The sequence below is a fragment of the Osmerus eperlanus genome, chromosome 14 (assembly GCF_963692335.1).
Source record: "Osmerus eperlanus chromosome 14, fOsmEpe2.1, whole genome shotgun sequence".
Taxonomy (NCBI): Eukaryota; Metazoa; Chordata; class Actinopteri; order Osmeriformes; family Osmeridae; genus Osmerus; species Osmerus eperlanus.
Window position 1 is genome coordinate 13,318,697 of NC_085031.1, and position 60,948 is coordinate 13,379,644.

Below are 60,948 nucleotides of genomic sequence, written 5' to 3' on the forward strand. Positions count from 1 at the left end.
CTGTCTGGATTGTATGATGTTAAGACAAGCTGGCCCCAGGACGTGAGGTCACAGTGAGGATCGGTGTCATCCTCCCAACGTTTCATTCTCAACTAACCATGACCCCAAGGCCGACCAATGTCTGTGGGTCGGGGTGAGAATGGTGAATCTCCTAAGTCCTTCTCAACTCTCTCTCAGTCTTTGTCCCTCTGCTCCCCAGTGACATCTGAAAGCAGGCGGGTTTGGCTTGGGCTGGGTGTGGGCCCATGGTCACATGATCCCTTTGGCAACGCATATAGCAGCACATGGCCCGGTGACAAGGGGGATCCTATGACAAACACACAGGTAAAAATTGGAAACAGGAGTCACCGGGAGGGGGGACCCAAAAGGAGACATGGCACTGTATCTGGAGATACAGGAAGGAAAACCCCAACATTTGGGTGGACGTGTTTTGGCTGTTCATGTCCCAGAACACAAGGGTTATTGTACCAGGATCGCTCATCCCCTTCCCAGACAAACATCTAAATTTAATACAGCACGTGCAACCATATAGTTATCCTCCCCATGCCCTCTTGCCATGTGCCGTAGGGTCGGCGACAGGAACCATTGTTTAGGCCCCATTTTCAAGGGGGTGTTTGTGTTGTTTTTAGTCCAGACAGGAAGCTAGATTTGTTATGACAGGGCCCCTCCCTCCCTCTTATCCTCCCAGGTTGAACCCTTCATGATCTTCCTCCCTCACACACACCTCCCATGTTTGGTTCTGCATCGCCTTCTCCCTTCCTTCCATTCAACTTGTCTATCTCCTGTCATCCGTACAATACTACTCCCCTCCTTCACTCTCCTCCAACCTTGTTCCTCTCTCAATGTAAGGCAGTGCACCAGGGCTTATTGTGCATTTTGTCAAAAAACTGTCAGGCAAATTCCTTTCACAAATTATCTGGGTTTGCTACCTGCAAAGAATGACAATTTAGTGAAATGCTAAATACTTTAACTTATGATCTATTCATCTATGGTTGAAAAAGCTTGAGTCATCTCTTGTAAAGAGTATGTAAAATATTTTTGTGCAACTGAAAAACACAAATGCTCATACAAACAAACTGATGACTCATAGCGTGACAGAATTTCTGGCTTTGAGGAAGGAGATAACTCCAGAAAGGAGAAGTGTGATTGGACCAGATTGTATAAAAACACTGAGTAGGCAGACAGACAAAGACATGCAAGTTTTCATGTGACCTCAAGGTCAAAGGTGATAACAATGGGATTCATCGTTGTTTCGGGTATTGGTCAAAGTACAGCTTAAACTAGAAGTTGCTGATGGTGGTCCAGGAAAGGAATGAGCGAGCAAGCCTTGATGGTTAAAAGGCTTCTCTTCAGTACACACTTGTGATGATTATAATGGGTTTTCCAAAAAATGCAATCACATAGACCTCCATATTATGTGTTTACAAACCAAGGGTTATCAATTGTGGTCTTCAAATGTAGTGTTGAATACAGCTAGAATACAATTGTTATTTATGTAAGTTCCAATTTGAAAAAGTTTAGGATTTTATTGGAGTTCTTTTACAAGTGTTGAATGGAAATGTAAGGTGGAAATACTGCATAAATACAACCATAAATCAAATAAAGAAATAAATGTCAGCCTTTCCGGTAGATGGTTTCCAAATACCCAATTAAGCTGCACAGGTAATAAGGTTCTGAATCATTTTGTGACTCTTACACATACATACACACACACACACACACACACACACACACACACACACACACACACACACACACACACACACACACACACACACACACACACACACACACACACACAGTGGTACAAGTGCTGAAGACAGCCAAGAGATAGATCAATTCGAAAATGTAAAGCACATTTGCCCATTTGTACATTCAGACTGTAATTTACCTAAAAAAAAACATTCTCTGTTTATCAATAAGCTTATCTTGAATAATGGATTTCATGACATAGTGAACTGCATAAAGTCCCAGAACTATTGTAACTAGGCCAACATATCCACTTAGATAAGATTCAATTATTCTATTTTTCGTCTAGGGCTAGACTTGCGTTTGTTTTCCAAGCCCATTATAACCACCATTCGAGCATCAGTAAAAAAAAACAATCAAAAGTACAATTGTTTTAATGAAGTACTATTTTCTATGAAACGTACATACATCTCTGTCTCAAGGAGACCTTTCAAGCTAGAGTTTGTAAAAGGCATCCATGGGGATTAGAAACAGTAGTAATTGTCTGATCTGATTAGACATTTGACTAACTGGATCTCTTTGAATAGGATTTTTTCTCTCTATCTCGCTCTCTCTCTCTGTCCTTCTCTAAGAGTACTGTATATTATGCTTACATTAATTGTGACACGTTCATAACGGTGAAGGGAAAGAAAGCGAAGGGGGAAAAGTGTGGGCCCTTTTTTAGGGAGGAGGGGACAAACACACGTTTCAATTTTTTTGCTTTAATGACCTAAGCTGCTTACACCCATGGAACCCATCTGGAATTGTATGGCTTACCGATCAGCACCTTCTGCTCATAAAGTGGCCAGCAGAACTATTATGTCCTTGTGGGGGGACAGATTAGCCAGTAAGACAGCGTAACAGGAATCAGTTTGACACAGAACAGCAAAAAATAAAAATAAAGATAACTCAGGCTAGATAAGTTGTGTAACGACCGATGTGACTGAGTGTGTACAAGAAGAGGATTGAGAGGTGGCAAAGTTTGTTTCTGTATTTCCGTTATCTGTTGAAACCTGTTGGTACCTATTCTTGGCAGTGATTTTTTCTCTCTCTCTCTCTCTCTCTCTCTCTCTCTCTCTCTCTCTCTCTCTCTCTCTCTCTCTCTCTCTCTCTCTCTCTCTCTCTTCTCTCTCTCTCTCTCTCTCTCTCTCTCTCTCTCTCTCTCTCTCTCTCTCTCTCTCTCTCTCTCTCTCTCTCTCCAAACACACTGTGCACTGTTGTCTCCCTCATCTGCTGCCGCCGCTTAGAATACAGATGGAAGATAATGGATTTGTTTGCTTATGTGTTCCAAAAATGGGCACTTTGTACACCTGCATAACACATTTCTAACATTTCATTTAACACCAGGAGTATTTATTTTACTCGTTTATATGCTGCACTCTTATCATCATGAACACTCCTGGTGTTAAATGAACACTTTGAACTTTGCTGTGTGCCTCCCTCTTGCCTAGCTCCCTTGTGTTTAAAGTGTGTGTCGTGGCTCATACAGAAATCACAGGAAACACACTTACTTACATCTCACACACGGACACACTGACAGACACCCACACTATTGTATCAGATAGAATACATATCTTTGCCCTGGGTTTGTCAGACAGACAAATCATCTTTGAAGTGTCAGTTGGAGCCATAGCATACATGATGTTGTGAATGAATACATACTTACATACAGCCAGCTGTGGTGACAATTTTGTTTTTCATTTCAGAGATTGAACTAAATAAGATTGTTTCAGAAAAAGGAACCAGTCACCACAAATGGGAGATTAACACAAAAACAAGTATAGCAGACACAGATGTCAAGTTAGGATTTGTTCTTTCTCACTGTTGACCTAATTCTATCTCTCTCCCCTGATGTGCTTCCTTTGTGTGTTATTGTTCAAACGTATAGTACCATACACAAAACCATGTTAAACATCACAGCACCATAAAGATCCGTGGCCTACAGTTTAAGCCTAATCTGGTATGTTTTGAGGGAATTTGCCAATCTGTGTCTATTTTTTTATGGACAGAATATATTTCCTCCCCTTTATGTGGGGGAACTGACAATGGAGAAAGCTCTTCTTTCTGGGTGGTTCTTTAAAGTTAACCTATCAGGTCAGGTCAGGCCAGATCCCCAAACAGAGAACGTTGTTTTACCTTCCAATCATCTAAATAGAGAGGAGAGGAATTTGCCAGTACTCAATACAATTTCACACTTGATTTATGTCAATATTGACTGGATAGTAAACAGTGTGCTATTAGTACTATTGTAGAGTGCAACGCAATTTTTGACCTTGTTTGAGGAATGTCTATCTTCACAGATTACATGTATGGGTTGTCAGCTGACTTTTTATGGTATCTGGAGCTTGATTGTGTGTCCTTAGTCTCTGCCTTTACAGCAGGCCCTGCATTCTAAATTTGTCTTATGTAACCACAACAACCAGCCATCAATAGCTACCCTCTATCCAGACACTCCACCAACTCCCCCCCCCCTCCCCCCCTCCGCCCCACCCGACTCTACTCTTCAATCCGCTTTTGTCGTTGGTAAAATCGCGCCCTGGATTCATGTGGGTGAGGCAGAGCTGGGCAACATGGGGGAAAAAGCCAGTTGTAGCCGGCAGACTTCGGCTCCCCTCGCAACCAAGTTCCTGTGCATGGGTCACCCAATGAAAAGACACTTTCATTTCCCCATTCTTTGTGTGAGGCAGTCCAAGAAGTTTGAAAGGTGGGATGGGTGGCCGGGGAGGGGAGGGGCGATGGAGCCATGAACAGGAACACTCTTGAATACAGTGTAGCAATGTTGGCTTGCTTCACAATGTGTTGTCTATGCTCCCCCAGCACACCAAAGAACAGAGAGCCCTTTCAACTCATTTAAGCCCTCCACCAATCACACACCAGCATTCCTCTGTTGCCTCACTGATGCGGGGAACTCATGCATATTCACGTGCCAATCATGGCAATCAACACCAAACAATGCTCCAGCTAAGGCAGGGACCTCTTGTAAAATAATCAAGATAATGACGGATCGTTTCGTCCTAGATGACAAAAAAAAGAACAATTTGTGTGTCAGTGATTACGTAACGGTGTCACTAAAAGAGGATTACAGGTTGTTTCCCATGGTGTATCCCAGGGCTATGCCCACAGTATCAGGGCGTATTACATTTACATTTAGTCATTTAGCAGACGCTTTTATCCAGAGCAACTTACAGTAAGTACAGGGACATTCCCCCGAGGCAAGTAGGGTGAAGTGCCTTGCCCAAGGACACAACATCATTGGCCTGGCGGGGAATCGAACCGGCAACCTTCCGATTACTAGCCCGATTCCCTAACCGCTCAGCCACCTGACTCCCATTTAGTCATTTAGCAGACGCTCTTATCCAGAGCGACTTACAGTAAGTACAGGGACATTCCCCCGAGGCAAGTAGGGTGAAGTGCCTTGCCCAAGGACACAACGTCAGTTGGCATGACCGGGAATCGAACTGGCAGTTCAGCAGATGAAACAATGGTTTTGCTTTGGTGTGACCTTGAAATAAGTGGATTCAAGAAGGAGAACTTCTTAAAGCAAGAATTGTACTTCTTGACTCACAAAATTACAAAGTTGAGTTCTTCTATTGTGAGGTTTTGGCTTAAATTACTACCCTTCAACAAGATGGGTGTTGTCATACTGTAGAATGTACTTTCAGATGTTGTGACTGCATGAACTGTACTTATTTATTCTACAAGGGCACATGTTGAGAAGGTTTAAAATTGTAATCACGCTTTCTTTTTTAAGAGTTTTTCTCCAAAGTCATAAGTTTAAAATGGTCATTGACAGTCTAAACTCAGACAATGAAGTAAAGGCTCAAATTTGAACATCACAGGACGTTCCTGACCTATTTTGCCTCCTTACATTTAGTCATTTAGCAGACGCTCTTATCCAGTAAGTACAGGGACATTCCCCCGAGGCAAGTAGGGTGAAGTGCCTTGCCCAAGGACACAACATCTTTCACCAACTGACTGACTTGCAAAAAACCCAGTAGGGTGCCATGTGCCACGTGGTCACTCTTACAAGAACACAAACAGCCGATCTTTCCAATTTGCCGGGCCAAAGTGTTTCACGGCAGGATCCTGATGACCAAGGAAACTCTACCTGTGGAGATTTAGTTAAGGCAGTGATGGCTGGTTGTTCTGACCTCGGAGAGAACAAACAGTTTGTAAGTGTTGAAATGCAAACAGAGGATATATTAGTAGTTATTATTCCCTTGGGAGAAGTACACACATTGCAACTGCAATGTGAAATTTCTGTTGATGGAATTTCAAGTACACCTTTATGAAAAGAAATACAATTATAGGCATATTTCCCTATAGTGAAGGTGAGTTGCACAAGTCAGTGTGCACAAATTGGACCACTTTGAAATGATAACTGTATACAAATTGTACTCCACAGAGAACATCTAGCCTCCCTCAATGTCATCCACAGGAAAAAAAAAACTGCTGGAAATGTTTTATTTCGATTTTGGACATTTCCATTTAACCCTAACTGTTCTCATTGTTAATCACCAGCAAAATCTTTTTAAATTAATAAACAAAACTGCATTTACATCACGTCTCTTGCTTTGATGCTTGGCTCCTGTAAGAAATGATGTCAGAGTGGCTGCAGGGATGCAGCCCCGAGCGTGAATCACGTCCGTAACAGGAAGTGTTGTAGACACCACCCAGCAAAACAGGAAGAGAGGACGAAAGTGAGTGGAGTTTTATTTAACAATGCCTTAGTCTATTGATTCCTTAATGAGGCCATTTATAATTGTTACAAGGAACTTTTTGATTGTTTTATCCTTTGAAAGGAGATGATCGTAGGTATACAGACCACTAACTGCTGTATTATTCAAGATGGCTGCCTAAAATAAGACAACATTCAAAGATAACAATAACAAAACCTCAAAGACACTTTTCTAACCAAGCTGAAATCACTATATTTTTACAACATTGGAAACTGACCATGATCCTACCGTTTCATCACAAATTCTGTGCAGTAGGCCCAAATCCAAGGCAGGAAGGGAGTTGACCTCTGGGACCTGGAAAATGAACCCTAGAGACCAATGACGGATTTTAAGACAAACCCTCTGATGACATCTGAGAGGGTGTTCACCTAAGATTGAATCATCCATTGACCTCCTGTTGATCTATGCCATTGGGAACAGTAGACAAAACAATAGTGAATGTTGAAGGGCCATCCGCCACGAATGTGAACAACTCCCTAAACGTCTGATGGACTTCCTTGGAGAGGTCAATAGGTCTACAATGCACATGTCGGAGTTTTCCGTTTATACTGCTGTGATTGTGTGCAATACTAACAGTCCAACAGGATAGGATCACCTCTTAAAATTTATTTAGACAATGTATTGCATTTATTTGTATGGACTCAAACCCCCTCTGTTCTCAACCTAGTCCTTGATTACAGGCAGCAACTACTCACTCTTTTAGGTGCACATCCTCTTTGATTATCTACAACCTAAGATGGCTAACTAGTTTAGGAAGTCTGCATGCTAGACTATACCTATTTGTGACTTGGCCCTAGAACACTGTTTATGGATGTTGGCTGTTGAAAGGCATGTGCTTTGCCAAATACCCACTCTCCTGTCCTCAACGACCCCTGACAATTTACTTCTTCAAATAACACACTGTTAGACTACTGCTGATACAGAATATTTCAATAAAGTATTTAAGTATTACATCCTTCTATCTTCAAAATGCTAATCAATACAATATGCAAGCCAACGGCCAACTTACAAGTGGTACTCTATACGTGCAGTAAATAAACACCGTTCGCAGTTGCACAATTCTAACTGTATAACATAGGGACTCGATTTTTGCTGCAATCTGAAAGGGTCCCAGTCCTGAAACAATTGAACACCGCGTGCGCGCGCATAAACAGTAGGCTTGGTCTTCCAGTAAAACGTCACGTTGCTCATTATTATTAAGTAAGAGGCAGCGGCGACAGTGAAACTGGCTGCTTCTGGTTTCAAGGCACACATAAATACAAAGCGGAGCCGGGTAGAGGAAGAGCACAAAGAAAAGAGAAGGATTCTCACATTTAAAACTGAAGACTAACAGAGTCAGGTAACGACCATTTGGAACTAAGCTTGGTAGGGTTAGCATGTTGAGCTGTTTACAAGGTTGGTTGTCTAAATAAGTGATCAGCTGAGTTACAGCTGTCTGCGTGGAGTAGATATAGGCAAGTGTGTAAGCAAAGGTTACACATTGATTATAAGCATTAATACACTGATTGTACATGCTCTCCAAACACATTTGGTCGAGATGCTATGTAAAGCTTATTATAGATTATTGTTGAGTACATTTTCAATAACTTGATTTGACATAAATGTTAGCAAAATCAATGTATTTTTGTCTCTCAAATTTCAAGAGATGTCATAATTATGTTGCTAATCCTAAAGACCGCAATTTAGTGAAGATGAAAAAAATACATAACTGTTTATCTTTCTTTGTTTGAAACTGCTTGTTGTATTGCCACTTTGGCAGTAGGCTACACATCTATTACGTGGCAGCAATACGGTATAGTCGGGTAGTGAGCTCCACGATAGTCAGCGAATTCAGCAATGGAATCCATGCAATTTTCTTGCCTTCAGCGTAATGTCCGTTTTATTTTCCGTTTTCCCTCTTTGTTACAGTGTAATTCAATTCAGGCTTGAAAATGGAGGGGTTTGATGCGATCTAATTAGCCTACGTTTTCAAGATTTGAACGTTTTGACACATCTTATGGTAAAGTGTACGTAATTTGATCCGTCTGTCATGACTTGGGGTGAGATACCAACACATCTCGTTCTTTAGGTTGATTTCTCTATTATCACCCATAGCTATTAAAAAGAAATCTCTATCCTACTTGCACTAGCAATGCATTGCCGTTCTTTCAAGTCTTGTGTTTACCTTTGGCATTACCATGTTGGTCTCAGGACACCACACTCCTGTTAAGTCCTAGGATGACATCCAGGAGGTGGGGGTGGGTAGGGGTGGTGGGGGCTGTCCAACTCAGGAGCACCGGAGCTGGAATACAAGTGTGGAATGTCTGGGCCCTGGCATGAAGCCCCACTGGAGCTGCTGGGGCAGCTGGGAAAAGCTTTTTGATGTCAAGGGAAGTGTACCTGCACACTGTGGTGTAAGTGGCGGGCTGGGGTTTGATTATGAAGTGATCTTGGAAGCAGCTGTGAATGTTGACAGCTGACCAGATGAGGGAAGGTTGGTTTGGAGAAAAGTGTGCACGTGTCTGTGTGGATCTCACAGAACTGGAAGACAGCACTCCACCCCTCCACTCCCCCTGCTAGCTATCCCTGTTCCTGGAAGGACTTACAGTCAGATCAAATATGCTGGTTTTTGGGTCAAGCAGGCGTGCCTCTCCCATCAGGGTGCCACCCACCCGTCATTTAGGTTCGGTCAGTAAGAAGGGGTGGCATGTGGTAAGGGCATTAACGAGGCAGGGATAACACAATCAGCCAGTGATGGCAGAATGGCGAGAGATGGAGAGAGAGGGGGGGGGAGAGGGAGAGAGAGAGAGAGAGAGAGAGAGAGAGAGAGGGGGGGGAGAGAGAGAGGGAGAATTAAAGTCAGGAAAAGAAAGTATGAGGGCGTCTCTTTACTTTATCTAGTAATTTGTCTGTTGCAGCGGTACTCTTTCTAATACTTACTAGTGTTCTGTAGTAATGACGTTGAATGTCAACATGGCTTCTCATGTGACTGGAGGAGGAAGGTATTTCTCCGTAGGTTCTACCTTCATGAACTATTAATGACTCACCGGCAGGCACTCCCAGCACTGTGATCTGATGGATGGAGGCACGTGGGTTGTTGGTTTACACCAGCCCTGTTCTTCCTGAAGATGAATCACCTTGGGCAGAGGAAATGTAGTGGAACTCAATGGCACACGTTTGTTTGATTAACTTTTTTATTCTTGGAGCGGATGCTGAGGAGGAGGGGGGTTAGGATGGCGAGATAGGTGGGGGTGGTGGGGGTTTTCCCTTCCGCACTTGCCAAGACTCAAGGATGGATCACAGGCAGCGCCGACAGCCTTGGAAGACTGCTGGACACAGGATGTTTCTAGAGAAACAAAAGAAGAACCGGTTCAGAAGGATGTGCATGTTTGAGCTAATAGAGTGGAGTGGCGATGTGATTGATAGCCACAGTCTGTAGTTTCACCCTTTTCAAGTCTTTTTTTTCGATCAAGTGTTTTGTTTATTTCTTCATAGTGAATCTGCCAGTGATAAACAGGTGTGTTCATAAGCCAATTCAGGGTTCTCACTCACACTGTTCAAAGCATTCCCCCCCATGTTGCAGCTAAGTGGGGGGGCCCTGTGGTGCAGATCTTCCCTGGGCCCCATGGGCCCTGTGAATGAGGTCCACCTGCTCCTCTTAGGTTAGGGCTTGTGACCTAATAAAATGACACACTGACATCACATCCCATTGTGTATTTGCAAATGGTTCCTCTGGTGACTCTTTGGACGTTCTGTGGTTATCTCACAAGGACTTGCAGGCCCTGCTCTATATTTACGCTCAACTCAACCATTCATAAGTATGAAAAGAACGTTTGCGTGTCAGGGATTTAAGATAAAATACGATTACTAAGCATTTTAATTACCATGTGCTCTGTTATACTAACTCTGGTAGACAGCTACCCAGGATACGGAGGTTTGGGAAATATTGTAGTTGATGAATGTCGTAAGTCTAGTGATTACTCAGGCTTTTCCCATTTATGACAAGGTTTGTCCTAGAAAATATACATTGCAGGATTAGAACTGCCTTAGTCAGGATCAACTTGGATGGAATTTTGGGGCTGTGACATACATTTAACAGATAGAGTTTTAGCTTGTCCGATAGATGAGAAGGCGAGTCCAAAAATATCCAGCCTTTACGTCACCACACTTAAAAAGCCTGATATGCAACTAACAGTTCTTTCACAAAACCAGTGACAGAATTTACATTTCTCAATCATTTACATCCGTGTCATCCACTTCTCTTCTTCTGCCATTCAACCACAAGCCTTGTTTTTCTGGTTAATTCTGATACACTCAGTACATGTCTGACTGGTTTGAGTGACTGGCAATCAACATGTAGCCTTCTTCTTTGTCAAGAAGAAGCTGAGAGGCCCTTCCTCTCCCGGGTCCCCCGCCACATCTCTCGTTCATCATGTGATGGACACAGCTGTTTACAGTGGGAACACAGCTGAGTAAAGTTCTGGATTGCTCTATTGCGACTATAATGTTACACAACTTGTACAACATTAGAGAAAATAACGGGGGGAAAGATGTGATGCTGGGGGTGCCAATCATCTGAGTTTGACCTGCAATAGTATTAAGTATTGAATTGTCGATGTAGTGTTCTATCTGTTTCTCTGTGTTAGCATATTGTGTTAACTAAAATAACTGCTTCCCTCGTCATTTTAAGGTTCAGGGCAACAACAAAGACCATGTGTAGGTCTATCGTATGCACAAACACAGCTGTTCTGAGATGGATGGGTGGCTGAACTGGAGCGTGTGTAAGCGCTTTGCATTGCAGGAGATATCAGCTTTTTGAACTTGTCGGCGTGTTCCTCAGTGCAGCGCCATGTGTGTGCCCATGTGTCCCCTGTTGCCATAGTAACAAAGGGGGGAGGTGTTCTGTGTTTGTGTGTTTGGGAAGGGGGCTGCCTACGCACATGACACAGGGGAGTGCTCCATCTCCTCTGAGGACAAATTTGCTTTTGGATGGATGGATGAATAAGACCTATGGAACTGCTGCATTTTTGGGGAGCAGTATGCTAATACTGTCATCTCTTGCTTTTCATGTGTTTCTTGGTCCTCCCTCCCTCTTTTCTCCTGTCTCCCACAAGCACTTACTCTCCATAGCTCAACCTGTCGCTGGGTTCTGTTTTCCTTGATGTTCCTCTGCTCCATAACTTCCCCTATCTCTCTCTTCTCACCCTACCTCCCTGTTCTCTCGTCTCCAGCTGTGCCTGCCTCCGAACCCTCTTTTCCGTCAGGCCCCTTGTCTGCTTAAAGGCACTCGTGTTTGACATCTGTTAGGAATGGAATGTTGTGAAAAAACGTCACCTGACTGCACCACATCTGAGAGAAAGCTTTCACGTTTGAGGGTTTTTGTTTTCAACATGTAACACACCCTCAATCGATCAACGCCACGTCTTGTTTCCACTGCATATAAGGGAAAATTATACTAGTATAATGTGATCAGTGGGATGTGTTTCTAAATATGCCCACCCCCCACTGTGTTTTCCTCTTCGACGGAAAGGCCCCCACCAATGTCAGGGAAACTGGGTCCTAGAGGTGCTATCTTGGGTGAACATTTTGTGTGAGAATGTACTTGACAACAGGTTTGTAATTAAGGTCTACCACCCATATTATTTGTTTATGTTGTTTCTACATTTTCTCTGTTGCTATGAAATATTTTTTTCAGAATGTATTGATGTCATAAAGGGACTTGATAGGGAGTTTCTGTGTTCAGGGTTTGGGTTTAACGGGAAGTGCTTTCAACTTACTTCACACTGAAATCAATAGATTCCTTGACTCTATTGTTGCGGTGTGCTAGTATTTCTGTTCCGGCCTCCTGACTCCATCTTGTCATCATTCTTCTTTTTTGTTTATCTCACTAGATCCCCTAAAAGAGGAGCTTGGACGGCATGCAAAGTTGTGAAATTTCGTCAGACAGCACTGATGATCCTCTTAGTAGCGGCTTACGCACTCATCGGCAGCCTCGAATAGTAGTGATCGGCGCGGGCTTGTCCGGTCTCGCCGCCACCAAGATCCTCCAGGAACACGGCTTCACGGATGTCACAGTCCTAGAGGCTTCCGACCGAATTGGAGGAAGAGTTCAAAGTGTTCAGCACGGTGAGGGGATTTCCATGTTCATTTCAACTTTTGTGAAATTGAAAATGAACGTTAAGAAGGGAACAGTATCCCTTTGACGTACTAATACAAAGCAAATTGTTCATATTGAATCTGATGTTGCCTCTTAACTGCGTGACAATAGAATCTGGTAACCCAAACTATAAATCTGACAAATTCACCATTTACAATCTGGGAGAGACGCACCAATCACAATTGTCTACTTATGGTCAAGCTGAAAAACATCAATTTCAAGGTAGCAAAGATCAAGCCCCTCTTTACTCACAGGGACTGCATGAATACATTGATGTTTGTAGCATTTGGAGAGCCTCCTTGTAAGTGGATGTATGATTGGTCAATAGGCTACCAACCAATATTCAGTTACAAGACAAGAGAGACAAACAAAGATAAATGGTAGGCTATTGTCACAACCATGTCAAGTATATGACAGTATACAGATAACATTGCTGTGTCTGTCAATTAGTGGGTTGTGCCGGTTATGTAAACACCAACTTGTTGAGTTGTCTTTACACTGTAATTATCATCATCATTAGCTGAGGTAATTAACATCTCTGGCACTGGGTTGTTAAATAAGCATGCCTTGTGTACAGCTCGAGTACGTCGTTTCAAAGAAGTGGCTGGGCTTTGATTCGACGACTTCCACTCAAATCTGACTCTTTTCAAATGCAACCAAAGGGCCTTTCACTTCCAAAAAAAATAAAATAAAATGAACCGTCCTCCTTGATCTCTCCCCCCAGGCAAAGCGACTTTGGAGCTGGGAGCGACTTGGATCCATGGCGCCAACGGAAACCCAGTGTACCACCTGGCGGAGGACAACGGGTTGCTGGAACACACCACGGACGGCGAGCGGTCCGTGGGACGCATCAGCCTGTACACCAAGAACGGCGTGGCACACTACCAGACCAACAGCGGCAGGAGGATCCCCAAGGATCTGGTGGAAGAGTTCAGTGACCTGTACAATGAGGTGTGAGAGAGAAACACACACACACATACTGGTGTGATCACTCACACACACACACACACACACACACACATACACACACACACACACACGTGTATGAGTCACACATGGCGCAGCATTATAAACTAGCCTTTTGAGTCGTGTGTGCAGGTCATGCTTGGAGGCGCTTAAAAACATGAAATTGCGTGTGGAGACATACTTGCACTCAGTCATTTGTGCTTAATGCTGCTGTGGACACGCCATGCTTGCACTTGTGTACAACGATAAACCATGTACTCTGTCACACTCGAACATCTCAGTGTAAACACTCACAAAGCACACACACACAGTTGATCCGCTGAAGGCGCTATGTTACACACTCCACATGGCCTGCCTCACCACCAATCAGATTAACAATGATCAGACACATGCAGCAAATGTGCTTGTCAACACCTCTGTCCCTCCCCACAGTTCACCTTAATCACTCCACAGCTTCCTGCCTGGCAGAGCACTAGACTACACTGGAATGCTATTATGTTGATTATGCGTTTGTGTGTGTACAAGTTTATCTCTGTAGTACATGACAGTTACTTCAACTAAAGCACTACTACGCTGTTATACCAGAGGACAACATTTACGTCTCATGAAATAGTATCATATTCCGAGAATAGACTAATATTTCCCATGTATACATAGCTTGCTCAGTACGTGTTGTTTTGATGCAACAGTAGGATGGGTGTCTGTGTCCTCCACTGTCTCTTGTCCGTGAGTGACCCACTTAAAACATGCTCATAGGTCCACGAGGGCAGAGCAGTGCGCCAAGCCCTAGCTTCCCCACTGTGCCTAATGCCTAGTCTTGCCTGTGAAGCAGCCCCATTAGTTATCACTTAGCAGAATTGCTAACAAGGCTGCAGTGTTTTGTTCGGCAATGAAGAACAATAGAGTTTCTAATGTAATGACATTGCATTGGAGAAGAATGCAGGCAGGATGAGACACACACTACGTGGCTGTTTGAACATGCACTGGTGTAGCATGGCACTTTTTAAGGAATTCAAATACCTAAAGAACACAAGCTGACAATACTTGGAGTTACACACACGTTCACAACTAGACTAGTTTGAAGTACCTAATTATTTACTTTTACTTATCACTATTTCACTTATTATCACCACTGTATAAAATGGTGGAGAGTTCTTGGGTTAGCTTGTTTGGTGACATTTTGCCAAGAGACTGAATGTTATTAGTGATAGAATTGATATTCAGTTCTACAATTGTTTATTTGGCCAGTAGAGAACAACTGGCTGGCTAAAGAGTAAACAGGCCTTACAGTATATTCTTTGTGTTTGTGACTATAGTAATACCTGTGTTAATATGCACATAAAATTAAACTTATAATAAATAAACTGACTGGGGTCAGGTGGCTGAGCGGTTAGAGAATTGGGCTAGTAATCAGAAGGTCGCTGGTTCGATTCCCGGGCCGTGTCAAATGACGTTGTGTCCTTGGGCAAGGCACTTAACCTTGCCTTGGGAGAATGTTCCTGTACTTACTGTAAGTTGCTCTGAATAAGAGCGTCTGCTAAATGACTAAATGACTGTAAACTTCAACGTCCGCCTGTCCAGGTGTACGAGTTGACTCAGGAGTTCTTCCAGAACGGAAAGCCAGTGTGTGCCGAGAGCCAGAACAGCGTGGGGGTGTTCACGCGCGACGTGGTCCGCAAGAAGATCATGCTGGACCCTGACGACCTGGAGAGCACCAAGAGGCTCAAGCTATCCATGCTGCAGCAGTACCTCAAGGTATGTGTGCGTATGTGTGTGTGCCTTCAGGCTTCTTTTTTTTTTATCTCACCTGTATAATCTCTTTGTAATACGTTTATGAGAGCTATTTTATGTACTGGTATGCAGAAAAACACTCCAGTTATTCAAAAAGTCAGCGAAAAAGGGAACTTGAAATAAGGGAAGTAGCAATACCCTTTGAGGTTTAAAGAAGTGGGGGGTCCCGGACCTTGTTGATGAGGCCAGCTGCGGGTGGGAAGAAACTGTCTTTGTGGCGTGAAGTGTTGGTCCTGCCGGAACGCAGCCTCCTGCCAGAGGGAAATGTTTGGGTCCTGGGTGAGAGAGGTTAGCCACAGTCTTTCTTGCTATGACTCGTTGCTCAATTTACTTTCAAAGAAATATCTTCTCTCACTTGCCAGTAAAAACTGTATTTGCATGTTATTTTATGACATGAGTCCTCTTACTCATGTGTGAGAACACCTTTGAGAACATTTTTGTCCTTGGGTATTTCAAAACCAGTTTTCTCATTCGGTTGAATGACCAACATTTTAATGGTTTAAGTGTGTAAATTACACAATGTTCCCTGAACATGCCATAGCAAACGAAAGCAAGTTTTATTGCTTGATGTAAAACTAGTTGTAGTGTCTTTTCCAGTTATATTGCCTTTAGTCTCATAAACACATTAGCAGGGGTTTGCTCTTTGACCTGAGCACTTGCACTTTGTAATCACACCCAAAGAGGCATCCATTTCAATTTCATGTTGATTAGAACTGTCAGTTTGTTATCACAATATAAAGAATACAAAGTAAAAACAACAAAATGGTGGCCAAGTGGGCTTTCAGCCACAGGCTGAGGTGGATGAGGATTTCAGAAAGTATATATTTACCTCAATGTGGCTGTTATTGTCAAGCCCTCCTGTTTACATGATCACTTCCCGTCCTACCTGCTTTGGGTTTTAAAGTTATGAATTGGTGTTGGAAATGCATGGTTTTATTTGAACAGGAGAACCTAGGGCTTGGTCATAGTTCTGTACGAGACACTATTAGTGCTACAGCGAGAGACTTGAAAAAGAACCAGAATAGAGCTCTATTTTGCATTGCCTGTGTTCTACTAATGGCACATGCCAGAGAAAGGCTGCTACCTGCAGTACTGACAATTTTAGATTGATGATAAAGTGAGTCATCATGATTTATTTGTATTTGTGTGTGTGTGTGTGTGTGGTCCACCAGGTGGAGAGCTGTGAAAGCAGTTCCCCCAGCATGGACGAGGTGTCGCTGAGTGAGTTTGGCGAGTGGACGGAGATCCCAGGTGCCCACCACGTCATCCCGGGAGGCTTCATGAAGATCGTGGAGCTCTTGGCCCAGGACATCCCCTCCCGCACCATCCGATTGGAAAAGCCCGTCCGCCGCATCCACTGGAACTATTCCGCCCAACAACAGGAGGAGATCGCCCACGGTAACGGCGACGGCAACCGCGGCGCCGACGACCACAACGACGACCGACGCGACGGGGGCTGCTGTGCCCCCCCGGCCCCGCGCCACCCCATCCAGGTGGAGTGTCAGGACCAGGAGTGGATCGCCGCCGACCACGTCATCGTCACTGCCTCACTGGGTGTGCTCAAGAAGGGCCACGAGGCCCTTTTCTCACCTTCCTTGCCTGAGGACAAAGTCCTCGCCATCGAGAAGCTGGGCATCAGCACCACCGACAAGATATTCCTGGAGTTTGCCGAGCCGTTCTGGAGCCCCGAGTGCAACAGCATCCAGTTTGTGTGGGAGGACGAGGCCCTGCTGGAGCAGCCGGTCTACCCAGAGGAGCTGTGGTACCGGAAGATCTGCAGCTTCGACGTGCTGTACCCGCCCGAGCGCTACGGCTACATGCTGAGCGGCTGGATCTGTGGCCAGGAGGCCCTGCTCATGGAGCGCTGCGACGACGAGACGGTGGCCGAGACCTGCACCGAGCTGCTGAGACGCTTCACAGGTCAGGATGCACACACACACACTTTATATATATACTTTAAATACACACACACACACACTTTATATATATATATATATATATATATATATATATATATATATATATATATATATATACTTTAAATACACACACACACACACACACTTTATATATATACTTTAAATACACACACACACACACTTTATATATATATAGCAATATATATATATATTTATATATATATATATATATATATATATATATATATATATATATATATATATATATATATATATATATATACTTTAAATACACACACACACACACACACTTTATATATATACTTTAAATACACACACACACACACTTTATATATATATATATATACTTTAAATACACACACACACACACACTTTGTATATATATACTTTAAATACACACACACACTTTATATATATATACTTTATATACATACAGGCACACATTTTGATATATATGTATAGGCTATACATATATACAGACAAGCATACATACATACATACAGGCACAGACACACACACACATTTATACATATATACATACAGACACAGACACACATGGATGCACAGACAGATAGACAGACAACCTGGATCATACACTATAAGCATTTGCATATTAAACTAGATTTTAGTGTCAGGTTTAAGCTACAACACTGGAAATTATTTATTGTACTATAATATATCTTTTGAAATGTCAAAGGTACATTTATTATAGAATGCAGCTGTTTATCTCAGACTAGCTATCAGTTCCTCTCTCACACTGAAACCTTGGGGCTGTAATACATCACTGCTGCTCAGCCAATCACATGAGCAGTGACTCAGAATACAGTGATTCCCTTTCGTGGGGCCTCACGTTCTAGATACAGGAAATGACATCACTCCTGGCCTAGAGGTAAAGCCTAGTAGAGGCTGTTGTGTGATGCTTGAATGACTCATAAAATTGCACCATGTAAAAACGGATGTAAAACAACCTCTATTTCAACACACACACATACACACATTCACACAAATGACAAGGTTGTGGCCTTCATTATCACTTTAGAGCTGGTTTTCACAATAACCCTTCACCCGATGTCAGAAAATCTTTTGTTGAATCTGCTAAAGTACACATAGGTTGAAGATTGACTCATAAATCAAACAAGGTGTACTTTCCTCCAACTTGGCTTGTCTACTTGGTCTTGTCGTTCAGATACATTACACCTTTGGCGTTCCCTATATATGGGTACTGGTCGTTTATTTTGAGCTCTGTTGTTCAAAAGCTTGCAAACGCATAAGTTGTTCAACCTGTGAACAGGGAAAGATGGCTCTCCCTGTGTTGTGTACGGAATCAAATAGAATTTCAGTTGATGCCATGTCTTTAAATGTAAAGTTAATATACATATTATCTGTATGTATATACTGTATGTGTGTATACGGTTACAAACTGTGTTGGGCCTCTGGGAATGCCTTTCTAGTGCAGTCCAGAGCAGTTAGTTACTTTTAACAGCTTGCAGTATGGCAGCAGGTGGGCTTAGCATTTGAGCTTAGCATAATTACTAGCAAATAACAAAGACAATTAGCTGGTTTCTTGGTGATGACATCAGACAGTTTGTAAATGTATACTTGGGGCATGCATTTATGAGAACCAGAACACACACAAACAAAATCCTGCTGTAGGTCAGATTGGTTTAATCCCCTGTGCTATACTGACCTGGGAGAGACTGAGGTTGCTTAGTGTTGGCAGAATGGACGTGAACTTGCTATAGTGTTAGCTCATGTATCACCTTCACAAAGTAAGACCTTCATGAAGACAGCTGAATGATTCTTGACCTGCGGTAGATTAAAGAAGAAAAAACAGGAGATAGACGAGAATACAGAGGGGGAGAGGGGGAGAAGAAGAAGAAGACTGGGGGAAAGGAAGGGGAAGCAGAGTAGAAAAGGAAAGGTAGGTAGAGAGAGACAGAAGGAGATGACAAGTAATTACAGATTATATTTGGGTCAGGAAGGAACTGTTCTCTCCTGGGACCGCTCTACAACAGCTGACTGTCTCATCACAGCAACAACCCATTTGTACAATTGGCATCTCCACTGAACGGAATTTTTTTTCTCCATTTTTCTCCCCTTCCTTCCACCCCTCCCCCACCCATCTCTCTGTTCTCTCCTTCCATACTTCCACCACATCCCTACTGCCCGTCTCTCTCTCTCTCCACCTACCCTCCCTTCCCTTCGCCTCCATCTCCCCCCCCCCCCCCCCCCCCCTGTCCACAGGGAACCCCAACATTCCGAAGCCCCGGCGCATCCTGCGCTCCATGTGGGGCAGCAACCCCTACATCCGAGGCTCCTACTCCTTCACCAGGGTGGGGTCCAGCGGGGGGGACGTGGAGCGGCTGGCCATGCCTCTGCCCGACGCCAAGAGCTCCAAGACCCCGGTAAGTAACCCCCCATCTACAACTACTATCCCCCAACACACACACACACATACACACACGTGCACACATCCACCTCAATGTGTGGTGTCGTATTTGATTATGTGAGTATATCGGGGCCCCGCTGATGAACACACCCCAGTCTCAGGACCCTGCTCTGTGTAATAAATGCCATAGAAGTGCTCTGGATGTCATATATTTTACTATTTAACTCTTGACATGGTGAATTAGACAAGCTTTTTGTATTTAGATTCCAACGAAGGGGTGAGATTAGGATGGTAGTGTAGTACCATACACCCACTGCACTGTGTGTGTGACACTGTATGTTTACGGCACTGGATTTGTTTTCATTGGGCTCTGGAGGCTGTGTTTGTTTACAGTCCCAGAGGCATGCTGGGTATCTCCTCAATGTGCCGGTGTCATAACTGGATCGCAGTGTCACCAGCCTGCGCACACCGTGTCAGGCGGGTCTAGACCTCCTGAAACATGATGCTGTGTGTGTGTGTGTTTGTATCTGTGTGTGTGCGTGTGTGTTTGTATCTTTGTGTGTGTGACCATGTTAGACTGAGAAAGGAACAGGGTGGCCTTTTCTGTGGATGAAATCGTCCTCTTCTAAAACGAGCAGACTTACATTAATATAAGGTTCAGAAATAGCTCAGTGTAGCTTAAGGGGAGAACTGGTGCCAAACATATGTTGTTAGAATGGTTCACATTCAATGGCTTGTTTTTAATCTGGGGGTCTCTCTTTCTCTCTTGTCTTCTTTACCCTTTCCCATCTGTCCTCCCTGCCCGTTCTCACTCCATTTCCTCCATCTTTCCATCCCTTTCTCTACTCCCTCCTGTTTGTTTTCAACTCTGTTTTCAACTCAGCCATTACAGGTGCTTTTTGCTGGTGAGGCCACCCACAGGAAATACTATTCCACTACCCACGGTGCTTTGCTGTCAGGCCAGAGGGAGGCCAGCCGTTTGATAGAGATGTACCAGGACTTGCACAATGCAGACACCACAAAAGCCTAACACCTATAAACATGAACCACCGACTAGTGACAACAAAAACAAACCATTTGTGTTTATGTTTTCTTTATGATTATTTTTTAATATTTCAAATGATTTAAGTTATACATTTAAGAGGCATAGTAGGGGCATTATAACAAGATAAATTAATACTGTTTTTACTGTTTTGTAGATATAGAAAGCTGTAGATTTTAATCTCGAGATGTACTGTATAAAATGGGTACCGCCATCATCTCCGGTCCTTATCATTTTATTGTTCTTTTTTAATCAATAAATTAATGTTTATATAACAATGTCTATAATTTAACATTTTTTTGTAAGTGCCTTCTGTATTTAATGTCATGGTATTGAAAAAAGAAAAGATGAATGACTGAACTGAATAAAACTGTATTAACTGTAAATGTGTTAAAGACATTTTTATTTTTTTTGTTGATATTCAATACTGCCTTGTTTGAGAAACTGCTGTGTCTGTGTTACTGTTACACTTAAGAGCACTGGCTGTGAAAACAGATCCAGCCCAATTCCATACTATCTGTTATAAAAACAAACATGTAATCTTCCACCCTTCAAGCACTCTCCTATGACATCCATGAGAGGGGAGACAAACAGACAAGTGAGATTAGAGAAAAATTGAATTGTGCCCCTGTTTCACAGCCAAAGTGACAGATGGTCTTAGACCAGACCTCAATCTCCTGGATGTATGGTAGTTCTCTCTAAGTGCGCAAAATAAAACCATGTGAAACATCCCAACTCAGATATTAGCAGAATGCTCGTTGAGTTTAAGCCAAACCCAAAGTAAATCTGGAGAGTGCAGTAGAAATCATTGTTTTCACTAAGACTCACAGGATCAGAGAGGTGCATTTATATGCAACAGACATGGTTTTTAATATGATCTGATTTCTGTGTCACACACGGCTCTGAAACTTTGTGGTAGACTGCTATCTGCTGGGGAAAGTGGGAACATACATTAAAAAACTGCTAAATCCTAAAATGGAAACAAACCGTTTTCTTTTCAAAATTTTTAATTGAACACCATGGGTAAAGAGCCTTAAATAACCTGTTTTTTTGACAGTTAAAAAATGGTTGTTATCCCCATGCGGGTCTCTTCCCTTAAAGCATGAATACGATTCTCCACAGTCAATCACTGCTTGAAAGCAAACAGTCCATAACTGGATGTTATTGATATATTTCTATGTTAATCATTATTTACGCACACAAGAACATTCTATCTATCACTCTCATTTACTTTCAAACCACAACCGCAACTGTGTGGTAGAGCAAAAGAATGAGCCATGTCTGATTTCTGATTTAACTGGGTCATGAGGACAGATGGACGTTGATACTGTAGGTTAAAGGTCATGGTGAGAGGTGAGGGAGAGTTCTCAAAACAAATTGATGTAATGAATAATGGGGTGGAACATAGTTAGCAACCAATGTAGCCAGTTTTATTAATTGTACATTTTTCCTTGTAATATAAACTTCCCAGAAGGGGAACCAGGATTACGATTTTACTTAACTAAATCAGTTTTGTATATATTGACAAGAGTCCGATGTCTTTAATTTGTAGCGATCTGTCAAAATGGAGAATGACCATGCATGGTCTACGTGCCGAAAGCTCAAATCAGCTGCCTTATTTCCCTCGCGGTCTCTGTATAGTTTGTAGACACAGACTTATCAAGACGTACAGTGTAAACAAAATTACTATTTTTTAAAAGAAGCTCATCCAAACTCCAAACATGATCCTCTTGCTCCCAGCAGTGGTCTTCCTTTGTCGTGTTGTTTAGCAGTGCTTTGTTTGTATGAGAAAATAAACCTTAAAGGGCCTTAAGCGATTCTCACAGATCCTCAACAAGAGCATGGAGAAAAAAAACTAGAACAAATTTGATTCAATGTAATATTTTTTTATGGAACCTGCTATCGTTTTAGAGAGAATCACAGTGGAAAGCATGCACAAGTGGAAGCATTTTTACTGAAAATCCCATCGGGATTGAACAGGCCTAATTAATTAATCAAAAAGTACTAACATCACAAATAAACCTTTAGGACCACATCTGTCAAAGACGCATGATGCTTTCAAACAAACACAAGGGGTTTTCTATGTTTCTAAGTCAAAAACAGGATGCAATAAGACCAAAACATAAACAACTACTTTCAGATGTTTTACCAGTCTGTTGGAGAATTCCCATGTCGTGTTTACTCGGATGGCCGTTTAGATAAACAAACGTCATGTGGTTCGGCCTTCCCAGAGTGCTGCCAGTAAAATGTAAGATGATTAATATGAGAACCCCTTGATTTATGAAAAGAAAATTGCAGTAGCATTTGTTCAGTCTTCAGAGACAGCTTTTGGGAATTACAGTTTAACTACAATTCATATGGACTATCTTTACTTTGAATGTATTTACTCTGATCATCACTAATCTCAGACATAGCTGTTGGATACTGTATATTCAGCTGAACAACGCTTGAATTTACTTTAATTACAATAGAGTGGTAAGAATTCTCTTATTTTCCTATTTTACACAGATGCGCAGTAGGCTTTTTCTTTATGATATGCATAGTAATATCCTGGTTAATTGACTGTAAATTAATCTATCCAGACATGTCGTCCAATTAGAAGAATAATTAAAATATTAGACTGAATTATAAATCATCCATTGAAATAACCATCAGTTCCCTTGATGATTACCAAATGACTCACTAACATATTTGGTGTGCTCAAGCCTTTGGCGAGAGCACAACCTTTGTTCTCTCACATATATATTTTCAACCTTTGTTCTCTCACATATATATGTATTATTTATTATTTATTTTTGCCCCCCTAAAACTCAGTCAAAATTTGGACTACATAGACAACCTAGGTGTCAAAAGTTTCGTCTTGGTAGCGATTGAGTTGCTTGTATTTTTATTTACACTCCGTTGCACAGTTTAGGAGGTTACAACGTTTTTGCCACGTTTTTGTGGTAATAAGTGTCTTCTGTCGACGAAGGGTACCAGTGCTAGCCTACGTCACTACGTCAGCACACGTTAGCAACGACGCATGGATACAACGTGATAGAGACGTTCTAGCACGCAAATTGGAGCTTGGATTATGAGTGAAAAATGCCAACCCCCAAAATTACCAACCATTGGGTTTTGTTGAGAAAGCAATTTCGAGTGGAACTGCAATGTCGGATTTTTTATTTAGGTCGTGAAAGTCTTTGTAATTTGAGCGAGTGCGGGTCTCCCGTGAGACTGCCTAGGCGGCAGCCATGGAAGCGTCATAGTAGTTTAGTATTTTCGTAATTTTATAGTTAGGTCAATTCTACACCAAAAAAACAGAAGGAGGGCAATGTTATGACGATATGACTATTGTGAAGACAGCCAGATGGTGAGATTTTAATGTAGGTTGCTGTAAAAACTTTGATTGGTTTGCTACGTGAGAGCCCCGTCAGCCTCCGTTGACGATTGCGTCAGCTGTTGTCGATTTCTGATGAGTATTTTCTTAATTTCGTACCAGGGTCAATTCTACATAAAAAATCAGAAGGAGGGCAGTGTTTTAAAGATATGGCGATTGCGAAGATAGCCAGCGGGTCAGCATATTTTTGTGATTTGTGTAAAACTTGGAATTTGAGTGACACCGCGGCTTGTTTTGACGTTAGCCTCAGTCAGACTCGGCTCGCCCACTGGCAGTGTGTAGTACTGTCTTCAATGCCACAGCTAAACTTTACGTCAAAAGAAACTTTCTCATTTCCGGCGCTTTCAAACAATCAGTGAACTGTGGAGCAACAGCAGCTAGCTTGCCTCTAGCAAACTTATTTTGAGTTAGCCATTTCCCCCTACATTAATGTCAAACTTATTTACGTTTTGGGGGGCATATTTTCAGTAAGCAGACGGTACAGTACTGTTTGAATCGCGATTCCATACTGCCAGTGACAACGTTGTTACAGTAGCTTGTTTCAAAGGGGGTTCGCAGCTGTTTCAAAGGGTGTTCTTAATGAAATATGCAATATGAGTAGGCTAAATGCTTGAAAATATCACTAGAAGGGAAAAACTTAGAGGACGGACCCACCTGCAACCGACGCAAGCAAGCACACCCTACAATTTCCCCAGAAATTGTACCCTCTCTAGTTTAATTTGTTTTTTGTTCTCTGTACTGTGTGTCAGGGTAATTATTATCATCCTGTTAAAAACTATATTTTAAAGTGTCTTCACAGTCGGTAAGCCTAGTCTATTGTGTCCTAGCGACCATGAAGTTCCTCTCAAGAGTCCTACAGCTGGTCCTCTGCTTCACTCCCTGGGTCGAGGGGCTGGAGTTCACCCTGCTCCTGGTCCTGCCCAACACCTCTCAGCCCTTCAGTGTGGGCAGGATCGGCGCTGGTGCCCTCATCGCCATAGACAAGGTGAACCAGAGCCCTGGGCTATTAAAAGGTCAGTCTGACGATTGATACACTCAAACTGTCAGGACCATGTCCTTTTTTTTAACTCTCAACTGTAAACTTACTACATTCCGAACACTAAATAATTCAGGCTGAGCTACGGAGATTAGAAATGCAGATTTTTAGGACATGTGACAAATTTAATAAATAATTTGTAAAGGACACTTGAGAGCAATCCCTACTGGGACCCTCTTTGCTGGAATGGGATATTTCTGGCAGTTCCCCTCACGGTCACGGTCATTGTTATGTTTGGCCCGGGGATGTTGAAGGTTGACTGTCATTTCCCCTGTCATTCCAGGTCATAGACTAAAGTACGATTATGTGGATGACGAATGTCACGATGTGAACGGGCCTGGGAAGATTGTGGAGATGAAACAGAGACTCAACTACAGTGCCTTCATAGGCCCCTCCTGCTCCACTGTGAGGATGCAACAGACTTTATTTGTACAGTCCTTTTTATGATGTCGCAAAGGGCTTCATAGTGATGATAGTTATGTAGACGCTGTAGTGGATTGCAAAAATGTTTTTCAAACAACAATATTCACATCAATCTCCTTTGTCTTTTTGCTTTAATGACATAGATGGTTATTCGAATTTGACTACTTCTCATGCAAAGTAATTCAATACTTCTTACCCTACTTTCCTCTCTCCCACTCTTGTCCACAGGTATGTGCCGTCACGGCAAAACTGGCAGCCTTCTGGAACATCCCCGTCATCAGCCCCACCTGCGCAGACCAGCAATTACTTGACAAAAAGGTGTAGTGATAACATCTCAACAATCCATAACTAGGAAATCAAGTTATTGAGAGAAATTAGAAAGAGTTAGAAAAAAAATCCAGTAAATTATTTATAACAATATTTCCTATTGCACACCTTCCAGGCATACCCCACTCTGACCAGGGTGTTTGGTCCCTTCACTAAGATGGGTTCCTTCTTTGTTAGAATCTGTAGAAAATTTGATTGGAAACGGATCGGGATCATTCATGAGCCCAAACCAATCTGGGTCATACCAGCAGAAGGCATCAGGTGGGTTTTGGAAAAATCTTTATGTATAAATGTACATATAACTAAATATACAGTATTTATGTCCTGTAAACATCAATAACTAGAAACTGTCCTTTTCAGAGCTGTCCTTTTCAGAGCTACATAAACATGTAGACAATTTCCAGTTCCTGTGTCTTTTCACTATGTAGGTATCAAGCACAGGTCAATAACATCTCTGTGGCCAAATACGTGAAGTTTGAAGACCCTGGTGGTCAAGATGACAGCTCGCTCCTACTAGACCGTGTCCTCATGGAGGTTGCCAAGGTCTCACGCAGTGAGTTTGAGTTTCAGCTTCATTCTAAACAACTGAAGCCTATCGTTCAAAATCATCATTGTAATATCCAAGCAATAAATATCAACATTGTAATCATCCAAGTCATGTAGAGATATACATAGATATATGTAGAGTTATTAAACCACAAAATAATTACATCCTTCCTTCCTTAAATGGAAGGAAGGAAGGAGGGAGGGAAGGAGGGAAGGGAGGATGAAAAGAAGGAATCATTGTGATAGTATCCTATCTGACTCATTGTGTTTGATGTTTGCGTGTCCTGCTGTAGTCATAGTGATCTCTGCAGAGGGGGAGACGGTCAGACGCTTCCTGATCCAGGCCCACAGGAACAAACTGACCAATGGGGACTATGTATTTTTCTGCTTCGAACCCTATATCCTGACGGAGATGTTCGGCAACTTTGATTGGAGAAGAGGTATGTCAAAATGAATAAGACCATGATCTTTAATTGATTCCTTTCCAAACATAGTTTGCTGGTGACCCCTATCTCATACTGTACACATCAGCCCAATAAAGGCATTTCAAGTACATAAACATTGCCATGGCCATTGGCTTTTGGTGGGTCACGTTGGAAGAGCAAGATAGAACATATTTGACTGTATTTGCCTTTGAAAGCACATACTGTACATTATTGTCATGTGTTTTGTAGGTGACGCTGAGGACTCGCTGGCTAAAGAGGCCTACAGAACTTTGTTCCTGCTCTCACTATACAAGCCAGACAATCAGGGCTACCATGACTTCTCCAACAATGTCATCCGCCGGTCTCAAGAAGACTTTGGTCACACCTACACAAATGAAAAGGTTTGCTTGGAGAACTCTAGGGGCGGGGGTGGGGGGTGGGGTGGGGGGTGGAGAGGGGGAAACCTTCCAATGTTTTACTGACAATGGAACACAGAGCTAGTTTTACTGTGGGTTGATATGTTTGTATTTACAGATATGTTCAGTGTATGTGTTTTCAATATTTCTGTGAGTCTGCCTATGTCTGTCTGTCTGTCTGTCCATTCATTCGTCTGTCTCTCCATCTCTTGGTCTGTCCATCCAATTGCAGGTGTCCGTGCTGGCAGCGATAGCCCATGATTCTGTGTGGCTGTATGCACAGGCCCTGGATGAAACCCTGGCGGAGCAGGGTGACCCCTACGATGGCCGAGCTGTCACCCACAGGATGTGGAACAGGACCATCACAGGTCAGCCAGAGTGTCTCTCGGGTGCCTGTGTGTGTGTGCATGACTGTATGTGTGTTTGTGTGTTTTGTGTGTGTGTGTGCAAGACTGTGTGTGTTTGTGTGTTTTGTGTGTGTGTGCATGACTGTATGTGTGTTTTGTGTGTGTGTGTGCATGACTGTATGTGTGTTTTGTGTGTGTGTCTGCATGACTGTATGTGTGTTTGTGTGTTTTGTGTGTGTGTGCATGACTGTATATGTGTATATGTGTTTGTGTGTGTGTGTTCAATGCATCATTACCCCCCCCCCCCCCCCCCCCTCAAGTGTCTCCACCGTGGGGGGCATAGGTTCTTACGCAATGTTGCTGTTATGTAAATATTGCGTAATGTTGCCCCCTTCTTCACTGCACAGAATGTTGAGTCAGTAGACAGCACTACAGCCTGTCTACTGTATGTGTTTGGCCTTCATCCAAATCCATGGTTGGACTGCAAATTAGAATACGCTTGATTTGAAACCGAAAATGAGATGATTGCAACTGATTTTGGTCTTTCCACAGGTATCCAGGGAGATGTGACCATGGATGCCAGTGGGGACAGAGAGTCAGCCTACATGGTAAAGCACATCCAGGGTGAGGATGGAGAGTTCAAGGTCAGTTCTCCCTCTCTCTATATATATTTCTCTCTCTCTTTCTTTGTTTCCTACTGGCATCCATCCTCTCTTTCTCTCTCTCCGTCTCTCCCTCCCCTCTCTCATTCCTTTCTCTCAATTTATTTTCTTTGATTGAAATCGACAAGCAGAAATATTATGTCAATAGTTTGAAACAACTGTGGCCTTTCCTAATAGGTTATTGCCAACTACTTTGGTGCCAACAAGACCTATGAGTCTGTAGACGGGGTGAAAATCCTTTGGCCTGGAGGCAGGAAGATGCCACCAAGAGACACGCCCCCATGTGGCTACAATGGTGAACTCTGCACGGGTACTGTGACCTCTGACCTCTCTTTGCTGCATCCGATACTTCCAATATACATGTGTATATATAACTATATATATTAATATATATAGATGTTTTGGAGGAAGGTGGTTCGTACCCTGTTTAAAATGTGATGTGGTCTAAGATCATTTCCTCCAATGAAGACGCGGCTAACTAATGTGCAGTACACTATCCCTCCAGGAGGGGGCAGTAGAGCAGCATGTTTCCATCAAAGTTGCTTCTCTTCCACCTCGCCGCCCAGAGCCGCCGCCCAGAGCCGCCGCTGGGTTCGCACCGGTGTGACCTGCCCCAGCAGAGGTCAACTGCTTCATCATATCTGTCCATGGGCCTCCAGACTCAGCTTTGATTAAAAACTGAGAAAGGGGAAAACAGACAGAGAGAGAAACAGAGAAACACAGAGAGAGAGAGAGAGAGAGAGAGACAAAGAGAAATTGAGAGAGAGAGAGAGAGAGAGAGAGTGTGAGAAAAATATAGAGTGAGAGAGAGAAAGAGACAGAGACAGAGAGAGAGGGAAAGAAAGTAAAAGTAAAAGTGTGTGTAAGAGAGAGGCAGAGAAAGAGAGACAGACAAAGAGAGAGAGGATAAAGAAACACACAGGAAAGAGATTCATAACAATCTCAATATGGATTTTGACCCCTGCCTGTTTGACACAATTGTTATTGTTTTGTTTTTGCGCTGAGGTATGAATTCCTTTTTATATAGGTATTTTCATTTGAGTCCACCTCTCCCCTAGTAAACAGATATATTTCATAACCAATTTCCCATTCTGCTGAGTCAAGGTTATGCAATACCCTTCATTATCGCTATCAGCTATTTTATTTCCTGGCTGTACTGTAGTTAATATGTGTTCTGAGGATTTTTTCCGATGCGGTGAAGTCCTGTTCTGGTTGGCGGACAGCTTTTCATGCAGATGGCTCAACAATTGAAAAATATGTGAAGCTCAGATGGGTTTTTAATGAATGTAAATGAGGGATTATGAGGAAAGAAAATACTTGACTGCAAATGTGTCTGGTTTCCTCTGTTGAATGATGCATGTTGTGCATTTAATAATTAACAAAATCATTTTGATCTTATTAAACTGTTATTATGTTGTCTGCTGCCTATCACTTAGAAATCTTGAGATCTGTTTACAGCAGTCAAACGATAGTCTTCCCCCTAATCATTGGGTTTGTTAGCTGTTTCTAAAGCTCATCTTGGCTGCTTCTTTTTCAGACAGAAGACTACTGATAGCCGTGGGGATGATTGCCAGTGTACTTGTCACAGGGACGATAGCCGTTTGCTTCCTGTACAGGTGACCTTCTGCTCTCTCCCAATCACAAATGAACGCACGCTCATAAGCACACACTCTCACACATATGCACACACTTGCACACACACACTCTCACACGCACAATGTTTCATCATGACATGACAAAGATCCATAAGACAGGGTGAATGAAGCTCCTCCTCAAGGATGACATCCTTTCCTTCACATATTTCTCTAATTAAATACGTTTCTCAGACAACACTACTTCATAATATTTCTGTAATATCCTCTAAGCCAGGAAAAAGTGCACGTCCCATATTACTCCTGCATTCAAAGATTACAGAGAAATTAATCATGAATGTGACCTGGTTACTTGTCTGTTTTCAGCTTGAGCTAGGATATTAAGTTGAGCTGGGCTCTTAGGAGATAGTCTTTATTTGTCCAGCCCACGTGACCCTTTAATTAGAGAATTCTCTTTCTCTTTCCAAAGTACTTAAATTGACTATTTGCAGTAAAAAGATTTTAATAAAGGCCAACATTGCATAACAACTAGTCACTGGGTCACAATTGGAAAAGAGTTCAAGTTGCTACTATGTAGTGAGTTTTGTACTTTTTGTATTTTTATATGTATTGTAAACTGTGGTGGGCTGTTTGTGTTTGTGTGAATGTATGTGTATGACCTTGATATAAACTACTTCCTGTCTCACAGGAAGTATATCCTACATGAGAAGGTGTCTGTGATGCTGTGGAAGGTCAACCCTAGTGACGTCACCATGATAGAGAACAGCTCGTCCTCCACTGGTCAGGTGTGTGCGCGTGAGTGTGTGTGAGTATGCACCCAAATTTGTTGTGAGAATCCACGTGGGTTTGCGTTTGTGTGCTTGTATGCACACAAGTGAGGAGTGTGTGAGAGAACTGTGAAGGCTTTTTCAAATGAAATAACTCAAACAAAATGTTGTAGGTACCTTTCTTCAACTCCCAGTCCATTCATGCATCCTCTGAGTCCATCCTTGACAGCTTGGAAGACAGACAGTCTTCCCTTCAAACATCTGTTTATAAAGTAGGACTCAACTCTTACTGAATTCTGTTTACATTTCTTCGTCCTTTCCCCCCTAAGTGGAGATCTGTGGTGATTCAAAAGTCCCACAAGTCTAACACCTGTGTATACTCAAATGACATTTTGGCACTTGTAGGAAGCTAGTTAGGGTTGTTAGGGTGTTATTGTTGTCATCAACAGAGGCTTGATCGTCTTTTGCGGTTGTCTCTCTCTCTCTCTGTCCCCCTCTCTCTCCCCCTCTCTCTCTCTCTGGGTCTTGCTGTTTCGCTTGCAGGACAACATCTGTTGGGTGCGCTTCCTAAATGTGAAGAATGTCAGTCTGAGTGGAGAGCTTCTCACTGAGCTGGAGCAGGTGAGCCCTCACCAGCCCCACACAAACACATCCATGTGTTTGATGACAAATTATGGATTGCGTAACATTGATTGCATATTGTGAAAATAGCTGGCTAATCCTTAGTGTGTGTGTGTGTGTGTGAAGTGCCGGGACCTGATCCACCCAAACATCTGCAGCTTCATCGGAGTTTGTTTGGAGGCTCCTCAGCTGTTTCTACTGACAGAGTACTGTCCAAAAGGAAGCCTGCATGTACAGAACCTCACACGCACGCACGCACACACACACACACACACACATGCACACACACACACACACACACACACAAACAGCTGTTTAGACAGACCCCCCCTCAACACACTCACTCTTACACACCCACACACACCAAACACACACAGCTATCTAGACAGAGCACCCCCAACACACTCACTCTCATAATTTCATACTCACACATACACACACATATAAACGCACACACAAAGCTTATCAATGCAGACCACCCACACATACTGACTCAAGGGCCTGCCCTGTTATACTACGACGATGCACATCCATGTTCAAAACCGACTTTACCTTAAAAGTCCCTGGGTGTGTCTGTACCTGGTGTTTCTATACCATTAGTGTTTCTATTCCAATAGCGTTAGATGTGACATGATTGTCTTCCTCCCGTGCTCAAGGACATCTTGACGAATGGCTCCATCAAGCTCGACTGGAGCTTCAAGTACTCCCTCCTGCTCGACATCGTGAAGGTGTGTTCTCCAACATGTTTTTTTTGTAATACTGACTTTTCAATGCTTTATCAGTTGTATATGTTACAATGGAATATGAATGTCATAAATCTAATTAAGTTAGCCTAGAGGATTGTATTGTAAAGATAATAACTGTCCTACAGCAGTAATACAAATGTCCTACAGCAAGATGAGGTCATTTTTATTTGAGACTGTTTATGAATTTGATGCAATACTGCTCATTTGCTAAGTGTGCACACGAGGGGCCAAGACCCTGCCTGTGCATGTATGTGTATGCATATATTTGCATGTCAATTTAGCTGTGTGTGTGTCTGTGTGTGCATGTTTGCATGTATATTTATGTTTGCATGTCACCTTACTTTTTCATGTGTGCATATGCACATGTGCATATAGACGTGTGTGCAAGTCGTATGTGTGTGTGTGCATAGGGGATGGACTACCTACACCGCAGCCCTCTTCGATCACATGGCCACCTGTCCTCTTTCAACTGTGTCGTGGACAGTCGCTTTGTTCTGAAGGTCACCGACCACGGCCTCGGTCACCTCCGACGACGACCACCCAGCCGAGAGCCCTGGACCTGTGAGTGGGAGAGGGAGGGAGGAGACCTGGACTTGTGAGTGGGAGAGAGAGGGAGGAGCCCTGGACCTGTGAGTGGGAGAGGGAGGGAGGAGCCCTGGACCTGTGAGTGGGAGAGAGAGGGAGGAGCCCTGGACCTGTGAGTGGGAGAGAGAGGGAGGAGACCTGGACCTGTGAGTGGGAGGGAGGAGCCCTGGACCTGTGAGTGGGAGAGAGAGGGAGGAGGCCAAAGATGAAGGGGAGAAAGGGGGAGGTTCAGGACAGGAGAAAGGCCTGGACCCAGTCCTTTTACTGGAGTGATGAAAGGGAGAGGGAAGGAGAAAGATGGGAGAGGTGGGAGACGGGAGGAGGTGGAGGACAGGAGAAGGCTTGAACTCCCAATGGACGTCTGAGAAAAGCAAGAGGGATAGAGAGAAAGGATAAGTGATGACAGAAGGAAGGAAGGAAGGAAGGAGGAGTAGGGTGGGAGGGAAATAGAGGAGGGCAAGAGAGGAAGACAGGAGGGGCAGAATTATTATAGGAGTAATTATTCTCCTGGGACTGTCCAATAAGTCTAACTTCTGACTTCATGCCAACCTTGCCCTCTGTGCCAGCTCTTCTGTGGCGGGCACCAGAGCTGCTAAGAGACTGCATGCTCCCTGCTGGCACCCAGAGGGGTGACGTCTACAGCTTTGGCATTATTGTTCAAGAGGTGGTGTACCGAAACGGGCCCTTCTTCATCCCAAACACTAGCCTCAAGGCAAATGGTAGGTACTCGTAAGCATGTGTGTTTGTGTTTATGTGTGTGTGTGTTTGAAAAATGGGGGTGTGTCAGTACAAGCTTTTACTTTGTGTGTGCATGTGTGTGCGTTGTGACCTGAGGTATGTGTACTTCCATCACGTCCTGACAAACCCTCACACACTTCAATTCAGCATGGTAGTCAGGTTAGGTAACGTTGGAGATGTACAGTAACTCTTTATTTATTTAACCTTTATTTAACCAGGAAGTCCCATTGAGATTAAAATCTATTTTTCGAGGGAATCGACCTCTCTATCCTCCAACACCACCATGTTCTTATTCCACCTCGTTCCACACGTTCGCCCACAACTGATTCTCTCTTCTTTTTCCTCCCATCCTGGCAACCTTTTCCATCTTCCCACACCCGACGTTTCTGTGCCATTTCACACTTGATCAATCCCTCCCTCCACCTTACCCCCTCCCTCCCTCCAACCCCCTCCTCCTCCACCCTACCCCCCCTCCTCCTCCACCCGTACCCCCCCTCCTCTTCCACACTACCCCCCTCTCCTCCCTCCCTCCCTCCCTCCCATCCCCTTCTCCTCCACCCTACCCCCCCACCTCCTCCACCCTACCTCCTCCACCCTACCCCCTCCTCCTCCACCGTACCCCCACCTCCTCCACCCTACCCCCCCTCCCCCTCCACCCTACCCCCCCTCCTCCACCCAGACATCGTGGCAGGCGTGAAGGCGGGCGGCTGCAGCCCGCTGCGCCCCCACACCGACAGGGAGGTGTGCCCGGAGAGTGTGGAGGCTCTGATGGCATCCTGCTGGAGCGAGAGGGCGGCCGAGCGGCCCGACTTCTCCTACCTTCGCCTCATCGTCAAGAGGCTCTGTCCCAGTGGGTCCGTACACAAACATACTATGTGGTATAAACATACAAACATGCCACTTCTGTTCCTTCAGGCTTACATTATGCATGGGGACGTGTAATAATTAGGATGGGTGTAACTCAGTGGTAGAGCAGATCAAGAGGTTACAGGTTAAAATCCCCCCTGTACGTTTTTTTATGTGGTTAGAGACGTGGTTTAGTGAGTCACCATAAATAAATAAATATATACACCTAAGACGTTTTGAGTGGGTCTTTAGTGCTTGTGCTGCGAAAGAACAAATAGGAGAGAGCATGACTATTAATTCAAGTTAGAGATGATGGTGGAGAGAGAGAGAGAGACAGAGAGAAAGAGAGACAGAGAGAAGAGTGATTCAGAATAACAGAGAGGACTGAGAGTGTGAGAGAGAGATAGAGAGAATGAAAGAAACAAAGGGATGGGTTCAATTAGAAAGAGAGAGAGGGAGAGAAGGAGAGAGGGAGAGGGAAAGAAGAAGAGGGAAAGAGATAGCCGTATGCAGCGCGGTGCACACAACAGTCTCTGGAGACCGTGTCTGTCGACTGTCATCACTAGAGTCATTTATCCTGCTCTAACAGGGGGAGAGGGAGGGACGGGAGGGGAGGGAGGGAGGGAGGGGAGGGAGGGGAGGGAGGGAGGGAGGGAGGGGAGGGAGGGGAGGGAGGGGAGGGAGGGGAGGGAGGGGAGGGAGGGAGGGGAGGGAGGGGAGGGAGGGGAGGGAGGGGAGGGAGGGAGGGGAGGGAGGGGAGGGGAGTAAAGAGTGATGGAACTGAAGGATGTAGAGAAGACTGAAACAAATCCCCTCTACAGCAGCCAGGTGTCATTTTAAACCTTCCAACGTGTTTGAACCATTTGCACCCTGCATTTTCTGCTGAAAACAACAACACAAATATTATCTTTCGGCGGGGCCCCCTGTCTGGCCAACCTTTTTTCCTCTACCATCTTGCCATTACTTTCCCTATTCCATCAACCTCAATCTTCCATCCGTCCATTTATTTGCTTGCCCCCATTACTGCTTCTACCTCCCCCCTTTCCCTCTCTACCTCCCCCCTTTCCCTCTCTACCTCCCCCCTTTCCCTCTCTACCTCCCCCTTTCCCTCTCTACCTCCCCCCTTTCCCTCTCTACCTCCCCCCTTTCCCTCTCTACCTTCCCCCTTTCCCTCTCTACCTCCCCCCTTTCCCTCTCTACCTTCCCCCTTTCCCTCTCTACCTTCCCCCTTTCCCTCTCTACCTCCCCCCTTTCCCTCTCTACCTCCCCCCTTTCCCTCTCTACCTTCCCCCTTTCCCTCTCTACCTTCCCCCTTTCCCTCTCTACCTCCCCCCTTTCCCTCTCTACCTTCCCCCTTTCCCTCTCTACCTCCCCCCTTTCCCTCTCTACCTTCCCCCTTTCCCTCTCTACCTTCCCCCTTTCCCTCTCTACCTCCCCCCTTTCCCTCTCTACCTTCCCCCTTTCCCTCTCTACCTCCCCCCTTTCCCTCTCTACCTCCCCCCTTTCCCTCTCTACCTTCCCCCTTTCCCTCTCTACCTCCCCCCTTTCCCTCTCTACCTCCCCCCTTTCCCTCTCTACCTTCCCCCTTTCCCTCTCTACCTTCCCCCTTTCCCTCTCTACCTTCCCCCTTTCCCTCTCTACCTCCCAATTTCTGTCCCTCCCTCCCTCTCCTAGTGGGGAGAGCATCCTGGACGACCTGCTGAATCGTCTGGAGCAGTATGCCACCAACCTGGAGGAGGTGGTGAACGAGCGCACGGGCCAGCTGCTGGAGGAGAAAAGGCGAGCCGAGGGCCTGCTCACCCAGATGTTGCCACGGTAACGTACTTGCCTGTGTGTGTTGGCATAAGAGGCTGTTAAAGCTTTTGTCCCCCCCCGCACCACCCAACCCTCCGGCCCCCAAGTAGATGCAGGCTGACGGAGTCCTGTCTTGATTTATTCAAGTAGGCTGAGAGACGGGCTTAATACCTCCCTCTGTTTTGGCTGGTATCTGTCTGTCTGTCCGTCCGTCTGTCCATCTGTCTGTCTGTCGGTCTATAACATCTATTCGTGCCAGTGTCTACATTTCACATATACCTAGCAGTCAAAATGGTAACACAAACCTGTATATAAATATATACATCAGGCATCAAAGTGACACGCCATCTCCATTAACACTCCCTGCATAGTTTCTGTGATCCTACCGGGACATTGCTTCCATAGGTGCGCTGTGTTGTGACTCCCTCCCCTTTATTTATAGGTCCGTCGCCGTGCAGCTGATCGCTGGGAAGACGGTGAGGGCGGAGACCTACGACTGCGTCACCATCTATTTCAGCGACATCGAGGGCTTCACCGCCATGTCCGCCAGTCTTACGCCCATGCAGGTGATCCAGATGACCTCTGACCCCTTTGACAAGCTAAGCAGGATACGAAAGCATAACCAAGTGCTGTGCCATTTTGGTAATTGTAGAACTAGAAGGGTAACATACTCTTTAGTTCCTGAGTAGGCGTAAGTTCTGATGGAATCCCAGTCAAGATGCATATTGTTGAACATATACATATTTCATTTGTCATGCTTTATTGGAGTGGTGTGACAGGAAAGGCAGGGAGAAATGGAAGGGAAAACATGCTGCAAATGGCAAAGGCTGAATTCAAACGAGCTACCAGGGCCCCCATAACAGATTCCAGTTTAAGTCTCCAGTTGATTTGAAACCGAGGAGGTGTTTGCATAGAACATTACAATCAGTGTCTCGATGGAATTAGAATGTCCTCAAAGACATGACTCAGACCAAATGTCCCTTGAAGAGGAATTGTTCCATTGCAGTGCATCTCTCTGATTTAAACCAAGGACACGATGCAAGCAAAGCAATGCAGTGGTGCACTGTGGGAAAAGCGATGTAGCGGGTGTCACTATACTCCCTTGGGCACAAATGGCATTATTAGGTGACTGGCGCTGGTATGTGTTGAATGTGCATGCTGTGAAATTCCCCTGGTCTGGAGCACAGGCAGCCGTGAGTCACGGTGTCCAGTCAGGGTACAGTGTTGTCAAACACGGTGTGGAAATAACGCCTTATTGCCAGCTTTATTTTAAGGAGGTCTCAGTTGCATTCATCCCAATGGAAAATGTTTGACACCTCCTGGTTTATTTGTGTGTGTGTGTCCGTGTACGTGCATGCGTGTATTCGCATTTGCGTGTGTGACAAAATTAATATGTAGCTCCTGTGTGTCTGCACAACTGTCTGAGCTTTATGAGTCGAGCAGGTCTGAAAATAGATTCTCTCCATAAGGTGGTGAATGTACTGAATGACTTGTACACCTACTTTGACAACATCATCGACAACCACAACGTCTACAAGGTACAGCCAAAAACCAAAAGCTTGTCCAAATCCATGATCTTCATTTTGTATGAGCAAGTAGAGTCCTCCGTCAATCAGCCTGTAGAGATTATCTTTGGAGCCTACCTGTTCATCCTTTCCTCCATTTTGTGTCAGGTGGAGACTATCGGCGACGCCTACATGGTAGTGTCTGGTCTTCCCATTCGAAACGGCGTCAATCACGCCAAGGAGATCGCACGTATGTCCCTGTCAATGGTCCAGGGCATGAAGCAATACCAAAGCCCACACGTACCCCAGCAGCAACTTAAGGTCCGCATTGGCCTGCACTCAGGTAAAACACAGAAACAACTCTAGCTGTGAAACCTCTAAAAGCATAACCTCAATCACACAAGGCTGTCTCCCATCTCCACACATTAAGTGTTATCAAACAAGCATTAGTGGGAATTAATTTTGTTACATTTATTATCTGGGATGAAAGTGATAAATTGTCAACAAATGATTCATAAATGATTCATAAATGATCAACAAATGATTCATAAATGATTCATAAATGATCAACAAATGATTCATGCATGATTCATGCATGATTCATACATGATTCCTAAATTATTCCTAAATGATTCCTAAATGATTCCTAAATGCTCCAGGCCCCTGTGTGGCAGGTGTGGTGGGTCTTAAGATGCCTCGTTACTGTTTGTTTGGGGACACGGTCAACACTGCCTCACGAGTCGAGTCGTGTGGATCACGTAAGCTCACATGACAACTGGAAGACTGCAAGTACACTGTCTGTATGGATAAGTTATGAAAATAATATTACAAATATATATTTGGTTATAACAGTAAAAATGCTCTGTGTTGACTTGCCCCTCTACAGCTCTGAAGATCCATGTGAGCAGCTCCACAAAAGCTCTACTGGACACATTTGGGACATTCCACTGTGAGCTGAGGGGGGATATTCTGATGAAGGTACATTCATGAGCTCTCTGCCATTTCTATTCATCCCTCCACTGCATAATGGTCTTACCTGCCAAGCACAATCACTACTATGTGTGTCTACAGTATTTGAACAACAGTAAATGTAATTAAGGCATATTAGGAGATATGTGAACATAACTACATTATCATGTACAGTTTAGTCATGGTTAAGGAAATCAGTAACTTTAGCAATAGCCCCCCATCCCCACCCGCCCATCCCAGCTTTGAATGACTAGTCTGACCAAAGTAAGACTTAGAGGAACTTAAGTAAGCAAACCGGGCAACTCCTTTTTGTTCAGCTCCTATCTCTCTCATTTAATTCACTTAAAGAGGATCCACAAAAGCAGACGAAAAAATAACAACATTCTTGTAAAGTGGTTTAGAGGACTTTTTAGTTGACTGACTACAGCTGTGTTGGAGAATAAAAATAGTTTGGGTCTGATGGATTTTTGTTGAAGGCAATTCTCTTATCCATTCATTTTCTCTCTCCACTTTTCATTGCAGGGAAAGGGGCTTGTAAGGACATTTTGGCTTTTGGGAGAGCACCAGTGAAAATGTAATTTTTTACATTGTGATTTAGGTTTAGGTGCAATGTTACAGTTTTCTAAACAAAGAATTGTTCTAAAGCTAAAACCTTTGCTAGATGTATTCAGTCACGGCATGCATTGTTTTGCTTTTAATAGTTTTCTAACTTTTCTGATTAATGTTTTAGAATGCAATTTCAATACATATCTTCAAGGCTCCAATCATCTTCAGAAATTGTTTTGCATACTCTAATGCACATTATTAAAACAAGAACACAAGCTTTATGAAAAACACTGAATCAAAGATTAGGATTGTTTTTATTTTTTTGCTAAATTAAGTGTTCACTTTTTTCTTTCAAAAACAACGATTGCATTTTTGTACATTCATTTTCAATTGGTCTTATTTGTCATGATAATGGTTACCTCTCTATTCGCCAGAAAAATAATGTGAATAATCTTGGAGCTTCTCCAAACACTATGACACTCTACTTTTGAGTTAATAACATCTTGTTCTCTATTTTCTATTCTATTTCAGTTCATTTATAGAGTAAAAAACATTGTAATATTACTACTAATATCAGGTTTGTAACTTAAAGCACTAATACAAATTTCCCTAGCCACCTACATCTCTCTCGCAGAGTATAAGCACCATCTAAACTGCTGCTAAAAGCTCTGGAAAGTGCCGTCTGTTAATCAACCTCTGAACTGCCTTTGTAGATACTGGTCTTAATGCTTTTGAAAATTGAAGTTGTCGAGAAAGGGCTTTATGTGGCTTCTCTGTTTGGCCTTATGTGCTGTTTTATTAGACGACCACAGAAAAATGGGAGAGCTATTTGTTTATTTTTTACAGCCAAATAGCTAGTCATACCTGAGTCATGCTCCTCGGGGATAGAGGTAACATGAAATGGCTCTTTGTTAGCCAATTATGCAAGAATACCTACCTGATAGCAAAACACGTAACTAATTACCATTAGCATGCGTTATGAGCTATTTGCTATTACGGCGTAAATTGGTGCTATCAGTGGCTGATTGCTGTTGACTGGCAACGATTCCGTAGGTGATGCCAAGCATCATAATTTCACTTCCTTTCGTGAAGTTAAGCAACACCACCCTTTGCTTTTTGAGGACAGAAAGAGAAATAAAAAAGTTAAAGGTTGGAAAATTGAACTTGAAAGGGTGCTCATCCTCCCAGTATTAGGGTTGTCCTGGTGTGCTTACCACTGTCTAACACCCTCTTCTATGGTTAAAAAATTTGACGCTTAATGTCACCCAAAGATTACACTTTTCTTATCAGTTTAATGAATTGTCTTTCTGTCTCTCACTCTTTGTCTGTTTTGCTCGAGTCATCTGTATTGTCTTTGGTCTCCCGTTGTGATTTGATCTTCTAATCTTTTTTCTCCATCAGAATACGCAATGTAAAACTCAAACTAGATGCTGATGTCAAAAAAAGAAATACATTCAAATGCTTTAAGTGCACAGCAAACCAAAGTGTATGAAAGAACTCAACTGACCACATATATGATCAGATGCTTTGGACAAATATATACAGTACATGTGAAATTATATTATAGCTTCATTGTGAAGTACTTGATCAGTTTATTTGAAGTAATATCTTTTAGTTTATCATTTTATTATTATTTATATTTATTTATTTATATTTATTTATATTTATTATTTTATTATTTGGAAACTTTCATAAAGAACATTGCACTTTAATATGTACAAAAGTGTTCTTTTAAAGCAACCTCAATTTTCAGGAAACGCAAAGGGAATTAATTAAGCCTTAATAACTCATGAATATTTCATTACATTTAGACATTTAGTCATTTAGCAGACGCTCTTATCCAGAGCGACTTACAGTAAGTACAGGGACATTCCCCCGAGGCAAGTAGGGTGAAGTGCCTTGCCCAAGGACACAACGTCAGTTGGCATGACCGGGAATCGAACCGGCAACCTTCGGATTACTATCCCGGATTACTATCCCGCTTCCCTCACCGCTCAGCCACCTGACTCCCCCTGACTCATTAGTTACTGTATCAAGTGAAAATAAGCAATTAAGGCATATTATGCAGAAACAGGCTGGTTCCGAGACATTGGGAAAATTCAATAATGGATTCCACTGGTCCTTTTATTTTATTACTATTAGTAGGCTTCTATTTTGTGTTACCCAATATGACATTTCCTCTTGTGTTAAGCTAGGGTCAGTTAGCCAGTTGTCCGTTTTGGACATGCTGTGTAATGTATATTGCTTGGATAGATAAAGATAAGATAAAGATAAGATAATAAACACTACAGGCATTGATGTGGAAAAGTACACACTTTATCATGCTTAATGTTTGGTTCTTTGACCTCACAAAGTAGATAGAGAAATCAATATGAGCTCAAAGAGCAAAAGAGAGGCTAGTAGTATGCAGAGTTTCATGGGGGGGGGGGGCTGGACACCAGTGCATGTAACCAGGAACATGTTTAATGGTTTGTGAAAGCTGGATCTGAGCCTTGCCCTTCAGTATTGATGCTTGCACTGGTTACAGCTAACCCAGCCATAGTGAGTCGGGGGCTGTGGAGCAGCGGAGGCAAGTCATTTATCTGCCCTGAAGGACCTATATCTGGACATGCTGCAAACATTCTACACCTAAAAGGCCTTTACTCTTCAAATTTGAGGTAATTCTGCCATTGTGTGGTGTTAAAGGATATTAAATGGTGCCATTTAATATGATCTGGAACCATCCCTCTTTAACTCGAGAGAGTCAATGACAGGCCACGGGTTGGGGGATGACTTGGCTTCAGAGGGAAGTGGCAATTTAATTCAGTTGAAAAACGATCAATTCCTGTCATGTCATGCTACTGCTCTGTTCTGATTCCTCCAAGGTCAGACAGCCAATGAAACCAAAAAATAGCTTCAAGAAAACAAAGACTGAAAAACTGAAAATATATTTTTTTATTAATTGAGGTAAGCAATTTACATTATTTAATCATCCGCATCCAATTCCCCCGCAAACACAGACGAAAAAACATAATCAAAAACATGTTTCATCTGTTAACAGCCAACGTTTGGTCCCGGCCACTAATGATATGCGTGATCATGTTCCCCATTAAACCTGAACTCATGATTGCCCCTTGAGTTAATGTAACGCATCACCCAGGAATCCATCCCCTCCTCTTCCTTTATTAAAAAAAATACTGTTTTTGAAACAAAAGCGCAGATGTGGAGCCCTTGTCATTTCTCCTTGCTTCTCGACACTCGCATTACACATATGAATGACTGGTCTGGAAAAACACTAGTCGAGCAAGCTCCAGCCTTTTATCCCAGCCTCATTAAAAATCCCCCAATGTTTAATTAAAACGCAACCTGGCTGCTCTTGAGGGACAGTCAGTGGTCCCTGGTACGAGCTCTAGGTATTCAGAACAGCCAGCGATCCTGCCAGGCTCTGATGCACACTTGTCTTAAATGAAAGGGAATGAGGGAGCGAGCATGCTTGTCCCTGAGTAGTTTCCCAGTTTTTTCCCTCCGAAGTGTGTACTTGTGTATTAGTACCCTCCCCTCTCCCCATTTACACAGAACGGTGATGTGTTCTTGTCAATTTGGCTTGTCTTACACCCAAACGAGAAGAATACAAGTCCACAGTCTGTAGAGAAGGAAGGTCACGCTGAGAATCCTTTTTAGATTATTTAGAACCCCCAATAGATGCTAAATGAAAACCCAAATAGTTATTTCTGAACTGAAAAAGATTTTTACTCTGAACCTATTCTTTCAGGGTCACCCTAGGGACAAAAGTGTCTACATAGCAGTCCTTATTTACCAGAGTGGTGCTTTGTAGTAGATTGAATGTTGGTGGATCAAAGCTAGTGCTGTGGCCCACAGGCAAACGAACATTTGCACTCAGATTGATGGGTTCCATCCTAAAAGTCTGAGGACACTTCATTCTCTAATCTCCTTCTCTTGACTCCACGATGGCTGAATAATTAGTCATTTGTGAAGTGAGGTAGATGGGGACAGTTTAAAGGGACAGTATTGCATTTCTGTTTGGTGGCTTTTATGTAGCGTGTTGCAGCAGTTGGTGCTGAAATAACACATGACTATCAGAGTTTTACTCTAAATAAGCCATAGGATGAAGGCTTTAACAATAAAACACCAAACCTTGTGTATCCGTTCACAGTCTTACACACACACACACACACACACACACAATCACAGATATGCACACACATTTGTATATCCCCCTCCCCTCAGCATACGATAACAGACGACCGTTTTTAGTTTCACGCGATTAGTGTTTCATGCATTCATTAGAGACCCCCCATTTCTCATACTCTCATATTTCTCTCTCCATCTCAAACGGAGAGACACAGAAGGGGACCATACACCTGTGCCTTGAAGTGTGGTTTGGGGAAAGGAGATGTGGACCAGCAATTTCACTCATAGGTTAGTACTGTGTTTTCCATTGTGTTTGTACTCTTTAGTTGTAAGGGGTTAAAAGCTGTATACTTTGCACTTTATGATCGAAAAACAATATTCAAAGATCAAGCAGAATATATTGTTCATGAATGGAAATAATGGGATGTATATTTTAGATAAATGATTGATGAATTCTAAACTCAGGGGGTCTTAAAGGTGGCTGTAAAAAGGTATAGCCTATTTGTCTGTTGTTCTGCGTATCCATCAAATGTTCACCAACCTGTGTTGTCTTGATTTGTTTAAAAGTCAAACATTCCAACATTAATACCATCTCCAATATTTATCTGTACAATCACATGTGCACCAGGCAAACATATACTGTATTCCACATGGACCTACATTAATTACTTATCTGCACATTTTCAGCACCATATAGAATTACCATTCAAAAACACATTTCCACAAGTCAGTCGTGATAAGTACTTTTAATAAAAGGCTTAAAGCTTTTCCAGTTTTTGCTGAGGCCATATGCTAACATGTTGATAAGAAGGAGAGTTGGTGATACTACCCTCAGGAAATGACATATGGGGAACTGCTGAACTGTACAGTTTAATACTGAAAAATATGCTGCTATGCAACAAGCCCAGGCTACGACCCTGCACCTAATTCCTAGAAAGTGAAGTCAAAACATAGCTGGAGTCTACCAGTGTTATGAATCACCAGATTGACTCTGATAATATGCTTATTTTGGATACTGTCAAAATTTAAGGGGAGTGGGGGGTTAAAAGAAAAAATAAACACACTCAACCAATCTAACCATTCTGCTATTCCAGACAATCCTTTTTGTTTTTTGAACAGATGAAAAGATGAACAGGAAGTGGTTGCTGTTAGTCCTTCTCAGAATAAGATAAGAAGTGAACTTGAAAGAAGAGACAACATTCTCAGTCAGGGCAGCTACAGTATTTCTTTCTGACCGTCCACTCACGAGTTGACTGTTGAATGCAGAGCTCGGATCAGGAGTATTTCATTTTATTTCAATATATTAAATTTGATGGATTTACCTTTTTCTATTAAGGTTTAGCCAGATGTTCAGATGCAGACACCCAGACAGACATACGTCCACCCAGATGGGCAGCTGCATAGAGACACACACACACACACACATACACAAAGAAAACATTCCAAGCTGAAACAACAGCAAGACACATGATTTGAGCGTTGATTGTGTTCTCCATGACAGGGATGTGTGTGTGTCTGCACAGACAGTGCAGCTTGTTCTTAATAAGCCCTCGTTCACTGTGCTGGAAAGGTTAAGATGGTGGGTCAAACAGAAGCTGGGGGTGGGGGTGAAGGGGGAGTCGGGGAGGGTCGGTGAGGCGTTGACACGCTTGGAGAAGAGCACACATTTTTCTCTAATAGCATTGTGATGACCTCTGAGATTAGATACCGACCTCTGAACCTTTGTCCTAGACTCCTTGGATCATTCCGTCTGAGACAACAAAGACAATTCTGCCAAGTGAGTTGTTGTACAGCTGACCGGTTTTTAAGCTCGAGCACATCTGGGAGACTAGAGTTTCCTCACATTTCCACACACCTTTCACACGAGACTTGCATTTTTTCTCTGAATACGACCTAGTGATTTACTGACTGAATATGACATGTCCACAGTGTAAACTTGAAGCAGTGTAAACATTTAAATGGACATTCTTAGTGTCACATTGTGAGCTCTATTTAAGTCATTACACACCTAATGCAAGTAGGTTATTGGGTGAGGGCTGATTTGCAAATTCAGTGTCAGTATAAATATTTGTAGAAATGATGATGTAAGATGTCTGATAGAATTGGGTCGACCTGCCAGTAGACCACAAGGTCAGTGTTCTCCACAGGTTTTGTGTCGTTTTTCCAGGCAAGTGTGAAGAAAGGGATTCAAAGGGAAAGAGGAAAACAGTGATGTGTGATTGTGTGCATGGAGAAAAAGAGCAGTCTGCTTAGAGACTACAGCCATTTGCGTTGTTGATGATGAGGATGATGAAGATTAGTACAATTCCGAGGAGTACGTTGACGATGATGACAAGGAGGACTATGACTGACATGGACATGGGACATGGACTGACACTTCACTCTGTTTTACCAAACCCACATCTCTGCACAACTGCACAGTCCCTTCGGTGCTCATTAAAAGCCATTCTCACTGAAGTATAACATCTTTCTATGCTGCTTCTGATTTTGTCTGTCCACCCCTCAGCTGCTTCTATCACAGTTGGAGTAACACTTGTTCCGCTAATCTGAGTCATCACACCGTCCCTAAAAATAAATATAAAAAATTCATGTAGCGTGCAACAGCAACTCCTCTGTCGCAACAGCTCAGAGAACCTTTTTTCTTTTTAAGATTTGGCCTGTTATGGCTTTATTGGACACAGATAGTCAAGAAATGTGGGAGAGGGAGTGGGGGAAACATACAGAAATGGCCCGAAACTGAAATTGAACCTGGGCCACTGTGTTAGGGCCTCGTCTGAAGCTGGTACGCGTTCTACCAAGTGAGCCACCAGGGTGCCCCAACAATCCTTCTTTAGTAGGCACTTCTTACCTTTCAGAACAAGCCACATGAAAGGTAAAACTGACAGAGTTCTCACCATGCTGTATTCAAGGAGAAAACCAAAGCTTTGTGTTAGCTCCCCACTGGCAGTGGGGAGACGTTCTGCCTGTCAGTTTTTCATGATGTTGCGAGCCAGACAAGTTCTACTCCAGAAGAACTAATGACAGCTTACCCATGAGAGAATTTATTTTGTCTTCCCCTGGGAGACTCAACCCAGGAACAGGTCATATATCTTTATTATGGTTGTCAATATTCCAAAATGACTGCCACCAGCAGCCACTTCCAAGTCCTTATGAACCATGTGGCTCTCTATTTGGGTTGTTTTGGCCTCATTCAGATGAGACACGCCAAAGATTTTTGTTTGTCATTCTCTTCAGGTTAGTGAGGTGTGTAAATAAACTCAAGAGGGGCTCTGGTTTTTCTCATTGAGTCCAGTTGAGGCCATGGATAGATTGCAGCCCAGTTAGGGTTGAGCGCCACAGAGCAAACAGCTGGATAATCGCATGCTACGCATGTATCAAGCTAAAACACACATACGGGGTATTGAGTATATGAGGAAGTACCTCGGAACTTTATCGGGGACCAAATTCTGGGTGGTTTGCATGCTTTGGTAGTTACTTGAGCATCCAAATAAACTTCAATGAGGCTTTTTAGACAAACGGGGGTACTTTGAAACCGCTCACCAACTGCTTCTTAAGGCCAAAAGCCTCATTAATGACCATGTGTACTTCCTTGTGTTTCGACAGATCCAGATCAAGCCATGGATAACAGTAGCCTGGGCTGGCTCGGGGAAGGGAACGCTTCTCTCCTGAACGACTCGGATTTGTGCGGCCGGTCAAGGCACCGGGCCTTCCGCGTGGCACTGTACACCTTCCTTACGGTCGGCATCGTCTGTACGGTGGTGGGAAACTTCCTGGTGGTGCTCGCAATTGCCTACTTCAAGCAGCTGCAGTCGCCCACTAACTCCTTTGTGATGTCGCTAGCTGTGGCAGACTGCCTGGTGGGCTTGGTGGTGATGCCCTACAGCATGGTGCGGACAGTGGAGGGCTGCTGGCTCTTCGGCGCCCTCTTCTGCCAGCTCCACTCCAGTCTGGATGTCATGCTCTGCACCGCCTCGATATTCCACCTCAGCTGCATCGCCTTCGACCGCTACTACGCCGTCTGCAACCCGCTGGTCTACTCCCTCAAGATGTCCCAGAACCGTGTGGTGATGCTCATCGTGATATGCTGGGCGGTGCCCATCCTCATCTCCTTCGGCCCCATCCTGCTAGGTCTCCACATGGTCGGCGTGGACATCCCCCTCCCCCCTGACGTGTGCATCTTCCTGGTCAACCGCGTGTACGCTGTCATGGCCTCCCTGGTGGCCTTCTACCTCCCCATGGCCATCATGCTCGTGGCCTACTGGAAGATCTACAAGGCGGCCAAGAGGCAGGCCATGCAGATCAGCGCCATGGAGAGCCAGATGGCGTCTGGAGTGGGCAAGGACTCCAGCAAGAAGCAGAGGCACCGCAACGCCATGAGGAGGGAGAGGAAGGCTGCTAAGACCCTGGGGATCATCATGGGGGTCTTCCTCCTCTTCTGGGTGCCCTTCTTCACCGTCAACATTGTGGATCCGTTCATCAACTACTCCACCGCGGAGGTGATCTGGGACATCTTCCTTTGGCTGGGCTACGTCAACTCCTCCCTCAATCCCTTCCTCTACGGGTTCTTTAATCGCTCCTTCCGGAGGGCGTTCCTCATGATCATGGGCTGTAGGCTCTGCCTGCCTGGGACTTCAGCCGGTATGGACCTATCGCACTCTAGGAGAGATGCCAACGAACGCACTGATAACCAATAGTGCAAAGAACTAGGTATAAAAATGTTTTTCAAGGTTTAAAAACACATAATTTTAAAGTTACCCAAGATTGTTTAAATGCAGTTCACAGTACTGAAGATGGTTCCGGGGAAAAACAAAACAACCTTTAGCTTCAGTCGTTTGTCTCTTAGAAAGATGATTTCCACTTTTAACTTGAACTGTGTACAGTAATTGTGGTTATCCTTGAGGGTTTAGGTTGGTTGAGGGGCAGTTCTATGGGCATATGTGAAGCCCTCTGTGACATGCTTGCGTGTAAAAAGGGCTATACAAATAAATTTGATTTGATTATCCAAAGGGATCATGTTTGTGCAATGATCATGTTTTTGAAAGGGATATTCACTTCCTAAAACATCAACAATGTGAAAGAAACTTTCTGTTTGATGGATAAAAAGGGTGGAAATGAACAGAATGGAAACCCGGAAGCCCAAATGACAGTGTGTGCAAATAAACACACAATTTGAGTCAGAATTGCCAATGCAAAAATGTGAATGCCCTCAAAGTAAACGTTGTTCTAGCTTTGTAAATACATAAAATGTCGGTTTTGCTTTGTATAAAAGCTTCAATGTTCCAAAATAAATGTATGTGATGTCTGCTTGTTTGCACTTTGTCCTAAAAGAGCTGCTACTGTTCTGGGCACATTGTGTATTCTTTATTGGCTGAAATTATGAACATGTAGGCCTATACAAGAAAGTATAACTTTGAATTGAATGAAGATACTCTGTCTATGTCTTCATTGTACAGAGCACTTCCTGGATTTCGATTGAAGTAGGAAGCTTTTACTTTTAATAAGTCAGATGGCTGAGCGGTGAGTGAGTCGGGCTAGTAATCTGAAGGTTGCCAGTTCGATTCCCAGCCGTGCAAAATGACGTTGTGTCCTTGGGCAAAGCACTTCACCCTACTTGCCTCGGGGGGAATGTCCCTGTACTTACTGTAAGTCGCTCTGGATAAGAGCGTCTGCTAAATGACTAAAGGTAAATGTAAATAACAAGCAAATTAGATTTGGATCCAATATTTAAAGAACTGTGAGGCTTTATTGCCCTAAATTAGCCACACAATTTAGCTGCCTATGCACACATTGTTTGTGTTTGTATTACAAACTGTGATTGTTTTAGTTGTCCTCACAACGCGATTACAAGGCTATGTTTGATGCAGGAAATATCTGGAGCCAAAATAGAATGTGAAATATGGTTATGTTTTGATTAAACTGTGCTTATGAAATGATTAGTGCCTTTAGCTGAACAGACGGGGTCAAACACTGGCACCAGCCTGTCCAGCCATGCCAAGTAAGAATAATATGGGAGAGAATGAACCTCAGGACACTGTGCCAGAGTGTGTGTGTGTGTGTGTGTGTGTGTGTGTGTGAGAATGAGAGAGAGCAAAGGATAAAAAAAGGATTTTGATAACAATGTGCATAAGAGGAAGGAAATGCAATGGTTTGAGGATGTCCTCTCTAAACTTCTTCGTAAATACCTTTCTCACCTGCACTGTGACCTCACATTTTGAAAGAGCAGAAAAACAGATCATGAAACAGATCATGAAACAGATCATGAAACAAAAAACCTATCTCAAAACAAAATCAAGCGAATGGCTAAGAAAACAGCCATAAAACAATATGTACTTCAAATAGAATACCAAACCCCTATATTTCTCGGAGATATTTATGGTATCCATCCAGCTCGTGAGTCAGACAGAATGACAAAGTACAGCTTTAATCATGGCTTTACCCTGCTGAGTGCTTTGTGTTTACCCTCGGAGAGATTCACTACACACAAACACACACACACACACACACACCATCCCACACGGGGTGCGCATCACAGGTGGATTACTCATTCTGCAAAAGGAAGCACACTCTCATAGACCAAGCAAAAAAAAACGTCACATTTGTTTTTGTTTTCCTGGCAGCCAGACATTCACACACATCCCCACCCACCCAAACACCCCAACACACACACACACACGCTCTCAAATCAACAAATTGCATCAAAGCACAACTTCTACATTGCCACAAGACCTTTCCTGTTCTTTGCATTTCACCTACAGTAGTACGGTGGTAGAGACAGAGGAGACCTACTTCAACGCAGCTCCACCTCCACCTGTTCAAATGGAACAGAACTTCGACTTCAACAGATCTCAGCTGAAAATGTCTGGTAGGAATTTAGTATAAAAAATACTGCTCAGCCTCTCCCGTTCTGTGTAATCAATCGGACGATAAGCATCACGCTGCATGGGTTGGGTTTTTTGAAAGAGGAAAAGGATGTGGAAGGTATTCGAAAGAGTGCTGGCTTGACACAACAGTGAAGGGAAGAATTCAACAGTTTGGTCCTCGCCAGAACCCAGAAGAGCTTCTCCTCAACACCTTGAACAACACACTGCTAGGCAGACTCCACTTGCACCTGTTGATGCGGTGTGAGCACTGCTTTGTATCACGGTTTCCTTGTTTGTTTGCTGACTTGGCCCTGATTAGGGAACTGTTGCTGTTTAGCTGACTTGAGGCGGATCTATTAAACTGACGTTTTTTCAGTCCTGTCTAGGTTAAATGAATGTAATTAATTAAATGAGTAGCATTTTGAAAAATTCTCAATGTAAATATGGGAAGTAGAACATACTGTCATGCATGACAACACAGCTTTTGCAATACTTAAGCCAAAAACAACCAACTTAGTGAACAAGATGAAGTCCTTTAAAAGACAAAATGTTCATATTTGTTTTTGTTGAGATGTCAGAAATTTGTATTAATAAAAGACCGTTAAACAAACATTTATTAGCTGACTCAAGTTTGGTTCAGTGATTTACATACATTTAGAAACATAAGAACACATTTAGAAATGTAAAATTACAGAGATACAAAGAGAGAGAGACAAAAAGAGAAGGAAAGAGACAAAGTTGGAGACGGGGAGAGAAAGATACAGAGAGAGTTAGAGAAAGAGAGAGACTCCACTTAGTAAGCTGTTTCTTACTGACATTTTTGTGTTTCAGTTCAGAATTTGGCAGCGACACACAACATTTGAGTCATACTTCAGACTATGATTTATCTTTGACTTTCGCAGCGCACATTTCCTTTTCTTTGTCTCAATATTCATGAGCAGATAACCCACAAAGACAGAGAGTAATCTCATACTTTTGTGGAAGTGCAGTTGTTAGCTATGGCGTAACACTTCCTTTATCATCAATCAACATTGTGTGGTGATACATTATAAATAAGGAATAAGTCATGCATTTTTCAAACAGTCCCCATCAATAGTGACATCTGCTGGGAATGACAGGTATGTGCCAAGAATTTTGCCGTAATAATATTCTTGAATGGCTGATTCCGTAATGGGGGTTTGGATTTTTTTCTAATTGACAATTTTTAAAGACAAGTGAATCAATATTGTATTGTGAGAGTGGAAAGAAATGGGATACAGAATAATTACAAAATCAGAATTTCTCTTTTTTATTTTGGACAGTGACAGACATCATGACATCAGCAAGTACAAACAATAAACCAAAAATCTTTTTGGGAGGGGCAAAGCAAATAAGACAACTGGAGGGGTTCATGGTTTTAGCTCAGCAGTGGTCCTTTCAAAGGCAAATTACCTTTCGTCTGTGTCTTTTTACACGGCCAACTCAGGTAAAAGAGTAGTCTGTCAATAGTTATTCAGTTTGTCTGAAGTGCTCAACTTGTGCTGTTTAAACAGGAAAAGTCATAGGTTATGGATAGCTCATGTCAGGACGTCCCTGATTAGTCTTTCTCGTTACTGCATTATCAGTTGCCATGGTTAGCCAGATTTTCAACCAAAGAATATTGTCCAAAAGCTTCAAGTCAGTCCCTCTGCAAATATCATATTTACATTAAAGTTGAGCTACAAAACTTGTCTTCCTGCCAGTCAATCATTAGTAAATTGAGCTTCAGAAGTGGTATCTTTGTGGTTCTGATGGCTTTTATAGCTGGCTGAGATTAAGACTGAAAATAACTGAAGGCCACAGTCACTGCAAAACACTACATCCTTCTCAACGTTGAGCCAGACGCTATAGATCTTAACCAGAGCGAGATGTTAACACTCATTTTCTAACACGTGACTTCCACAGTGCTCATCTCATTTCAAGGTTGGCTTTAATTAAATCTTTTTTTCCTCAGAGTGGAAGCTTCCCTCCTTCTAAAAAGAAAAATCCTCTTGTAACATTCATCAGAGGTTGATATCATACTTTGGACCAATTTGTGCTTTGATCAAAGAGACTATTTCCCGACACTGGCTGAAACCCTTTGATGGCAATGACTGTGAAAAATCTTTCCTTTCTTCTCCAGTGGACATATTTCCTCAGCAGATTTCCTGTTGGTCACATGGCCCCGGTAGGTGAGAAATCATTGGACGTAAATTTCAAGTCTCTAAATATCAGTCTCCTTTAGACCATAACACTCTGACAGGTCATAGATCTGGAAACTACTCTGCTCGGCACAGTCATTGAAGATCCCCATGGAGACGGTGTCAATCTCAGCCCGTCCCAGCGCGGGCGTGGTCCCTTTGACCGGGCCCCCCTTGATCTTATTGGACAGGTTGTTCATCTTCTCCCTGAGGTGGAAGGAGGACTTGTCCAGTGGTGAGAACAGACTCCACCCCTTGAAGCTGATTGGGCGACTTTTGTCCTTATAGTAGAGAGGGTTCCCGCACGACTCGTGGATGGCGAAGCCAGGGTGGTAGCTGTCTCGGCGGTCCCGACTGGTGGCGCCCTTGACGGCGGTCCGCCAGCGCTGGTCGTAGAAGCGACGCAGGACTCTCCGGCGCCGGTGACACTGACACCTCAGGAGGCGGGTGAAGGCTCGCTGGAACTCTTTACTGGAGCAGGGGTAGATGATTGGGTTGATGCAGCTGTTAAAGTAGCCCAGCCAGAAGATCACCTTAAACACGGGGTCAGAGGGCTTCAAGGCTGGGAAGAAAGAGCCTACAGGGAGATGGAGAGAGAGATTGGTTGTTAAAATGTGTATTGCAGTTTTTTTTTTTGAGTCGTTATTTTGATTTGCAAGAGTGTATGTGTTTTTGTGAAAATTAACAGTTTTGTCAAATGAACTCCCTCATAGTGTTAACCCTGTGCCAGACCAAAGAAATTATAGTTGTCCTCTCTCACATATTGTCTCTCTCTGTCTCCCACACACACTAACTCTCTCACACACACCCTTCACAGACGTGTGCTTGCAATTTTCCACCTTTCATTGGTTCAGAGGTGCTCTCATCAAAGTACCATAGTTAATAGCAGGAAAGACACCCACAAGTGGAGAAAGGGCGGACAGGGGAAGGGAAAGTAGGAAGGTGTTTGAAACTATTAATGATGCGACCATGGATCCCAATAGCCTTCTCTCGACCACAGAGGAGGTAATTGGCTGTAATTTGGTCTGGGAGATGAAAGCACAGTTCTTTAAGGACAGATGGGTAATGGGAGCGCCTGCAATGCGCCGAGACCCATCGATAGAGCAGGAAGTTCGGGACCTTTGGAGACAGAAAATGTTAAAACAAGGCGGGGGGTGAGCATTCCACAACGGAAGCTTTTTGTGTTTGTCTGACGGTGCTTGTTAGGGAACATTCTGTGTTTTGTTCTTTCATCATAAACTCTGTCCTGGACTTGGAGATGACATGGTTCGTTAAAGAGGCCACCGCTCGCCCTCCCCCCTCTGATATGTGTTTTTGGTGTTTTTTATGTGGCTCAACCACAACCTGAACATGTCACTTCTCCAGAACTGTGTGTTTGTGTGTGTGGATTTGTTGTATAAACACAAACTACCCCTTTTTGCCCTCTCCTGCTCAGTTTAAGATTGGCTTTGATCCTCCTGCGGGGTCAGACAGGATGAGTCATGGCTTTACAACTGTCATAACTTTCATTCCTCTCTCCAGCTAAGGGATTCATTCTATACAGCATCGACACGACTAATCACGAATCAGGACAGGTCATAAAGGATCGTAACGGTTCCTTTGTATTTATTCTTATTGGTGCGTTGACATCATCAGTGACACTTTCCAATCTTAGGCCCTAGTTAATAGATATGGAGGGAGTCCTGGGGCACTCAGGGAGGCGTTGGTCAAGTTATTGAGCACTTTGACGTCCTGAATGTTGTTACCATAATAAAGCGAAATGGTATTCGTATTTCATTGTGCCTTCCTTCACTTTTAAAAGATCAGCAGTCTTTAAAGTCTTTTAAGTCAAGCTTTTCCATCTGGCCTTTAGAAATGTTTATAAAGCTGGGGGTTTTCTAGGGTTGCAGTGCGAGGTAAGACAACTGGTGCCAAAGTCCCTGTCTGCTTCCAAGCAACTAATAGAAGTCTTTGACAATGACAGGGGTGGGGGGTTCAACTTTAAAGTGTGAGCGCAACCATCCGGAGATATATTGTGCCTTTCAGAGTGCACCTTGCATCAGAAGTTTAGAATGCACAGACGGGCGTCCTGTCACTCAACCGTGTGGGCACGCTGGGTATGCACTCTGCCTTACGCCTTCCCTTTGTAACCCAACCCTCGGCTGCAACAGAGGAGTAGAAAGGAGAGGGACCGTTTAAAGTCCGCTAACGCAATGTGCCCCCTGCAGGTATTTGTACTTCGTCACGCATCGGTCTGACACAGACTTGGTCCGGGCTATTTGACATTCAAACCCTGAGCTAAGCCTGAGCTAAGCCGGCTCCCTCTCTTCGGCTGCGTTTACATCCAGTACACACCACTGATGTGTATCTAGGCTAACTCTTTGGGATATCATGAGTGATGCCTCTTGTGTGAAACACAGTCCTACTACTAACACTGACCTCTGCTTGTATCCACTCTCACAGATGCATCTGGGAAATCTAGGAGCTTAAGTTAGGTATACTGGATTAACAACAGACATTATTAAATGTAAAGAGGGAACGTCATTTAAAGAATCTTTCTGATCTATATGATACTATTTCATAGGTTGTTTCCAAGTATTTCCCATGGCTATATGTCATTCCAGAATGAGGTGGGGGATCAGCAGTACCATGGGTCCAGACAGGGGAAGAATGGATGTCTGTAGGGCTGAGGCAGACAACAGCACAGTGGAGGATCTTTGACATTCTAAGAAAGTGGTTTGATGAATTACTACAAATAGCAACTCTGATTGGGCATTCCCTTTCAGCTCTGCGGGACGACCAGCAACAGTAGCTTCCTCTATGTCGCCAGGAGACCAAAACCGTGTCGGTGGCATTTGCCGTGAGTCCAACCCCACTGGCAAGCCCGACTTGACAGGAAAGACGTGTTGTCGTCAGGAAATGCCAAGAAGACACCCGACTGCCTCAATGGAAACTGACATTTCACTTAGTCATTGTCAAGTCTGCATGGACATCACCCCATTTAGCTAGGTAATTAAAGACGTGAGAATAATTTCTTCTATTTCATCAATCGCAGCTGTGATAAAAAAAAAAAAGGATAGATTCTGGGCCAGCTTTGGTGACAGGAACTAGAGAGAGGATAAAACCTTTCATCCATAAAACAGATGTATTGTATTTACATTTAGTCTTTTTTTTGTCATTTTATATTTGTATTTGAAAGAAGGTCACTATTTAAATGAAAGTCATTGTCAATTCTTCTTATTTTGAAATCCAATACATGCATTGACAGACAATATGTAGTCAAAATTATTTTATTTTTTAAAGCAATAAAAAATAAACTACCAGTTTCCCTCTCACTTCTAACCAAAGCTTTCAAAGCGCTCTATGGAGAATGAGAAAAAAGAAAAAGTGCTTTTAAAGATAACATCTGCCTTGTTTTTCAGAGCTAATTATTTCCTTTTCCTCTAGCTTAACCTTCTCTCCCTGTAGTCTTGGTGTAGCACTTTGGGACTTTTCACTGTGGCATGGGAATAAAGCTAAAAACATATTAGTGGAGCAGTGCAGTTTGTTACGCTCCAAGTCAAGTTTGCAAAGAGCATGAATACAGCTCCCTCAGGACAGGTGGAGTGTGTTTCAGGTCCTGCTTCTTACATCAGACGCCATTTGTATCAACTGAACCAACACCTCTGGTCGAAGGTTTTAGGTTATCTCTAAGCTGCTTAGTATTCCACATGCATGTCTACTAACTTTTGGTAACAACATTGTATTAATTCATATTAGTCTTGCCTCCAGGGCGCTGGAGTTTATCCAACCTTCAGTCACCTGACGCTACGCATGACTTCTTCTGGGGATGGTTTTATCATTAGGGGGCAGATGCTGTGCTGTAGGGTCTTAATTGATAATTTCCTCCTTATTTCTGCTTTGGAAACAAGCTTTGACTAGGTGCTAAGCTTGACGGCTCATTAACTTTGTCTTCTGCCGTCAGCTTGTCTCAGTTCTGTCATAACATGAACCAAGGCCGTAGTAGCCATGGAGTCAACATTGGGGGGGGACGAATTAATTTTTTTATGATAATTTCAGACAGCGTGCGTCGTTGCCTGTCGTTGCGTAGGACATTTATATTTTTATTTATATTTTTATATCAATATATTGAGGGGGACATTTTGACCAGATTTGAGTATTGGGGGGGATGTGTCCCTATGTTGTCTCCATGGTTACAGCCTTGACAGGAACACCTCACGCCAAAAAGGTTCGGAGATGAACCTGAGACAAAAGCCCACTGTGTCATTGCTGTCAGAGAACGGAATTGCAAAGGCAGCCCACAACAATGCTTTCCTATGACGGAGCAAATATTTAAGGATCACAGGATTGTATGCGGTCGCAAAGGAGCCCTTCGAAACAAAAACCCCACTCTGAACTGTGGACGGAACCTCCTGGATTGACCTTGTGTTTGCATCATGTTGATGGGTAATTCATTTCAGGCATTTGATAAATGCTCTTTGTGTTTTGCTTGCCCCAAAACTTGTCTCCACCAAACGTTTTAGTGGTTTGATCCCAAGTTGATCTATCAAGTACCCAGGCCTTTTCCCACAGTGAAGGCTGCCTCAATTGTTTAAAACAGCACTGCAGAAACAGAGACATAAAGGAAAAGGAAAGACGGAAAGAGAAAGGGAGAGAAAGTGAGCAGTATTGTACGTTTGGAACTGAGCCCTCTTTACCATCCTCCCTCACCTCTTGTCCCTTTTTCACCTCCCTTCCCTTTTTCAGGAACGTGTGACGTGTGTGTGGCTCAGACAAAGATGGAAAACATTCTCTTTAGCGGCAATCACTGCTGTGATTGGGGCACTGGAGATGTAGATCATTGGAGTAGGAGGGGAGGGCAGAGAGAGGTTTGCAAAAGGATTGTATCTATTTAACATCACGTCTACTGAACTTAATTGACCAAAGACATTTTATGCAATTACGGCAAAGCTATTTAGGAAGAGGTGCGGGGGAAAAAGAGAGTACTGTGTATTTTAGGAGGGGGAGGGACCAACTGGAGGGTTGGAGGGATGGAGGGGGGGGGGTGGTGTATATCGCCTAGCACACGTCTCTGAGTGTGTCCTGAAGGAGGGTCAGGAGATACTATCAGCTGGGCCAACGGTCATGCTCTGTGCAGGCAATCACAATAAAGGACCGGAAACTTGGCACAAGAAAGAAGCTCTGGGTGATTTTGAATTGTGATTAAGTCTTGTGTGTACCATGAAGGTCTGCTGTCATAATGGGCTAAATAACAGGACTGGCTTCTATTATAATAATATTGCACATTAGTTGAATATATTGGAAAGGGACTTATTACATCATAAATAAATAAAAACTCCCCTAATACCTTCTTACAATTTTGTAAAAACCTATCATTACAAAATAGTATACAGTGCCATGGGCAATCCCACTACAAACACTTGATGCCATTTAAGTATGTACGAATTATTATGTATCTACAATGTTTTTACCGTAGGTATTGCTAGTTACACGGTAGTTAAAGTAACTTTAATGTAATGTATTGCCCAATTATGTCATTTAAGAGTAATCTACAATATACATTTTGTCAGTTTCACCAGATAATGATCGTGAGAGCACAGGATCTAAATCTCTCACACAATGTGATTTACATTATTAAACTCCCCAAGCAGCAGCAGAGAAAATTATTTTCCCAATCCTTTACACATATCTCTTAGCCCGGTCTTAGTAACCAATACAGTAGTTTGGTTGTTCAGTGGAAAAGAACACGATGCTGACATCAGAACGCTATTGGGTCTGCTCCTATGAATGAAACGGTGGCCAATTATCTGTGTTTTGCTGTCATGCTTGTGTGTGTACAGTACTAGTTGATAAGTTGATGTGGTGCAGCATTTTCTTTGTGGGTATGGTTATGCGTATGCGAGGGTCTCCACACATGAGCGTGGGTGTGGATGTTAGTGGATGTGTGTTCGATGTGTTCTCATCATTATGGCTCTCTGGGGTCTGCTCTTCCTCGTTGAAGCACATTACCTGAGATCATTATAGCTGCACTTCATTGCTCTACGCTTCTCAACATCTAACCCCATCTTCACATGAAAGCCAGTTTTTGGTCATTAGCATTGGCTGGGTGAGGATGCTTGGTGCTCTTTAAGCACTTCACCTGTGTGTGTACCGCCATGCTAATTAAGTATCTAGGGTGGTTGGGCGTCCTTTGGCCATTTCAGCTTTAAAAGACTTGTAGAAGTGAAGAGTCAACCTCCAATGAACTGCAATGACAAAAAATAACACGTTTCTGGCCTTATGATTTCAAAGCATGTGTCTTTTTCCTGTGTTAAGGCACAACCTGAATGACAGTTGCCTCTATGCTGTTGCGAGTGTCATGTATTGCATGTGTTGATGTAGTGTTATTGTCATAGCGCCTTTTTATGAATTTGACCTTCAGTCATGTTCAATGTACAGTACTCAGAATACCCAGATAGACATGTTTTGACATCAATAGGTCCAGCAGCGTGTACAAGGACAGGAGTACCCCCAGTGCTGTGTTGGTATACGATATTGACCCATGCACTTTTGCAGCATTTCCATACAGCTGACTGTACAAATTGAAAGAACCATTCAAATCATGAACCATTACCCTTCCTGAATACAAAAGGTATGGATTAACTTGTATATGCCTGATTACAAGAAAACGATTATCCCTAAAATGTGCAATTCACTTTTACATGACTAATCTCCTCGATGGATATTCTAATCACTAAATTGTCTAAAAGTGCAGCGTATTTTTGGTGCGTAATACTGAGCCAGAGTCGAACGCACAGTCGTTTCCACCGTAGCATCCTTGATGAGGCATAGGCCTACGATATAATATTTAAATTAAACACGAGCAGGTTTTTTGTATATTCCCATCACATTTCAACGAAATACGCGATGGCACTCACGACCGCCACACGGTTCTTTCTCAAATGTGTTAAATTAAACAACAATTTCTTTAGCATAATTTTCTAAGGAATTCATAACTTGACATTGTTCCTAAATTTCACATTTCAACCTCTTTTAAAATCAGCAAAGCATTACGCATAGAACAGAAATGTTAACCAATAGGCTTAATTCAAACATGAAGCAAATGTGTCAACTCCTAAGACAGATAGGCCTACTTACCCAGTGGCAAAACAAAGAAAAACGGTAGCCAACACAGAATAAACATCCCAACAACGATAGCCAGAGTTTTAGCAGCTTTTTTCTCTCTGGAGAACTTCATCAAGCGCACCGACAGCGAACTTCGGAAAGGGTGATTTTTATTCTTGGAGCCAGCGGAGCGCGTGTCCTCCAGGACACTCCGACAGTGTATCCGGAGCACCACTTCCATCGACTTATTTCTCTCTCGTTTGACTCCCGCCTCTAAACTCTTGGTAGTCCTTCGGGCCACCACATAGACTCTGAAATACATTACTAGGATGACCATGAGCGGGAGGTAGAAAGAAAAGAGCGAGGAAAAGAGCGCATAACCTGGCTCTTCAGTGATGCTGCATATGCTCTCATCCAAAGGTGGCGGTTCCTTCCATCCCAATAGAGGTCCTATGGAGATGACCATAGAAGACACCCACACGACCACCAAAATCACCCCTGCTTTCTTCTCGGTCATGATGGTGGGGTATTTTAAGCAGTATTTAACCCCGATGTACCTATCTATGGAAATTATACAGAGACTGAGGATAGATGCGGTGCAGCACAGCACGTCCACGGCTGCCCAGATGTTACAGAAGATCCGACCAAAAACCCAGCATCCCAGGACCTCCAAAGACGCAGAAAATGGTAGCACAATAATGCTCAATAGCAAATCAGCTATAGCCAAGTTGACAATGAAAAAGTTTGTCACAGTCTGTAAGTGTCTATTGCACAGCACAGAAAGAATAACCAAAATGTTCCCCACAATTGCCGCCAATATAAACACAGACAAAAAGACTCCAACCCCGATGATCTGAGCGTCCATATCAATGTTCCTGCAGGTCGTGTTGCTGATGTTTGGGAGTATTTGGTCCGTAAAAGACGCATTGAGTGTTTCAAAATAGATTCCATCATCGCTTTCGTTCTTCAAATTAGAATATGGCATTTTAAAACTCCATAAAGAACATTTCAGAGTTCGATTCCAATCAATGTATCTTGCATATTGTTATTTGACATCAACGATGTTTCAGATTTCGACTGATGGAATGTGTCACCAACTAGCTTGTCACAGAAATGTCCAACCACTAGAGTGGGAGAGACAGAACATGTAATCTGTTCATTCTCAGAACAGGACGCACTGAAACATTAAAAAAGCTGACAACAACAACAAAAAATCACACTTGTGAAAATAAACAGAAGAGGAATGCCTCGTGTCCAAATAGAATTGATGTAGCAAAGTAACCCATTCTTCAGTTAAAAAGCTGGTAAAATCGTGGCATACACTGTTGCATATCACACTGATAGAAGCGACCGTATTCTACTGCCTGCATCCTCCCAAGGAACTCCAGAGCAAAACGAAGAGTCGCAGCGCGGACTAGAGCGTCTGAGAGTCACACTCCTCCTCAGAGAGTGGATGCAATGACGCGTCGCATTATTCCTGCTACATTTCAGTAGTCCACCAGAGGGCTCTACATCCCGACCTGACCACATGTCAAAAGTCAGGACGAGCGTTACCATATTATGCAGGATCAGTGCAATGTACTTCACGAGGTGGATACTACCGGATTAATTTACAACAGTGTCAGTAAAGTGCAAATTAATCAAATCAAAGTCCACAGAGTAGCCTACTGTATAC

General features: G+C 43.3%; 4 protein-coding genes across 5 annotated transcripts; 3 read left to right on the plus strand and 1 right to left on the minus strand.

Annotated features, from left to right (window-relative positions):
* The first annotated feature begins 7,673 nt into the window (after positions 1-7,673).
* On the plus strand, positions 7,674-21,133 carry smox (spermine oxidase). Of its 2 annotated transcripts, XM_062477800.1 has the most exons (8): positions 7,732-7,806; positions 11,977-12,058; positions 12,338-12,572; positions 13,328-13,554; positions 15,151-15,324; positions 16,533-17,280; positions 19,545-19,705; positions 20,573-21,133. In XM_062477800.1, the coding sequence occupies exons 3-8, from the start codon at positions 12,365-12,367 to the stop codon at positions 20,717-20,719; spliced, it is 1,665 nt and encodes a 554-aa protein (XP_062333784.1). In that variant the 5' UTR covers positions 7,732-7,806; positions 11,977-12,058; positions 12,338-12,364; the 3' UTR covers positions 20,720-21,133. The 2 variants fall into 2 exon arrangements, with proteins under 2 accessions (XP_062333785.1, XP_062333784.1); XM_062477801.1 differs by lacking the exon at positions 11,977-12,058 and having other exon boundaries at positions 7,674-7,806.
* Positions 21,134-23,063: 1,930 nt separating this feature from the next.
* Positions 23,064-39,362, plus strand: si:dkey-37g12.1 (atrial natriuretic peptide receptor 1). Its single transcript, XM_062477924.1, has 27 exons — positions 23,064-23,206; positions 24,938-25,123; positions 25,430-25,549; positions 25,796-25,887; positions 26,012-26,157; positions 26,325-26,449; positions 26,736-26,882; positions 27,117-27,268; positions 27,516-27,651; positions 28,183-28,274; positions 28,470-28,602; positions 29,830-29,908; positions 30,573-30,669; positions 30,825-30,923; positions 31,195-31,272; positions 31,399-31,503; positions 31,929-32,000; positions 32,429-32,579; positions 33,170-33,322; positions 34,021-34,195; positions 35,862-36,002; positions 36,424-36,547; positions 37,451-37,519; positions 37,655-37,829; positions 38,146-38,244; positions 38,373-38,464; positions 38,978-39,362. Exons 2-27 carry the CDS (start codon positions 24,943-24,945, stop codon positions 39,023-39,025), a joined length of 3,081 nt encoding a protein of 1,026 aa, XP_062333908.1. The 5' UTR covers positions 23,064-23,206; positions 24,938-24,942; the 3' UTR covers positions 39,026-39,362.
* A 3,505-nt stretch (positions 39,363-42,867) lies between these two features.
* On the plus strand, positions 42,868-48,006 carry LOC134033779 (trace amine-associated receptor 1). Its single transcript, XM_062478058.1, has 2 exons — positions 42,868-43,420; positions 46,736-48,006. Exons 1-2 carry the CDS (start codon positions 43,276-43,278, stop codon positions 47,824-47,826), a joined length of 1,236 nt encoding a protein of 411 aa, XP_062334042.1. The 5' UTR covers positions 42,868-43,275; the 3' UTR covers positions 47,827-48,006.
* A 2,612-nt stretch (positions 48,007-50,618) lies between these two features.
* Positions 50,619-60,663, minus strand: adra1d (adrenoceptor alpha 1D). The gene is made up of 2 exons (XM_062478451.1): positions 59,307-60,663; positions 50,619-52,767 (listed from the first exon to the last, which is right to left on the minus strand). The coding sequence occupies exons 1-2, from the start codon at positions 60,256-60,258 to the stop codon at positions 52,214-52,216; spliced, it is 1,506 nt and encodes a 501-aa protein (XP_062334435.1). The 5' UTR covers positions 60,259-60,663; the 3' UTR covers positions 50,619-52,213.
* Positions 60,664-60,948: the final 285 nt, after the last annotated feature.

What these genes read in the sequence shown, in the direction of transcription:
- adra1d (XM_062478451.1), bottom strand. Translation starts at nt 60,258, where the DNA reads ATGCCATATTCTAATTTGAAGAACGAAAGCGATGATGGAATCTATTTT. An exon ending in TTTCTTTGTTTTGCCACTGG is followed by an intron (nt 52,768 to 59,306) that starts GTAAGTAGGCCT and finishes ATCTCCCTGTAG; the next exon opens with GCTCTTTCTTCCCAGCCTTG.
- LOC134033779 (XM_062478058.1), top strand. Translation starts at nt 43,276, where the DNA reads ATGCATTCATTAGAGACCCCCCATTTCTCATACTCTCATATTTCTCTC. An exon ending in ACCAGCAATTTCACTCATAG is followed by an intron (nt 43,421 to 46,735) that starts GTTAGTACTGTG and finishes GTGTTTCGACAG; the next exon opens with ATCCAGATCAAGCCATGGAT.
- si:dkey-37g12.1 (XM_062477924.1), top strand. Translation starts at nt 24,943, where the DNA reads ATGAAGTTCCTCTCAAGAGTCCTACAGCTGGTCCTCTGCTTCACTCCC. An exon ending in CAACTTTGATTGGAGAAGAG is followed by an intron (nt 26,883 to 27,116) that starts GTATGTCAAAAT and finishes TGTGTTTTGTAG; the next exon opens with GTGACGCTGAGGACTCGCTG. An exon ending in CAGCCGAGAGCCCTGGACCT is followed by an intron (nt 32,580 to 33,169) that starts GTGAGTGGGAGA and finishes CCTCTGTGCCAG; the next exon opens with CTCTTCTGTGGCGGGCACCA.
- smox (XM_062477801.1), top strand. Translation starts at nt 12,365, where the DNA reads ATGCAAAGTTGTGAAATTTCGTCAGACAGCACTGATGATCCTCTTAGT. An exon ending in TGCTGCAGCAGTACCTCAAG is followed by an intron (nt 15,325 to 16,532) that starts GTATGTGTGCGT and finishes GTGGTCCACCAG; the next exon opens with GTGGAGAGCTGTGAAAGCAG. An exon ending in GCTGCTGAGACGCTTCACAG is followed by an intron (nt 17,281 to 19,544) that starts GTCAGGATGCAC and finishes CCCTGTCCACAG; the next exon opens with GGAACCCCAACATTCCGAAG.